Raw genomic sequence first — 72,089 nt, 5'->3', positions numbered from 1 at the left:
ATTAGCACAGTCCAAGTTTGCTTTTGTGGGTGAAGGCTATATGAAGAGGGTCTGAGGCACTGCAAAATCTTGGAAGGAAGTTCATCTGATGGAGTTGGCCCTGTATGCTGATACTCTCACTCAAGATTACGATGTATGGAGAATGCAACGGGTGAATAGCCAGCGAGTTTCGTTAATGAGTTACGCCATTCAGAATCCCTTCTTGAAGGAAATGCCGTCCGAGTTAGAAGTGGCAAGACAAGAGTTTGAACGCGAAAAGACCAAGATGTCAAGGGACCTCAGTGCTCTTCAAGAAGAATATTACCAGTTGAAGATCGACGTTCAGATTGAAAGGTCCAAAACCGAGAAAGTGCAAAAAGAGGCTGAAGTCGTAAGAAATGACTTAAGAGATCTTCATCTGGAAAAAAAGAAATTAAGAGGCACAATAAAGAATAGTGGGTTGGGCAAGTCGTCAATAGAATGGAAAGTAGAAATAAGCAACATCAAAGGCGAGATGGAATTTTGGAAAGGAAAAGCGAAGAAAGAGGAGGAAAAGGCTACGCGGGCCATGATAAAACTAAGGAGGAAGAACACCGAATATGAAACTGTGTCTGCCGAACTTACGATTAGTCAGTCAGAACGCCGAGAGTTAAAAGAGAGAATTTGGGAATTAGAGGTTATGCTGCAAAATTATCAACAACAGTTAGATACTCTCTTGGAGGCTTTGGAAGAAAAGAATAGTCAATATGATAGAGACATTCGTGCTTACGAAGAGGGCCTCCAAGAAAAGGAAATGCAACTTAGCTATTTGATCAATGAAATTCGTGAGGTAGCCATGCATGTGGTACAATTATCGGAAGAAGCTGAAATTCTCATTTGCCAATTCCCTCCAAGTCAAAGATCTAACATATCAGAATTCTTAGCACGAGTAAAGAAATATGGCAATATAGCTAGGAAGTTTGTGTAATGACTGAATCGAAAATGTGAAAATATTTTGTAATGGACTCTTTTGATAAATGAAATGCCAAAATAGGGGCTATCTTGAAATCAACACCAAATTCTTGCATATGCATTCATGACTAACATTCATTTGACATTTATGCATTCATTCATTCATTCATTCATTGCATATCCCATAATCGTTCGTTGAGGTTAAAACATACAATTCGCAGTTTTAAAACTACAAGACTGGAACCACGTCATTTGTATAGGACACGTCGACAAGTTAGAGTAATGGAGGCTAAATTCAATGAAAGGATTGAAAGGATGGAAAGGATTTAAAATGAATTACAACAGTAGTTGGCCAAGTCGCAGCAAGAGACAAGGGACTTAATGGTGAGATCTCGGGAAGAATCGCTTGAACAAAGGGACCAAATGGCCAAGATGATGGAAATGATGTCAACTCTGGTAAAAGGAAAGTGACCTATGAACCCTAACGTTGTGGAACCACAGTCAAGGGATAACCTCAATCAGGATCCGCCCCATCAGCCAGGATTTACTCCACCGCACGCCCACGCAACACAAAGAGGGTACGCTCAATGGGAACCTACAGGCCTGGAGCAACGACCTGCGCCACCTGCTAATCTAGGGCAAGGAATGTTCGTATCAAACCCGGGGGCTAGTCCTGCTGATCCACTCGTTCCAGATTTAGACGATCCAACAGAGATAGCCAGGTTGAAATTGGATAATCACGATGAAAATGAGAAATATAGGAGCCTAGAGGAAAGACTCAAAGCAATAGAAGGCACTGAACTCTTCTCCGTACTAGGTGCTAAAGAACTCAGTTTGGTGCCCGATCTAATTTTGCCTCCGAAGTTCAAAGTGCCTGATTTTGAAAACTACGATGGGACAAGATGCCCAAAAGTGCATCTTATCATGTTCTGCCAGAAGATGACCGGCTATGTGAATGAAGATAAGCTACTCATACATTATTTTCAAGATAGTCTAGTAGGATTGGCTCTTCAGTGGTACAACCAGCTTAGTAGGGAAAAGATCCGATCCTGGAAGGACTTGGCATCAGCATTCTGTGAGCAATACAAGCATGTATTGGATATGGTGCCAGACCGGATGACTTTGCAAATGATGGAGAAAAAGCCATCGGAAACTTTTAGACAGTATGCGCAGAGATGGAGGGACGTCTCGGCCCAAGTGGAACCCCCACTAACAAAAACAGAGATAACCGTTCTCTTTATCAACACTTTAAAGGCGTTGTTTTATGACGAACTAGTGGAAAGTGCTATAAAGGACTTTACGGATATTGTGACATCCGGGGAACTTATTGAAAATGCCATAAAAAGTGGAAGGATGGAAGGTTCTGACAGTTTAAGAAGGGCAGCACCCATGAAGAAAAGAGAGCCAGAAACCCATATGGTGGGAGCTGGAAGCCATTACACTCTAAACTCATATCCAAACCAACCCCGACCTCAAAATTATCCACCTCCGAATTTCTATTATCCTCCTCAGACCCCTTACTACCAAGCACCACCTCCTTCCTACCCCGTATATGCCACGAACAACCAAAGGCCCGTCACCACATTCTCACAAAATATTGTACTCGCTCAAAGCCAGCCCAAAAACGAACCAAGGCCAACAAGGCCCAATCTCGAGAGACCACAATTTACTGCTATCCCTGTGTCATATGGGGAATTGTACCCAAAACTTTTGGAGAAGCAATTGATATCCCTGCATTACATGGCACCCCTTAAGCCTCCATACCCAAAGTGGTACGATCCAAATGCTAGTTGTGCATACCATGCTTTGAACCAGGGGCATTCCACAGTGAATTGCCTAGCTTTTAAGAGGAGTGTTCAAGGACTCATTGATGCGGGCATCCTACGATTCGATAGTGCCAGTAATGCAACTGGAAACCCGTTCCCTAACCATACCGAAGGGAATGTGAGCGTAGTGGGGAAAGAGGACTAATGGCAAGACAGAAGATATGTTTCAGAAATAAGGACGCCTCTGCAGAAAATCTGGGAGGTACTGATTAAGAAAGGATTGCTCTATCACCCAGATAGAATTTTCGGAGAAGAAGGTCAAAGTTTTTGCGATTTCCATGGAATTGTAGGACACGACATTCAATCGTGTGAGGAATTTAAAAGGTTACTTCAAGACCGGATGGATAATAAGGAGATTAAGGTTCTTAACAAAAGGGAAAGGGCCAACGAAAGAGAAGTATGCGCCTCTGACAGCCAATTATCAGGTCTCCCTTATAACGCTGATCGACCGTTAGTAATTTATTACGACGCGAAGAAGGAGCCGGTGAAACAGAAAGTGATAATTGAAGTATCATCTCCTTTCCCTTACAAGCATGACAAGGCGGTACCGTGGAAATATGACGTCAATATCGTCACACTTGAAGGTGAAAAGTCCGAAGCCACAACTGGAGATGTTGGGGAGGTAGGCCATTTTACCCGCAATGGGCGGTGCTATTCTAAAGAAGTCGAGCCGGCAAAGAAGAATAGTGACTTGAAACAAAAAGGAAAAGCACCAATGCACGTGACCGAAGATGAGCATGAAACTGTGCCTGAACAAGAAGCTAAAAAGCCTGTGGACGAGGAGGAAGCACAGGAATTCTTAAAATTTATTAAGCATAGTGAGTATAATGTGGTGAAACAATTGAGTAAGCAGCCAGCATGAATCTGAGTATTATCTCTACTGTTGAACTCAGAGCCACATCGGAATGCTTTGCTGAAGGTGTTAAATCAAGCTTACGTAGCGAACAACATATCTGTTGAGAAGCTTGATAGGTGGATGAATAATCTGAACGTTGACAATTTCATCTCTTTTAGTGATGATGAGATACCGCCAAACGGTAGAGGCTCAGTGAAAGCACTGCATATTACGACTTGTTGCAAAGGCTACATAATACCGAACGTGCTCATCGATAATGGGTCGGCACTCAATGTCATGCCTTTTGCCACACTTTTCAGAATCCCGATGGATCTGTCCTATTTAAGGCCCTGTCATTCCACAGTAAGGGCATTCGATGGGACAAGACGAGAAGTCTTGGGAAAGATTGAGATCCCTCTAGAAGTGGGCCCTTATATATATGATGTTGAATTTCAAGTCATGGACATTACACCATCATACAATTGCCTCTTGGGAAGACCTTGGATCCATTCTGCTGGAGCAGTCCCATCATCCCTCCATCAAAAGGTGAAATTTATCATGGATGGCTGTTTGGTCATCGTCGAAGGAGAAGAAGACATTGTCGCATCTATCTCTGCTGATGCGCCATACCTTGAAGTAAGCAAAGATGCAGTGGAATGTTCCTTCCGATCCCTTGAATTTGTCAATGCCACATTCGTCGCTGAGGGAAACAGAATTCCCGTGCCAAAACTGTCAAGAAATACCAGGATGGGTATCAAGCTGACTATAGGGAGAGGAGCCCGAGCGAGGAAAGGTTTGGGAAAATTTCAGCAAGGAATAATCAGGACTCTAAAGCCAGTGCACCACAAGGCCCGATACGGCCTGGGGTTTCAGCCGGACATGTGTCAAAGAAGAAAACAATGGAAGAAGGATCAAGAAAGAAGGATCGCAAGAACCTTAAGCCGAGAATTAGAATGGGAGCCCATAACGTACCCTCATTTGTCAAAAACATTTACATCTGCAGGAATGATATACCCCGGACAAGATAATCCATGAAGCACGATGTTATTAATTGAAAGGGGTCTTTAGAATGTCAGTATAAATGTCATTAACAAAGGAAGTGATGCAATTAAAGATGTTTCAACGATACGCCCTTGTCTTCCTGGATTTGTTTTGAACAATTGGACTGTTGTGGAGCTCCTTGTAGTTTCTAAATCTTCTCCAGAGTAATGCTCAATATTAACACTATTCTTTTTGTGTGTCCCTAAATAAATAGAGGGATTCTTTTCTAAGAGCTTATGATTCGCTCTTTATCATTAAAATGAACATTAATGAAGATGCATTTTGTCATAGCCTTTACATTCTCATTAACTTCATAATTTTTCCCTCTTTTCATAGCCTGTCATTGCATATATCCCACATCATGCCATTATGCTTGTTGGTCCTAATACTTTGATACTCCTCTATGGTTTTCTTTTCCATTCAACTTTCAGGTGCTCAGATGTCAACGATATGAACAAACCCGTTACAAATCTTGAAATCAATTTTAAGAAGGCTGTTTGTTTAGGAGAATTCGAAGCCGAAGAAAATGCTAAAGACTATGCCTCATCTCCGACTTGCTAAGAATGGTGGAACAAGAGGATAAACATATTTTGCCTCATCAAGAATCTGTTGAAACAATAAATTTGGGAACTGAAGAAAGGAAGCAAGAAGTGAAGATTGGCACCTCTATTTCAGGGGGACCAGGCATAAGTTGATTACTTTGCCCCGCAAGTACAAAGATGTATTTGCATGGTCATATCAGGACATGCCAGGATTGGATGAAGATGTAGTAGTCCATAAGCTCCCATTGAAGCCAGAATGCAAACCCATTCAACAAAGCTAAGATGGATGAGACCTGAGATGTTGTTGAAAATAATAGAGGAAGTCAAGAAGCAATTTAATGTTGGCTTTCTACAAGCCTCCAAATATCCAGAGTGGGTGGCTAACATAGTCCTGGTACCAAAGAAAGACAGCAAAGTACGAATGTACGTGGATTATCGTGACCTGAATCGAGCAAGTCCTAAAGATAATTTTCCTTTGCCACACATCGATACATTGGTGGATAATACAGCCAAGCATTCATTGTTTTCGTTCATGGATGGATTCTCGGGGTATAATCAGATCAAGATGGCCCCTGAGGATATGGAGAAAACTACTTTCATAACAATGTGGGAACATTCTGCTACAAGGTGATGCCGTTCGGATTAAAAAATGCTGGGACAACATATCAGAGGGCTATGGTAACGTTATTCCATGACATGATGCATAAGAAAATAGAGGTCTATGTCGACGATATAATTGCTAAATCCCGAGGGGAAGAAGAGCATGTAGTGAACCTGAAGAAGTTGTTCGATAGACTGAGAAAGTTCCAGCTAAAGCTCAATCCGGCCAAATGTACGTTTGGGGCTACCTCAGGAAAATTGCTAGGCTTCATTGTCAGCGAGAGAGGCATTAAAGTTGATCCAGATAAGATAAAATCCATACAAGAACTACCACCTCCGCGCACGTAAAAGGAAGTTAGAGGATTTTTAGGGAGGTTAAACTACATCGCCCGATTCATCGCTCAACTTACCAACCAATGCGACCCAATCTTTCGGCTTCTTCGAAAGCATAACCCGGGAGAATGGAATGAGGAATGTCAGGTGGCCTTTGATAAAATAAAACAATATTTTTCTAGTCCTCCAGTGCTAGTATCGCCAACTCCGGGAAGACTATTGATTTTGTATTTGACTGTGTTTGAAAAGTCAATGGGTTGTGTATTGGGGCAACATGACGAGTCAGGGAAAAGAGAAAAGGCGATTTACTACCTCAGCAAAAAGTTCACTGAATATGAGGCAAGGTATTCGTCTATTGGAAAATACTGTTGCGCTTTGGTTTGGGTAGCTTGGAGACTCAGGCAATATACGTTGTATCATACGACATGGCTAATTTCAAAGCTGGACCCAATAAAATACATGATGGAATCACCGACACTCTCAAGAAGAATAGCACGATGGCAGATCCTTTTATCGGAATACGACATTGCCTATGTAAGTCAAAAGTCGATAAAAGAGAGCGCAATAGCTGATTTCTTAGCGACTCAAACAACAGATGAATATGAGTCGTTGAGATTTGATTTTCCAGCTAAAGACTTGATGTGCATTACAGAAAAAGAGGGTGAGTCATAAGAAGAGAAGTCATGGAAGATGAGTTTTGATGGTGCATCGAACGCATTAGGGCATGGGATTGGAGCAGTCTTAGTATCTCCAGAGGGGAACCATTATCCATTCACTGCCAGATTAAACTTCTTCTGTACTAATAACATAGCAGAATATGAGGCCTGTATCATGGGACTTTGTGCAGCTATTGAAAGAAACATCGAAATCTTAGAAGTGTATGGGGACTCAGCGTTGGTGATATACCAAATCCGTAGAGATTGGGAAGTGAGAGATTCAAAATTAGTCAAATACAGCGATCTAGTGGCAGGACTGATCAAATAATTCAAAGAAATAACTTTTAATTACTTCCTACGAGAAGAAAACCAACTGGCTGATGCCCTAGCCACTTTGGCTTCAATGTTCAAGGCAAACAGAGAAACAGAAATAATGCCTCTCCAAATGAGCATATATGAAGTCCCTGCACATTGTTTCAGCATTGAGAAAGAGCCAGATGGGCAGCCATGGTTCCATGATATCTTAGAATACATCAAGAATCAAAGGTATCCCGAGCAAGCAAATAAGAACGATAAAAGAACAATCAGAAGAATGGCAACGGGATTTGTTCTTGATGGGGACATCCTATATAAAAGAGGAAAAGATCAAGTGCTCTTGAGATGTGTGGATGCTGTTGAAGCTAGGAAAATACTTGAAGATGTCCATGAAGGAATTTGTGGGACACATACCAATGGTTTCACTATGTCCAGGAAGATTATGAGACTCGGTTATTACTGGCTGACAATGGAAAGTGACTGCATTAGTTTTGCACGAAAGTGCCACAAATGTCAAATTTATGGTGATAAAATTCACGTAGTCCCTTCGCCCCTTCATGTCATGACTTCTCCGTGGCCTTTTTCTATGTGGAGCATGGATGTTATAGGGCTAATCTCCCTAAAAGCTTCTAATGGACACCGGTTCATTTTTGTGGTTATTGATTATTTTAAAAAATGGATAGAAGCTGCTTCGTTTGCCAATGTGACAAAAACTGTAGTTTACAAGTTTTTGAAAAAAGGAAATCATTTGTCGATATGGTTTGCCTGAGAGGATCATTTTAGATAATGCCTTGAATTTGAGCAACAAGATGATGAAGGAAGTGTGCGAGCAATTTCGAATAAAGCATCATAACTCATCGCCTTATCGCCCAAAAATGAACGGAGCTGTTGAAGCGGCCAACAAGAATATTAAGAAGATTATTAGGAAAATGACCGAGACATATAAAGACTGGCACTAGAAGCTACCATTTTCTTTGTATGCATATCGCACATCTGTGCGGACATCTACGGGAGCAACTCCTTTCTCTCTGGTCTATGGAATGGAAGCTGTGCTACCTATCGAAGTTGAGATTCCCTCTCTACGAGTCTTAATGGAATCGAAACTAGAAGAAGCAGAATGGGTTCGAGCTCGATATGACCAGTTAAATCTTATCGAAGAAAAACGCTTAAAGGCAATCTGTCATGGACAGATGTACCAGAAGAGAATGATCGCGGCCCATGACAAGAAGATACGACCAAGAGAATTCCATGAAGGAGAACTCGTACTGAGAAAGATTCTCCTAATACAAAAGGACCTGCGAGGAAAATGGGCACCAAATTGGGAAGGACCATACGTCGTAAAGAAGGCATTCTCGGGTGGAGCTTTAATTCTCACCGAGATGGATGGGAAGGAGTTACCAAATCCAGTGAACTCAGATATTGTGAAGAAATATTATGCTTGAAGGAAAGAAAATCAAGATGAAATCCCGAAAAAGGGCATCTTAAAAAAAAGGGGGATGATCAAGGTGAAAACCCGAAAAGGGTGTCTTGATTAATGCAAAAGATTAGGATGAAAACCCGAAAGGGCATCCTAATGAAGTAAACCTGGGCTTAAAGAGCAAGGAGATTTGAACGGTGGGTCAAACAGCGAGACTACAGTATTTGAAGCATTTCTAAAAGCTCGAGATCTTTTACGCAAGAAGCCATGCTTGAAAAGATTCTTGATTAAGAAACGTGGAAAAGTTCATGCGTTGAATATCTAGAGCATTTGTATCCGTTGAATGCGATCCCCTTCCTCTTTATGATACCTTTTACTATTCTGGGTTAACTTTCTTTGTTTGTTACCTTTTAAATAAATGAATGTGAGGTACCCTTTTTGTCCCTACTTGACCATTTTCATGCATATCATTATGTGGTTCATTTACATGATAAATAGTGAAATGACATACTCTAAACAAAAGAAATGTTAAGCATTACCTGGATAAGAATTTGATAAGTACAAGAGCCTCAAAGAAAGAACAAAGTTCAACCAGGGGCAAAAGAGCGATATCTGAAAAACACAGATTACTCGTGAAATTTGGAGACGGGTACAAAGCCTGAAGAGAAAGTCAAGAGCTGAAGTAATGAACGCAGATCATCAGAAATCGTGACGAAAAAGGACATACGACTAACACGCTTAAGGCGTGTTGCATAATCATGTAGGCATAAAGACATTTAAGACAAACATGTGCATATCATGATAACATCATACATGACATATACAGGTACTCCAGTAGAGAAAGAGGATGTGATGATAGCTGTATTGGATCAAGGAAAAGACATCTGAGTTCCACCAGATGACCTCTTTTGGTATTTTGATGTTTTTATTTCGGTTTTCAAACAAAAATCAATTCATATTGCTAGAGGTGAATTGAGCCTCGGGTCACATGCCGAGGTATTTTCAATTTATTTTTCAAAAAAATCAATTTACGAGGGGTGAGTTGAGCCTCGGGTCACATGCCGAGGTATTTTCAAATTCTATTTTAATTTCTCTTTTCAAAAATCAACTCATATTGCGAGAGGTGGGTTGAGCCTCAGGACATGCTGAGGTATTTGCAAATTATGCTTTTCAATTTATGTGTTTCAAAAAAAATCAACTCATATTGCGAGAGGTGAGTTGAGCCTCAAGACACGTTGAGGTATTTTCAATTTATGTTTCAAAAATCAACTCATATTGCGAGAAGTGAGTTAAGCCTCGAACCACATGTCGAGGTATTTTCAAAATCTGTTATTTTCAATTTATGTTTCAAAAATCAACTCATATTGCGAGAAGTGAGTTGAGCCTCGAACCACATGTCGAGGTATTTTCAAAATTTTTTTTTCAAATTTCTGTTTGTCAAAAATCAACTCATATTGCGAGAAGTGAGTTGAGCCTCGGCTCACATGCTGAGGAGTTTTCAATTCCTGTTTTTTTTTTCAATTTGTATTTTTCAAAAAATCAACTCATATTGCGAGAGGTGATTTGGGCCTCGGGTCACATGACAGGGTATTTTCAAAATCTACTTTTCAAATTAAGTTTCAAAAAGACCAACTCATATGGCGAGAGGTGAGTTGAGCTTTGGCTCACGTGCTGAGCTATTTCCAATTTCTGTTTTAATGTCCATTTTTTAGAGTCAATTCATATTGCGAGAAATGAATTGAGCTCAAGATCACATGCCGAGTAAAGAATAAAGATTGAGGTTGATTAAAGACACTAGATTTGGCCTCCCTGAAGTTGCAGTGGAGCTGATCGAGGATATCAGATCTTGCCTTTCTAAAGTTACAGAAGAAAAGACCACAAACCCTATCTCACTGAAGCGATAGAAGAGCAGATTGAAGATGTATATCTTATCTTTCTAAAGTTACAAGTGGAGCAGATCAAAGCCACAAATCTCATATCCTTGAAGTTACATTAGAGAAGATTGAAGCAACAAGGCATATGTCAGAAGATACAGTGGATTGAACCAAAGCTACAAGATGCGATGGACTGGAACGAAACTACTTGGAAAAAAAGAGCTCCAAAGCAAGTCAAAATCCAGCAAGACCGGGCAATTTTGGTCTTCCTTGAAAGTCTTTGCTCTATTCCCGTTGTACGATAATGAACAAAGAGGGGCAGCTGTATAAGCCCAAATTGCCCGGGCTCGGTGTTAAACCTTTACAAATTAAACCCAATACCCCTGACCCATTTACTTTATAAATAACCCGGGCCCAAATACATTACATCAAACCCCAAGACCCAAACATCTAACCTAAACCCGGTTGGCCCACTAAAACCTAAACCAACCACTACCCAAACCTTAACCCATCAGACCCACAACAACCCAATGACTAAACCTAACCCACTTACAACCAATTACCCAAACCCGAATGGCCCACTAAACCTAGCCCAACAGCCATTACAAACCCTAGATCCCACTTGCCTCTAACCTCTGTCCCAAGCCTTATACCGTCTGCCTCCACCGACTCCTCTGTCACCTCCACCGTTCAACCACCCTGCAAGGACAAAACAGAAGACATGACAGCAAAAAAAGAATAAAGCATGTAAAATAGGCTATAAAAAGGGGAATGAAAAAGCAGACTAAGGGGTCGGCTCCTTTTCTTTTTTCTTTTTATTTTTGGTGTTTATTCGAATGTTCAAGGAAAGTCAATACCTAAGTTAGAGTACAATACATATATAAGCAGTGATTCGAACACTCAAAATCAGAGAATCAAAGATATCAAAAATCAAAAACTAGAAACCTAAGGTAATATTTTTTTTTCTGTTTTAGTTTCGTTTTCTAGGCCTATTTTCCATATATATATACTAAAACATATAAAAAATATAAAACAAATATTTTAAAAAAAAAGGAAGAAAAATCATACCTTTTCTCTCCCCCCTCTCTTTTTTTTTTTCCTTTCCCCGGTCCCAAATGAAATTTTTGAATTTTTTTTATCTTTTATAGGGGACCAAAACGGTGCGTTTTGGTCCCCCCGGTTTAAACAATAAAACGACGTCGTTTTGGCCGCGGGTTGGATCGACCCGACCGGCTCTGAGCAGGATCCGCGTATTTTTTAAGGGAGGGGTTATTTGCGCGTTTAACCCCTTCGCTTTTTAAACGTTTTGCAATTAAGTCTTTTGTCATTTTTTTATTCGGCCCCATAATTTTCCATGGTTTTCAATTTAGTCTCCATAATACTGTGCGTTTTGATCGAAGGGGTTTATTTCGTTTTTAATCCCCCCACTATTTGCACGCGTTGAAATAGGTTGTTCTCTTTTCTTTTTTTACTCCAGATTTTCGCTAAACTTTGTTTTTAATTCGAATTTAGTCCTTTTTGTCATTTTTACTCTCAAATTAAATTTGTAATATTAATTTTATTTAATATTAATATTATATTTACTATTATTATTTTTAAATATTAGTGTACTTTGTATGTATATATTATTATTACGTATATTTTTAGTATGTATATATATTTATGAAGTATTATTACTAGTTGTTTATAACATTATTATTCTTTAATATATTATGCATATATTTTAATATTATATTATATATATACATTCTTTATACTACGTATACATACTTTTAATATCATATTTCATATGTATACTCTTAACATCATATTATATATATCATGTAAAAATTTTTAATACTTTATTACATACATATATTCTTACATATTATATGTATATTTTAGTACTATGTTTTATATATCTATGTTTTTTAATACCATACTATGTATATATTATTTATATTTATTATTAATATTAGTACATATATTTTATTACACGTATATATATACGTTTTATTATTTTCGTATATCATATTATTCATTATTATACATGTATATATATAAATATTTTTTAGTACTTATTATAATATTTTCTTATTATATTATTGTGCATATTATTTTTATTCATTTCTGCATTATTTTATTTATATTTTTAATACTCCTATATTCTTATATTATGTATATTATTATTTTTATTATACGTATTACATATATATTTTCTTTTAAAATATCATAGTATTCATGTATTTTATTATATATGTATATTGTATATGTTCATTTTAAATATATTATATATATGTGTGTATATATATATATATATCAGTACCTATATTTAGTATTATTATGTAAACATCTTTCATCGCTATGTACATACATTTTTCATATGTATATACTTTAACATTAATAGTTATGTATATTTTTTATCACTTCATGTATATTTCAAATATTATATGTAGTATATTTCCAACATTATTACTAATTATACATATATATATGTATAAGTATATATTATGTACGTACTCTTAATGTCATTTTTTTTACATATGTATATTCATTGTGTTCTCATCGTGTTCTCATATTTGATACTATTGTTACATTTAATATCGCGTACATTGTCATTGTCTTTAATATTATTGTCGTATGTATTATGTGCCTTGATGCATTTCCAACTATTATCTTTCGTTTCCCGCCCATTTTTATATATTATCTCGTTGTTCATTATTTTAAAATGTTGATTCGTGTCTTTATTTATTTCAATAAGCAAGGCAACGTACCGATTTAAACACTATGTCATCGATTTCATCGCTATGTTGGGTGAATATCAAGTGACTCGTGTTAAAACGGTATGTCCTTCTCAAAAACATAAAAATTAAAATTTCTCGTCTTTTCAATTGGATCACGGTTAAATATTACATTGAACTCGTATTTTTGAAAATCAAGAGAACACGTGTTTATAAGATACCAATTTTGGGCGTCGCGAGGGTGCTAATACCTTCCTCGCTCGTAACCGACTCCCTAACCCTAATTTTTATCTGGCTTTTGACGTAGACCTAAACCCGGCCTTCTTTTTTTGTTTTAAAAAGAAATCTAATAGGTGTCCGATCACACCTAGAAAAAGATAGGTGGCGACTCCCTTTTTATTTCAAAATCAAACCTCGGTCTTTAAATTTTCAATCAAACACCCTAATTAGCGACCAAGCTAAAGATTTTACGTCGCTACAAGAGTGTCATCTTCCTTATAAAGGATCAAATGTTTCATGAGAGAATAAAGCACACTGATGTTTGATATCATTTTTTGCATGATATTTTTACTTGTGGAGATATTATTGTGAGCAAAGCTAGTACTCATGAAAATCCTGCAGATATGATGACTAAGTCACTTCTTATAACCAAGTTTGAGCATTGCTTAGACTTGGTTGGTATTCATTGTTGAAGAACACCCCTTAAGGGTTTTCATGGAAGAGATTGAGAACTTGTTCGTTGAGAATTCATGTTGAGGTGGAAATTGTTAGAGTTGAGTGACTTGAATCCTTGTTAAACTAAAATATATATAGTGGTAAAATAAAATAAAAGTAAAATCCATATAGAACTATACTTCTCTTATTTTACATTGATTAGAGTAAGGTTTTTCAACCTATAAATAGATGTAGTCTAAACTCCTTTTGTATCATTCGAATTTGATATTAGTGAATTTTCTTCTCTTTTGCCCGTGATTTTTCTCAAGGATTTTCCACGTAAAATCTGTTAGGGGTGAGCAAAATCCGATTCGATTCGAAAAACTCGATAAAAAATTCAAAATTTGAATTAAATAGTTTGAGTTATTTGAGTTAATCAAGTTATTAGGATTAACTCGAATAAAAAATTAAGTTTTTCGGTTTAACTCAAACATGAATTACACAATTCGAGTTATCCAAAAATCTGAATAAGAAAAGACAAAACTACGTCGTTTTGATAAATGTTTACTTTTTTAAAAGTTAAAATTCAAAATAATTAAGTTAAAAGGTAAAACTACGTCGTTTTGATAAATGTTTACCCATTAAGTTAAAAGGCAAAATCATTATATTGTTTATGCAGTTAAATAATCTTATACTTCGTCTACTAGTTAAATAATCGATCCATCTAAACGCAACATTAAGTATAAATAATAGTATTCGTTAACTCAACTCGATTTGACTCTAAACTTTTTGACTCGATTGATTCGATTTGAAAAAAATTCAAATTGAATTCAGTTGCTAAAATAGGATTTGTTAACTCGACTAGCTCAAAAATTTTTGACTCGATTCAACTCGACTCGATCGAATACTCACCCCTAAAATCTGTGTGCTTTGTTTTTCTTTTTCTTATTACTTTGTGATCGTTCTATATTGCCATTATTGACATTAATTTTACAGAACTGATATTATTAGCTTGTTACATCCAATTTTAATCACATTGATCGATACATTACATACCGACTAGTGCATGAATAATGCTAAATTTTTAAATTTATTATTTTTTATTGTTTATAGTAATAAATAATAAAAACTTTAACTTTTAAGATTCACCAACTATAAACTTCAAAATTTAAAGTAAAAATTTTAATAAATAAATAAAATTATATAATAAACAAGAGAAAGGTAAAAAAATAAAATAAAATAAAATCCCTAAAAGTTTCATCAACGGAGCTTCTTATGTATGTTTTCATCAAACTTTCATATTATATGTTTAAGATAGGATGATTTTATTGCGGATAATTGTGTTGTTTAATGTATGAGATAATTTTTTTCTTTATTTATTTTATTAGTGAAGTTTATTGATAATTTTTTATATAATTAATATTTTAATAAATTTATTTAATCTCATTCATTTGATATTCATAAATATTATATATATATATATTAAATATATAAATATCGATAAATTTAAAATGATATATCAAAATAAATCGATACAATTACATATTAGTTCCAATAGAAAAACGATACGCACACCGATACTAATTATCTTTTTTAGGATTGTGTTCTTTAACATGTTATGTCTTTTGAAAGGTAGTTGATGTTAAAGTTTGTTGGACATTAATGTACATCTCCAAGTAAACCTTGTGCAGGTCTAATTGTTTTTGATGTCGAGCCAATTTGGATAGGATTAATGGAGGCTTTAAAATTTAGAGTCGTTTCGAGTTTAGATTAATTTCAAGTTGAGACTATTCTGATTTTAAGTTATTTAAGTTTGAGGCACGATTTTCAAATTAGGTTATTATACGTTCGAATTATTTTGAGTTTTGATCACTTTAAGTTCAGATTATTTTGAGTTACTTATTTAGATCATTTCAGATTCATATCATTTTAAGTTTAAATTATTTTAGAATTGAGTCATTCTGAATTTGAATTATTTTGGCTTTGAATTAATTTAGATTTGGGTTGAATATGTTCCAATTGTTGAAAAAATCAAATTTGATAACCATCCTTGTAAGAAGAGGTGAACTGAAATTTTTTTAATATAAATTTTTTAAACATAGTAGTTTACGTGACAATTTACATATATTTTATGTAAATATTTTTAAATTTTATAAACTTTTAACAATTCTTTTTTAAGTTTGATTAATTTTTTATTTCTGTATTTTTAAATTATTTGTTGATATGGTATATATATCAAACAGTGTTATGTTAGTAAAAAGTGCACATAGACTATCAAAGAATTATTGCACCAGCTTCATTAAAAAAATTAATGTTTAATAGGTATTTCTATTAAAGAAAAAGTGGCTAAATTTAACTAGAAAAAAAATGATCAACTTGACAAAAAAATATAAATGTGGATGCTAAATTTGTCATTATATTTTTAATTTTTTTAAAGAATACCTTTAATTTTTATATATAACTAAACCTGAGTTTAATTGACATTTAAACTAAAAACATGTTGACATTTAAACATGGTATCATAATTAATTTATACAAAAAAATAAATGTGGTGGAAGAAGGAAAAAAGCAATCCTCAAAATCAAATAGACTAGGACGACTAAAAACATATTAAACCAAATCCAGTATGCAGCAAATAAAAAAAAAGGCATTTGAAGGAGTAGAAGGAAAAGGGGAAAGTGGATAGAGGAAAAGAATAGAGGGAATAGCAGTTGGGATTGAAGGCTTGTTGGCAGAGGTGGCAGTGTGGCCCTTGGTGCACTTGGAAATAAGGGCAAACCAGGCATGGTAGGAAGTGGTGGAAGCGCCCCAAGCCTTGGCATTGTTGGTATGGTTGGCTGTTGGAGATTAGGGATAGATGGCAATGGTGGGAGTGTTGCTGTAGGAAAAGTTGGCATCGGAGTAAGATGTTGAAGGTGACGAGCAGCATGGCCAACGTTAATGCTTGAAAACAACAAAGCCAACAAGAATGCTAAAGCAATGCAATTGAAATAATCAATTTTTGTTGAGAGGTTTTAAAACTAATTTTGTTGAGAACGGTCTCAAGACACGATTTCCTATTTCAGACCTTTAGCTTCGATGTTTGGATGTCTCGAAACAATAGAATTCTTGCCTTGAGACCTAAATTAGGGCAAAATCTAATTTAGGTTTGAAGTTCAATAATATCGATTGTCTCGAGATCTAGCTATGTCTTGAGACATGATCAACTTGTCTCGAAACCAATGATAAAAAATACTAAAAATGAATAATTTATTCTAGGTGTCTCAAGACAATAATGGTAAAATGTCAAAATGTGCACCGAGTTATGTATGGAAATGATACTTGTTAAACATCTAATTCGTACCAATGTGATATACACCAAATGCAGACCAAATGGATCTATGAAAACACAATCATATATCTAAAATTCATAGCATTCGGTGCATCATATTTTGTCATAAACAATAGTTAAATTAAATAAGCTATACACATAAATTTATCTACTTTAACCAAACATCAAAATCAACAACTATTCAGACATAATCTTTTATAACATATACCAATTCACTTATCATTAAGGTTTCATCCACTTATCATTAAGGTTTCATCAAACCAAATTTCACTAAATCAAAACGCACCTTTTAAACTTATAAAAATTGTGTCCAAACACCTAATGATTATGTCATTCATTTCATTATAATTAGCCTAAAGAACCAACCATCAATTTGTACCAAACTAATCATTCAACCAAAATATCTTAATATGCATACTATAGAATGCATGATACCAAAATTAATCCAACCATTCACAAGGCATGCGTTGCTATTATATTTACAAATCAAAATAACATAAAAATTTCAAAACGCATCCTAATAACTTACATGCCACGGATAACTAAACTAGGAAAACATTACAACTGATGGCTGAGTTGAGTATCGATTGCTTGGATGCTAACAGGATCACGAACATGCCAAGAATGTAAGTCAAGCTTGCGCATTGAAGTAAACAAAATTGTACGTTGAGTATTGAATACTCAGTGATACTAACATAATTAATTTGAATTCAAATGTAAAATTATTAAGCAAGTAACATATAACAAATATATTAAATCAAAGTGTTAATAATCTCAAGATACACATATCAAACTCAACATGACCTTTCATAAACAAAATTAGCTCAATATTCGACTATCAAGATCATAATGACATTTTTATCAACAAGTCATGATATCATATCACTTTCAGAATCAAAATGACAAATTAAACATTTTCTTTTAGCCCCAATTAACTGGATGCAGACACAAGTACCGGCATGTAGATTAATCCCTTAGCACTCCACATAATGTAATGCACTGAAGTGCTAGACTGAATAACACCATAGTGCCAAAATGCTCCCACCAATACATATACAAATCCTATGGTATGTCAACGATACCCTGACTATGTCTAGAATCGTTTAATAGGGAAATTTCATACTTTTCAATATATATATTACCATGTACTCCTCAATATAGTAACCAAGTAGTTAATCATTTTAATACCATAATGAATTCCATATATATAAACATACCTGTCAACTTACCTATAACACCCCTAACTCATATCCATCGCTGGAATAGGGTTACGAGGCATTACTAATCAAAGCACAACATATAATATACATTTCTCATACATGATTCAATTTCACAAAAATGTCAATCTAACATAATCATATCGTAACAACCCACTTTTAGCTAAATTGGAATAGTAGTTTCGGAGCCAAAAATCTGAGCTCTTAAAATTATTTTAATATTATTTTCAGTGTTTATAGTATGTGATTATATATGTGTGAAAATTTTGTGAGCTAATTTTATCATTTAATAGCTCAATTTGATGAAAGGACTAAATCGCTTAAAATACAAAAGTTGCATTGTAATTGTTTAAGTGCTTATTTGCTATGAATTATTAAATTTGAAGTCCTTATGTTGATATTAGACCATTTATAGTGGGAATGGACATAAATGAACATTTATTAAGGTGTTTTAATAGTTATTAAACAAGGTTACTTATGGTATTTTGTAAATAATGTTAAAATAAGTAATACTAAAACACAAATTCCATTCATTATCATCTTAGTGCACCGAAATTAGTAGAACAAGAAGAGAAGTTAGGGTTCTTGATTCGACACTTCTATTTTCAAGCAATTAGGTATATCATTTGCTCGGTTTTTGATGATTTCTACGTTTTTGTGATCGTTGCTTTGAGTACTAGCTAGCCCATGTCTTAATTTTTGAATTTGTTGATGATTTTTTGAAATTCCATTGATGAATGCTTGATATTTTTAATGTTTGATGATGAATTATGAAAGTTTAGTGATGGATATCTATGTTTTTTAAAGTGATTTTGAGTAAAAATGCATATTAGGGATTAAATTGTGAAAAGATAAAAATATGGGGTTAAAAGTGTGAATAAATGAAAGTTTTAGGCTGCTAGAGGTCCCTATGAAATTCGATCAAGCATGGGTTAAATTGAATTTCATGAATTTTGTGTTTTTATGAAATAGGGACTAAATTGAGAAAATATGAAATTATAAGGGTTAATGTGTAAAATGCCCCAAATTGTGTGTTTTGGATGAAATTGATTGATTTTGTGATTAAATGGATTAATTTTGAATATATATAGATTAAGAACGAAAAAAATAAGACTTAGATCGAGGCAAGAACAATGTACTCGATTAATCAGCTAGTTTCATTGTTTCTACGACCGAGTTAAGTTCATATGCAAATCAGTGTTTTTAAATTGAATTATACATATTTAATTGTCATTCAATTGCTATGAATGTTGAACAGGTAAATACAAGCAAGAATCGACAGAGTTACTACATCCAAAAGTCTCGTACAAACCTTAGGAATAGTATAGGATACGAATGTCATGACATTAGGATATCGAAATGTGATTACATGAAAGACCATGTCTGGGACATTGGCATTGTATTGTGATTACGTGTAAGACCATATCTGGGATATTGGCATTGTATTGTGATTACGTGTAAGACCATGTCTGGGACATTGGTATTGTTATATGATTTTGTGTAAAATCTTGTCTGGGACAGTGGCATCGATATATGATAACATGTAAGACCATATATGGTATATGGCATTGTACGAGCTTTATGTAATTTTCGAGTATCCCTAACAAGTTCGAATGGTTCAGCGGACAAAGTCAAGTCGAGAAAGGATAGTGAATGAGTTAAATGGCTCAGGTACGTACGAGATTCATACGAGTAATGAAAGGGAAGTGTTTGATGAATTCAATTATGATATTGAATATGTGTACTATGAGAAAGGTTTGTGATCTTATAAATGTTTACTCATAGTTGCTTATTGATAGAAATGATATTGATTCACGTGATAATTTATTTGTATATGGCTTACTAAGCATTTAAAGCTTACTTTGTGTGTTCTTCCCCTATTTTATAGATGATCAAAGCTAGCTCGGACTCAGGGATAATCGGGAAACATCATCACACTATCGATCATATTGCTGGTACTTTTGAAGCTTTGTATATATGGTATATAGCATGCATAGGCTAGTGTCATTTCGGTATGCTTTGAACTTTGAATTTGGCTAGTGAGTTGGCTTGTAAATGGTGTTGTTGATGAAGTTGAATTTGAGTTATGTTATGAGTTAATATGTGATATGGGATGAAATTGTGATGCCTTATGTTTTGGTAGACATGATATGGTTAATTTAATGGGTTGATGAATAAGTATTTAGTAAATTGTTAATGATGTGTTATGGTTTGAGAAATGGTAAGCTTTGATATAATTTAAGATGATGTTTGGATGCCATTTTGGTTTTGTAAATGTTTGATGATTTGGGTTATGTCTAAATGTGAATATTAGTTTAAGTATCAATTTGATTTGGCATATTTTTTATTGTGGAATTGAGTAGTGAAAAGGATGATGTATAAATGGCATGAAATGTGTATGAATTGACATCTTTTGGCTACCTATAAATGTATTGATATGGTACCATATTGATTGCTAGGTGTGCTTGAAAAAAAAGTGGCAAATTGACTTTGCAAATAGCCTATTTTTGTCCACACGGGCAGAGACACAGGCGTGTGTCTCAACCGTGTGCGACACATGGTCACGCTACACGGCCGTGTGTCCCCTGGGGTACCCTTTCGAATTAAGTCAGTATACCTTACAAGTTTGACATGGTCTAGACACACGGACATGTCTACTGGCTGTGTGTGGCACATGGGCTAGCACATGGACGTGTGATTGGCCGTGTGACCCAAGTCAGTAACCTCTGCAGTTTTCCCATAGTCATGGCACATGGGCGTTTCCTCGACTGTGTGGTGAAAGTTATTATGTATGCCCTGTTTTCACACGGCTTATGACACGGGCGTGTCTGGTGGTCATGTGAGGCACATGGCCTGTCCACACTGGCATATGGACCCTGTATGCATGAAAATTTTCTAAGTTTCCCAAAGTTTTTAAATATTATCGGTTTAGTCCCAAATCTCTTCTAAGCATGTTTTAAGGCATCGTAGAGCCTTATAAGGGACAATGTGGATGAGCTGATTGGATATTGATTATGAATGCATAAATGTATGTGAATGATATGTATTATCCAGCAATGACTCGTAACCCTATTCCGGTGACGGATACGGGTTAGGGGTGTTAACATTTTATTGGTATCAGAGGTACGATTTAGTCGATTCTAGGACTAACGTAGCTTGTGAGAGTCTAGCTATATATGCCATATATATAAACTGCGATAGTGTGATGATTCCTGATAGTTAAAATGTGTTTTTCGTATAGTAATGGATCCCGATCGAGTTTTAGCTGACAATGTGGAAAGTAATGCTCCCGCTCCCGCTCAAGGGGCAGTGCCGATTAATTCTAGGTTGATTTCAAGTAGTCAGGGAGGAGAGGCTAAGCAAATCTTTTTCTAGATGATGGGTGAGTGGTTTACAGAGTTCGTTCGAATGAATTCGACTGCTCAACAACCTCTACCCCCACCCATTCCTCAACAAATCCCAACTGTGCCACAAGTGATAGATCCGATTCGATTGAGTAAGCCGCCAATAGATAAGATACATAAAGATGGGGTTGAAGAGTTCAGGTCTACCGTCGATGATGATGCTAAGAAAGCTAAGTTTTGGCTCGAGAATACTATTCGAGTATTGAATAAATTGTCTTGTACTCCTGAAGAATGTATCAAATGTGTGGTATCTTTACTTAGAGATAATGTGTACCATTGGTATTAAACGTTGACATCTGTGGTTCCTAAAGAACGGGTTACCTGGGACATCAATGTTTTCCAAAAATGATATGCATTATCTCTAAGTAAATATACCACACATTTGATACACTCATCAGGAGTACAAGACAATTCATCGAATACTCGAATCGTGTTTTTGAGCTAGAACTCAGCCCTCTCAGCATCATCTTCAATGGTATCCCGGAACTCTTCAGCCCTATGTTTAGGAATTTTATCAACAGGTGGTTTATTTAATCACAGAAGATCAATACTTTGAGGAACTATAGGGGTTTGTTGAGGAACAACTAGGGGTGGGGGTTGTTAAGCAGCCGGATTTGTTTGAACGAACTCTGTGAACCACTCACTCATCATCTGGAAGAAGGCTTGCTTAGCCTCTCCCCCTTGACAACTTGAAATCGGCCTAGAATCAGCCGGCGCTACCCCTTGAGCAGGAGCAAGTACATTACTTTCCACATTATCTGCTATTGTTCGATCGAGATCCATTTACTATATAAAAGCACACTTTAAGCTGCCAGAAATCATCATAATATCACAATTTATATATATGGCATATATAGCTAGACTCTCACATGCTACGTTAGTCATAGAATCAACTAAATTGTAGCTTTAATTGTAGCACCCCAAACCTGGCCTAGACATTATGGTCAAATCTGCGATGTCACATTGGAGTGTTGTTCAAAACATGATTTCCGTAATAATTCGAACTCATAAAACTTCATTGGGTTCTTACTAAAATTTTAGGATTATTTGTTGACTGTGAAAACTCAAGTTGTTTTAGCAAAATATTGATTATATTAGATTATTATTAACTTTAAAATAGTGTTTGTTGCGGAAACTCTTAACTTGTGTTGTGTAAACGTGGTGTTTTCAGAAAAAGCATTTGTTTATAATTTCTTGAAAACCCAAATCCTACTACTAACAGATAAAAATCAATTAAATAAATTCCAAAATTAAAAGCAAACTTAAAGAGGCCTTATTACATAAAGAAAACCCAGAATGAAATCTTAATTATAATGTTAAAAGAAACTACGTCGAGTGGCCACCACTGAGTCCTCCGTTGCATCGATCTGTCTAAGCCTGGGGATTACCTACACAGTTAACAGATGGGTGAGTTTACGAAAAGTCAATGTGTGAAATCCCATAAAAGCATACAGCCGGAGTAAACACAGTTTGGGCCTAATCCCTTTCAGTATCAGTTAGGCCTTACCCTATTTCAGTAACCGTAGTGGTCTGGGCCTGAGCCTGTTTCAGTAACAATAACAGTCTGGGCCTAATCCCGTTAACATATCAATACAATATACAAACAAGAGTCTTACCTAATCCATCCTCTATACACCATCTCCATACCAAGCCTACACACCATGTGGGGATAAAATCGACCCACCCAACCCTACACACCAAGTAGTACCGGTAGCGGCACTAAAACGGTATTTGCAACAGCGCTGCCAATAATAGGCTTATAGCCTTTTAGTACACTTCCTCCAAAATCATATATCCCACCCCATGCAATGCAACATAATATAAATGTATATACAGTAAGAATGACATGCTCAAACAGTCACACATCACATAGGGGTATTTTAGTCATTTACCTATTAGGGGTATAATGGTCATTTCATCAATATAAGGTCTGAGTGTACTTACTGACCCAACAGTAGGTCCACAGTCGTCCTAGGCGACCCGTGGGACCTTAACAATAAAACGGTAAAAATGGCCCAAGGCCCACAACCCGACCCATGTGGGCCCACACACCCATGTGGCCCGTGAAGCCTAAAATGACCTTGGCCATGTGAACTACACTGCCTGGCCCAACAATCTCCACACGTCTGTATGGTTTACTCATGTGGGGCCCACGAGCCTGTGGGGCCCACACGGCCCATTTCGGCCTAACGTGGCCTAAAGTAACCTAAGCCCACAAATCGCTCGTGGTGGTCTCTACAATTAAATTCATGTGCTTATGCATTCAGATAACCATATGAGAGAACGTACGCCCGTACAGCATCAATAGTAATGGTTTCCAGCTTTTGCCGATTTACGAGTGAAGTAGTATGATTACATACACCTGTTTTGATGTTGTAGTCGAACCACGTTCGAGATAAAATCACCTATAAATAACCATAACCCCATCATCAGTCAATATTAGTAGTTAATCCAAACCCACAGTATTAAGAATACTTTAACTAAAACATCGCTACTTACCAATCAAACAATCATAGCCCCTCTCTTGATCCAAAACCACGTATACTCTCTAATGCTTTAACCTTTACAAGGAACAATAACCGATTCATAAGAACCTACAATCCCACATAAAAACGTCTAGAACTTAAACACTTACCAATAAAAGGAATTATCACTTGTAGGGGAAAAGCAATCGGCCTCACACCTTGTTATGAAATTGAGCCTCTAGCATCATTCGTACAAAAAGAAGTGTTAGATGGATATTTCCCTATGGTAGAAAGAGAGAAAAACCTCCGTTCAGCCCAAGAGATACCAAAAGCCGAACCTTTGAGAAGAAAACCAAATGAGATTTGGATAAGGGGAAACAAACCGTAGAACACTTACCAAGAAATCAAAAGGATTTCGGCAGCACTTCAGCTAAAATCGGCCAAGGAAAAGAAAAGAAGAGAAGGAAGAAAAATAATTAGGCCTTGACAATTTCGGCTACACTGTCAGAAAGTATTCGGTTCAGAGAAAAGAGGAGAAGAAGAGAAATAACCAATCAAGAGGGATATCGCTTAGAGAATAATTTTCCTTATTATCACAATATAACTTTATCAAAAGTACTGTTACCTCTTTTGTTGCACGAAATCCCTCCAACTTATCACTAGCAGTCACCTCAGTCAGTTTCATAGTCTCTCTGCTTGGTTCATTCAATAGCATGAAAAAACACCAAGAGTCAGTGCACCTATAGCTCAGAAATTTTTGTCAGATGGGGACAGCCTGTTTGGTTTCAGGCTCAAAAAACAGCCAAGTGCAGGGGTGAAAGAGAGGAAATATATCAACTAGCAATTTGATAGCTTACGATCTTTTTTTGCTTCGTCCCTTCCCCTCCAAGAAGTAGCCAGAAGCCCCATAAATCTCTTGCATCTGAGCATTTGAAAGAGAAATAGCATCATTACAAGCCTAACAACAGCCTAAAATCTTGTTGCATATGTTGAGAAATATTGTACTTTGAAAACATATCCAATCTAAACCAGATGAGGGTAGAATCTTAAACAATCAAATAGAAGTTTTATGAATTTGCAAGAGATATAATATATAAAGATCAAAGTCCTATACCTGTTTATCCAACCAGACAAGATACTGCACAACAGCTGCACCATCCCGGATATGTGCATTCCTTAATCCATCCAACTCAACTGGATTCTAGAATACAGCTTTGAACAATAAATTAATTTAAATGGAATACGATCATACTCAGTTTCTCTATAGATATTAAAGATTATTTCAAATAAGTAACGGCTTCTTCACTACTGTAAGTTTACAAGTAAATATCCAAAATCTAAGTTGTTCCAACTCCTAAATAAATTATTTCCAGAATATCAAAAGAGACACCAAATAAGGATATTTTATACACTTCTATAGTAAGATACAACTAGATAGGAAGTGCATCGACAACCTTTGACTGAATTGGTACCAAGGAGTTCTCACATTCAGCACACTGCTCACACACCCCTCAACTTCCCTTAATTTTCTCCCAAAATCTCTCCACAATTCTCTCACCTGATCACTCCTCTATCCACATCCGGTTTTTCCTCCTCAAATCACTACCCCATTATCTCCTTAACTAACAAGTTCAAACTTTACTCAACCAAGCAAAGTTTCGATCAAACATAACCTTCTCCAATGGCCATCAGTAAAAATAATCTCCATATGTACAAGCAGTGATTTGAACTTTAGACCCCTTGCACACTCCACACGCCACTTACCACTTAGCTAGTAGGCTTTTTATGTCATGCTTTACTCATATTAATTTAAGGGTCTACTAGCTGGAGATAAGGTTTTAATCAAGAAGAAGCAAATTTTTTTTTGCTCAAGCCAAGGCTTGAACCCATAACTTCCCAAACACTCCCAGAACACTAAACCACTAAGACAGACATACATCCACATCACAAACTCACAAAATAATTTAATAGGGGTTTTCAGGATTTTGGGCGTTACACTGATACCAATTAAATGTAACACCCCTAACCCGTATTTGTTGTCGAAATAGGGTTACGAGGCATTACTGATCAAAGCACAACATATAATATACATTTCTTATACATGATTCAATTTCACAAAAATATCAATCTAACATAATCATATTGTCCCTTATAAAGTTCTACGAGACCTTAAAACATGCTTAAACGAGGTTCGGGACTAAACAGATAAAATTTGCAAACTTTGGGAAACTTATAAAATTTTCATGCATATAGGGTTCGCACGCCCGTGTGAACAGGCTGTGTACCTCACACGACCAACAGACACATTCGTGTCATAGGCCGTGTGAAAATAGGGCATACAGACTGACTTGCACCACACGGCTGAGGACATGCCCGTGTCTCATAACCGTGGAAAAATTGAGGGGGTTACTGGCTTGGGTCACACGCCCATGTGCCAGCCCGTGTCTCACACACGGCCAATAGACACGCCCGTGTGTCTAGACCGTGTCAAACCTATAAGGTATACTGACTTAATATCGAAGGGCTACTCCATAGGACACATGGCCGTGTAACATGACCGTGTATCGCACACGGCTGAGACACACGTCCGTGTCTCTACTCGTGTGGACAAAAATAGGCTATTTGCAAAGCCAATTTGCCACCATTTTCTCATGTACACCTAGCAATCAAAATGGTACCATTTCAATACATTTATAAGCAGCCAAAACATGCCAATTCATATACAATTCATGCCATTTATAAACCATCCTCTTAACTACTCAAATTCATAGCCAAAACATACCAAATCAATATGCCAAAATCATCAAACTTACATAACTTATAAATGCATTTCCTCATCAACTTATCATCCATTTCATCATCTCAAAATCAAGCCAATTCACAACATGCCATTTTCGAAACAATAATACACTAATTGACAATTTGCTAATTGAGCAACCATATAACCATCACAACAACCACACCAAATATGCCAAAACATAAGGCAAAATATACATCGCATATCACTTACCAAATTCATATATCTAGCCAACTCAAATGGAAAAAATACACACCAACATTTACATAAAAAACAAGTCAAATCTCATGGCTATATCATATCTCAAAACATATCATCAAATCACTAGCCTATACATGCCATATACCATATATACAAAGCTTCAAAAGTACCAACAAGATGATCGATAGTGTGATGATATTCCTAATGATCTCCGAGTCTGAGCTAGCTTCAATTTACCTATTAAACAAGGAAATAATACAAAAAGTATGCTTTAAAAGCTTAGTAAGCCATATACAAATAAATTATCACATGAATCAATATCATTTTCATCAGTAGGCAACTATGAGTAAACATTTATAAGATCAAAAACCTTTCTCATAATACACATATTCAATATCATAATTGAATTCATCAAATACTTTCCTTTCATTACTCGTATGAATCTCATACGTACCTAAGTCATTTAACTTGAAGAAGCTTAGAAAATTGTTCTACATTCTGCTAATTAGTTTACACCTATAAAGAGAGGAATTAACACAAACAAGGAAAACAATCCCTAAAAAATAGTAACTTCCTAAGAATCAGTGACTAAGATTAGGTTCTATTTACAAGGGAACTCCTAGTAATAAGGTAAGTTTTCTGTCCTTAATCTTAAGAATTCCAACACTCCCCCTCAAGCTGGAGTGTAGATGTTTATCAAACCCAGCTTGCCAATAAGTTCTTCAAACATGTTTCTGTTCAAACTTTTAGTTAATACGTCTGCAACTTGTTGTCTAGTAGGTAGGTAGGTGATGCACACTTCTCCTGAGTGTATATTTTCTTTTATAAAGTGGAGATCTATTTCCACATGTTTGGTGCAATCGTGATGCATAGGATTATGTGCTATGCTGACAGCAGCCTGGTTGTCACAGTACATCTTCATAGGCCTGGTGTAAGGCACTTTTAGTTCCCCCATAAGTCTTTGTATCCAAGCTCCTTCGCATATACCATGAGATAGTGCTCGATACTCTGCCTCTGCACTGTTGCGTGCAACAACAGACTACTTTTTGCTTCTCCATGTCACAAGGTTACCCTAAACATAACTTCAATAGCCACTTGTAGAGCGTCTATCGTTAACAGAACCTGCCCAGTCTGCATCAGTGTAGACTTTCACATTCTGGTTGGCAATTTTCTTGAAATGCAGGCCTTTACCAGGAGTCCCTTTCAGATACCTTAATATTCTATATGCAGCTTCCAGGTGCTTCTCCCTCGGGGCATGCATGTATTGACTGATAACACTTACTCTGAAGGCTATGTCTGAACGGGTGTGAGATAGATAGATGAGTCTTCCTACTAGTCGTTGATATCTCCCCTTGTCGATTTCTTCTCCATCCTTATCAGTTCCCAATTTAAGGTTAAATTCTATAGGAGTTGGGGCTGGTTTGCAGCCCATCAAACCAACTTCTGACAGTAGATCAAGAACATATTTCCTTTGGGAGATGGAAATACCTGTTTGGGACCTTGCTACCTCCACACCAAGAAAGTATTTAAGATTCCCCAAGTCTTTAAGCTCGAAATCTGTACCAAGGAATTCTTTCAACCTCACAATTTCGCTTGAGTCATCTCCTGTTAATATTATATCGTCCACATAAACGATGAGGATGCAGCATTTCCCTTTTTCGAGTGGTTGTAGAACATGATGTGGTCTGCCTGCCCTTGAATGTAATTTCTACTAGTCATAGCTTTTGCAAATCAGCTAAACCACGCCTGTGGAGATTGTTTCAGCCCATACAAGGACTTCTTCAACTTACACACTTGGCCCTTGCTTTTTTCAAACCCGGGTGGGAAATCCATGTACACTTCCTCACTTAATTCTTCATTAAGGAAAGCATTTTTTACATCCAATTGAGTCAAGTGCCAATCAAGGTTGGTAGCAAGAGATAAGAGGACTCGAATGGTGTTTAGCTTGGCAACCGGTACAAACGTCTCGTCGTAGTCAAGACCATAAGTTTGAGTGAAGCCCTTAGCCATAAGTCGAGCCTTGTATCAGTCAATACGACCATCGGGTTTAAATTTCGTAGTGAAGATCCATTTACATCCTACTATTTTTTTCCCTTAGGTAGATTTGAAACTTCCCATGTTTCATTGTTTTTGAGGGCCTTCATTTCTTCCATCGTAGCTTGTCTCTACTCAGCTGATTCAAGAGCATCTCCTATATTTTTTAGAGTTTTTGCAGAATCAATATTAGTCACAAAAGATTTGTAAGACTTAGATAAATTTCCATAGGATACAAACCGAGAAATAGGGTGTTGAGTGCAGCTCCTTGTGCCCGTTCGAACTGCAATTGGAAGATAGATGGATGGTGACGGAGGTGAGACTTCTGTTTCAGAACAGTCCTCAGTTGGGGATGCAATTGGCATTGCTGTATCAGTTTTAGGAGAACGATTCCGTCGAGAGTAAACCTGTATTTCGGGAACCTGTTTTTGTTGTTTTTCTTGATCAGGGGGCTATTGTACTTCGGTGTGGTATTATTATTGGGAAGGATTGGGCTAATTTCTTGCTGCAGAGGGAAAACAGTCTCTAAATTTGGGATTACCATAGCACCTTGGTTGTTAGGCTTGTTTGTGATAGTAGTTGTAGGATCATAAGGTATAATGAGGAGAGTATTAAGGGTCTCATCTTCATTGAAAGTCTTCCCCTGAAGATGAGATGCTGCAAAGTATGGTTCATTTTCAAAGAAGGTAACATCTCGAGAGACAAACATTCGGCGCAAGGTTGGTGAGTAACACTTATAGCCTTTTTGTGTGGGTGAATATCCAATGAAGATGCAGGTGTGGGCTCGAGGATCAAGTTTGGATTGATTTGGTTGATGGTTATGGACAAAAATTTTGCAACCGAATATTTTGGCTGGAAGATTAGGAACACGAAATAGAGGAAAGGACTTTAGAAGGGTATTTAGAGGTGTTTGGAAATTGAGGACCTTTTAATGGCATTCGGTTTATGAGATAGCAGGCAGTGAGGATAGCCTCTCCCCACAAGTATTTTGGAACATTCATGGTGAACATTATGGCTCGAGCCACAGCAAGGAGATGTCGATTTTTTCTCTCAGAGATCCCGTTTTATTGAGGAGTGTCAGGAAAAGAGCTTTGGTTATGATGCCTTGGTCAAAAAGGTATGGGCTTAGGACAGAGTTAAAGTATTCTCTCCCATTGTCAGTGTGGAGCGTATGTATGGTAGAGTTGAACTGGGTTCGAACATTGCATGAAAATTTTGGAATACTTTGGGTGTTTCAGATTTTTTTTGGGGAGATAGACCCAACATACCCTAGTGTGATCATCAATGGATGTTGTTATAAACCACCTAGCCCCTATAATATTTTTCACTTGGCTGGCTCCCCATAGGTCACTGTGGATTAATGAAAATAGTTGGGACTGGATATATGGTTTTAATGGGTATGGCACACGGGTATGTTTGGATAATTGGAAAATTTCACACTTCAAGGAATTCATATTTTTATTTCGAAATAACAGTGGAAGATGTTTCTTCAAATACAAAAAGTTTGGATGCCCTAACCTACGGTGCCGTAATATAATCGTGTCCTCTTTTGAAGTGGATAGAGCCAATCCTCCTTGTGTGTTGTCTTTATTCCAAACATATAGTCCATCATCAACTTTAGCAGTGCCAACCATCCTCCACGATTTCTGTTCCTGTATCACACAACCAATTGCAGAAAATTCAACAATAAGTTTTTCATCCTTAGTAAGTTTACTGATTGAAAGTAAATTGTAGGACAAGTTTGGGACATGCAGGACTTTATCGAGAGAAAAATTCTCATTTATTTGTACTTCTCCTACTCCAGCCATAAGTGAGTAAGAACCATCAGCTATGCGGATTCGGGACTTGTCATGGCAAGGGGTGTAGGTGTGAAACAAAGCGGAGTTACCTGTCATGTGATCAGAGGCACCCGAATCGAGTATCCAAGAGGATTGATTATTAGATTCAAAGGCAATATTGAAGGCAGTACCTTGGGTGGCTAGAGATCCATGAGTAGTGGAAGTACCAAGTATCTTATGGAGAGTCTCAAGTTGGGTTTTGGTTAGGCGAACATCAAGAACATCATCTGTAGCAGTGGAGGATAATAGGGCACTCTTATTATCCTTCTGTTTTTTTTTCAGGATAGCCATGGAGTTTGAAGCACTTTTCCTTTGTATGACCAACACGGTTGCAGTGGTTACACCATGGCTTGGTTAATCCAGAATCATTTCTAGCACGTGGTTTTTGTGGCTGTGGACCTCTGGAGATGAGGGCAGAGGTCTCAGTAGACCGGTTGCCAAGAGTTGTCACAGGTTTAGGTTCCTTTGAGTCTCCCATCATGACAAGACGGTGCTTTTCTTCTCTTCTAACTTCTGCAAATGCTTCACCGATGGTTGGGAGAGGTGATCTACCTAGAATTCGGCCACGGAGCTCATCTAACTCACGGTTTAGTCCTGCTAGAAACTCATAAAGACGTTCATTGTTGAGGTGAGTCATAAACTTGGTGTGTTCCAAGCCTTTACCCCAATCTGCCTCATAGTACATACCCAGTTCCTGCCACAAAATTTTCAGATTGTTGTAGTAGTGAGTTACTTCGAATGTCCCTTGTCGGATATCCTTTAACTTAAGCTTGATCTCAAATACTTGGGAGGCGTTTCCAAGATCTGAGTAGTTTTCATTGACTGCATCCCACATGTCTTTTAAAGTTTTGAAAAAGAGATAGGTGCGGCTTATATGGCCTTCCATTGAATTAATTAGCCAAGCCATTACAATCGAGTTGTTGAGTTCCCAAGTGGCATAAATCGGGTCAGCTGTGGTTGGTCGTGGAATTTCTCCATTGATGTATCCTAATTTGCCACAACCATGAATCACCATAAGGACCGATTGAGACCATTGCAAGAAGTTCTTCCCATTTAGCCGATTATTGGTGATTATAAGGGAGGAATTAACTTCACCTTGAGTGATTCCCTGATTGACATTTTGAGTTATTTGTGAAGTCTCAGTTTCAGACAGAGTTTCATTGACATCACCCATGGGAGGAGGACTAAACCGTAGTGATTTTTAGGAAGGGAGATTAGAGACAAATGAGCAGGATCGAATGAATCCTAAAGCTCTTGATACCATGAAGAAACTTAGAAAAAAGATTGTTCTACATTCTGCTAATTAGTTTACACCTATAAAGAGAGGAATTAACACAAACAAGGAAAAAAATCCCTAAAAAACAGTAACTTCCTAAGAATCAGTGACTGAGATTAGTTTCTATTTACAAGGGAACTCCTAGTAATAAGGTAAGTTTTCTGTCCTTAATCTTAGGAATTCCAACATAACTCATTCACACATTCTTTCTCGCCTTGACTTTGCCCGTTGAACCATTCAGAATCATTAAGGATACTTGGAAATCACATAAAACTCGTACAATGCCATATCCCAGATATGGTCTTACATGTTATCACATATCGATGCCACTGTCCCAGATAGGGTCTTACACGAAATCGAATAACAATGCCAATGTCCCAGACATGGTCTTACACGTAATCACAATACAATGCCAATGTCCCAGACATGGTCTTACATGTAATCATATCTCGGTAACCTAATGTCATGAAATTTGTATCCTATACTATTTCTAAAGTTCATACGAGACTTTCAAATGTTGTAACTCTATCTATTCTTACTCGTTTTTGCTCGTTCAACATTCATAGCAATTCAGTAACAATTAAACATGTATAATTCAATTTAAAAACATTTATTTGCATATGAACTTACCTCGTATTAGGGATAAACGGACTGGATCGACTATTCAACAACTTTCGATTCCCCCAATCTAAATCTGATTTCTTTCTTTCAGGATCTATATGAATTCAAAATTAACTTATTTATTCATTGATTCAATCAATTCAGTCCAAAAACAAGTATTTAAGCCAATTTGCACTTTGGCCCTAAACTTTCACATTTCTTACAATTTAGTCCTTATTTCAATAAACACAAAATTATACCAATTCAATTCAAACCCATGTGTACTGAATTACTATAGTACCCCTAGTAGCCCATATTTCACATTTATTCACACTTTTAACCCCACATTTTTTTATCTTTTCACAATTTAATCCCTAATATGCATTTTTATTCAAAATCAATTTACAAAATATAGATATCCATCACTAAACTTTCATAATTCATCATAAAACATTCAAAACACATGAATTCATCAATGGCAACTTTGAAAACATTAATCAATTTTACAAATTAGTCCTTGGGCTAGCTAGTACTCGATACAACGATCACAAAAACATAAAAATAATCAAAAATCGAGCTCAAAACATACCTTAATTGCTTGAATTAGTCTAACCGAATGAAAAGCCCTAGCTTCTCTAGTTTCGGTTCAAAAAGAAAGAAAGATGGACAAAATTTATGTTTTGGTGTATTTTAATTAACTTATTTGACAATTACGAAATTAACCTTAACACTAAACCATTATTAACATTCATTTAATGATCATTTATGTCAAATTCCACTATCAATGGTCTAATAACATCATAAGGACCTTTGGTTTAATAAACCATAGCAAATAGACACTCTTAACTTATAGCATGCTACTCTTACGTTTTACGTGATTTAGTCATTTTCTCAAATTAAGTATCCAAACGAAAAAATTATTTCACGAAACTTTCATACATACATATTCACATGCTATAAAAACCAAAAATAATATTAAAAAAATTTACAACCTCAGATTTGTGGTTCCGAAACTACTATTTTGATTTAGCTAAAACTGGGTTGTTACATTACCAATTAAGCCAACATTTAACCCAATACATCCTATCACAACTTGTAATAATGTCTCACTAGAAATTCAATAAGATTAGTTACTTAATTGAGTTCAAGAAAGAAAAGAAAATCATAATAGTACAAACCGATATCACTAATCCTCGATGATTTTCGCCTTCCTTTATTTTTCGATGCACTGACTTCATCTTTAACTACATTTGATAAATACGATGGTATAAATGATATTAGTTTCACTCAAAACTCAAAGAACATGTTAATTAAATCTCAATTACATTTTATTCATTTTAGTCCCTAGAAGCCCTAATATCTGAAGCGCTCATATCTTTCAGTATCTAGTATCGAATCAAAATCTAATTTATATTCATTTATTAGGGGCCTCATACTTTTAATCTATAACAATATTTTCTAACAGTTTTCACTTTATTCAATTTAGTCCCTAATGACATAAATTTAAATAATAAGCTTAACTTAAATTTTAACTCAATCCAACCCTTTTCACATTTTTTAACTTAATCCTAACATAACCTAAGCTTATACTAAACAATTCTCAACATCTAAACTTAGATGTATCAAGAATTCATTAATGGCAACTTCGCATATACTAAACACTTAAAGAATTAAATACATGAATTAGCTTAAGCAAAGTTTCTACATGAGAAATCCATAAAAATATTAAAGAAATAAACTTATTTACTTTGTTAATTGCAATTTGCAATGGCCAGAGAAAATTCCTTAAATTTCTTTTCTTTCCTAACTTGGACGGTAACAACTAAGGGAAGAAGACAAATTTTTGTTTCCTCTCTCCCATTCACATGTTTATATACATGTGATTAATGATTAATTAAACTTAATTAATCCAACAATAAATAGCTTAAGATTTTCTATTAAGCTAGTTAGTGGGATTGGGTGGATGCCCACTAACTATGGCATGATAGGGTAATATAAGACTTTCGTTTATTTATATTTAATTTATGTTTTGAATTAATTATATATTAGTATTGTTAATTCGAACTCATTTTTCAAGTTCGTTTTTTATTTGTTGTAGGTCTAACGAAGCACAGAGAAATGTAGCCTTATGCTTAAGTGAAAGAATCATCCGTTAGAATGTGCGAATCAAATGAATAGTGCCAGATGACTTTCTGCTCCAGAGAAAAATTTTTCAATTGTAATATAATGAATAGCTTTCTCAATTTAGTTACTCGACCATCCAATAATAAAATCTTATATTAATAAAGCCAATTCTTTGATTAAAATTTTCACTAACTCAATTAATGAAATTCGACTTCGAAACCATATTTTTTCTAATAATCGATTGAAATCAAGTCATTGCATGTTTTGAGACATGACTTTCAATGTCTCGAGGCACACCACTAAATTTTATTAAATTGAGTTGGATTCAAAACCTGACTTCATTTTTGGTCCCTGTATAAACCCAAAATAGTTAAATGAGACCAATTGGCATTTATTAAACATGTTTTTGTATAAAATCAAGAATGTGTGAGATTTATTATATCTAAATGCTAAGTCACTATTTGAAATGTTTTGAGATAGTTTTATATGCTTCAGCAACATAATGTGATATCACGCATTTGGATTTGACGATTGGGTCGTTTGGGGTGGTACATTTAGTATTGTTAATATGATGTATTTATGTGTGTAAATTTCATTTTACTCACAATTCAATCTAATTTTTTATTTTAATATCATACATTTCATGTGTTATTATGATTAATTAGTTTCAAATAATATATTTCATTATTTATTGGATGTTATTGTTAAACACACGTCTGGGTTCTAAATATGTGGTTTCCACATGTATACACATGTGATAGAGTTTCTAGTGTTAACAATGTTGTTAATGGAGTTTGTATCACAAAGTAACTTGACACCAACTTAGGATTGATGAGAACACCATAATAAGCAATTGTATTCAGTTAATATTCTTAATATGATAAATTTTTATGTTTAAATTTTAGTTTATTCACAATTCAATCTAATATTTGTTATTTTAATATCGTATATATTTCATATATTATTATTAATTCCATACATTTCATTGTTTATTGAATCTTACTTTTAATCACGCATCTGTGTTCTAAATACGTAGTTTCAACATGCAAATGTGTGTAATAAAATATACATACGCGTGTAATAAGATTTCTAATATAAAATTTGTAAAAAATCAAATTGAAGTTAAAAGGGAGTAAAAATGAATTATTATTGTAACAATTTAGTGTTTCATAGTTGAAGAGTACTTTAAGATAAAAGCTCTCCCAACAAGCAAGCTTTTTGTGTAACACCCTGAATAATTTATTTCTGTTTCTGTAAATATCTGACAAAATTGTGTATCTACTTCAGTGGTTAAGTATTCTAAGTGTGTCTAAAAGTTCTTAGGTTCAAGTCCCACCTTTAGTAACTTTGGTTATTTTTTAATCCAAGCCTTACCCTTGTTGAGTGGGCTTATATAAAATTGTCTGTTAATTTATATCAGAATGAGCTTGTTGGTTTGAGTGGTAAAGGAGTTAATGTGTTGAAGGTCCTGTGTTTGAATCCCTGAGTGGGTGTGGGTATTGTTTTTCCTCGGTTTTGTGATAGAGTTTCGGTGGAATTAAAATTCTGAAGTGGTTGAGATTGAGGTGTTAGTGGGAAGTTGGGAATATCAAGTTGGTTATTAATTTATTTTTCTTTTCCCAAAATGTAACACCCCCTAATCCCGTCGCCGGAATAGGGGTATGAGACATTACCGAACATATTGGTTAATTTACAAACAATTCATGAATAAACAACAAACATATTAAAATTAAATCATTAAATCTTTTTTATGAACCCTCGAGGCCTAAATCATGTATTATAAATGAATAGGGACTTATTCAAGTACTCTAGAAATTTTTCGTAATATAATTACTTTATTATTTTTATTATTATTATTTTTAAAAAAAAACTCAATATAACCCCTTTAGAAACATCTAACCTTCCTTGCAAATTTCAAATTTGCAACCAATTCAACACAAACAAGAACTCAATAAATACAATCTTCATCCAAATCACATTCGTTTCATAACAATATCACTAGTCCTTATTTTATCTAACATTATATACATTCATACTTTCAAGTAGTATTTAAACATCTTAGTTAATTTCCATTCATATCATATATCAACTTATATTAACTTAACTAATATATTCATGAGTTAATACAAAACATAGTCATATAAGCTCCTATACATTCCATATAGACCATTTAAAGTATTTATAACAAAATCTACCGGAAAATTGAGATAGTGTGACTTGAGCTTGATGGTACGATCCTCTGGCCCTCCCGTTAATCTACAAAGAGCAATAAACATTACAAGTAAGCTGACTATAGCTTAGTAAGTTCGTCGGCTTTAACTATAAATCTTATCAAATATTAGTTTTCTAAAATCCAAATCATATGGACATTTCAAGTAAGTTAATTTCATCCTGTAAGTCATAATCTCATTTAAAAAAATTTACTTAATTGAGCTCAATAATAATAATGATAACATTACTTGCATTTCTTTTTCCACACGTTACATTTACGACTTACCAACTTGTCCATTCAAGGAATGACTTACGGATTTGAGTACATCGTAATCTGAAGCCCAAAGTCTAGCTGAAGCACATAAGTGCTAAACGGAAGCCCGAAGGCTAACTGAGGCACACAAGTGTTAAACGGAAGCCCGAAGGCTTACTGAAGCACACAAGTGCTAAACGGAAGCCCAAAGGCTAACTGAAGCTCATCAGAGCTGAACTAAAACCCCAAAGGGGTTAACTGAAACTCATATGAGTTAACGGAAGCTCATAAGAGCTAAACGGAAAGCAAACACGAGAATTCGCAAAAAATGCCTAATCTCGGTTTACTTGGGTAATTTACCGTCAATTCATCTTTTTCACTGAACGATCATGCTCATTTCCTGCATTCCGTTCCTCCGAAATACTCAGTTCAATTTTGTAACTTTTGTACATAATTTACTTATTTTCAAAAATTAACATACATAAATATTAATCACCATTCATAAAATAATATTGAAATTTAATAATTTAACCATACGAACTTACCCGGAACAATTTGCAGTAGTTGTAGAGATTTTTGGAACTATTTCGAAATTTTCTCTTTTCCTCGTTTATCCTCAATTCCTTGGTCTATAATACAAATTTTTTCCATTTATTCATTATCACTTATTCAAATTCTACTCTAATTTACAGCTTATGCACTTTAATTTTCAAAATTACACTTTTACCCTAAATTTTACAATTTTTACAATTTAGTCCCTACTCAATTAACCCTCCAATTGAATTAATTTTTCTCAATTAACACTTTATTCTATTACTTTAAACTACTTCATAACCTTGGTAAATCATAATTTCAGTATTAGACCTTAATTCCAAACTTTTTCACAATTAGATCCTAAAAATCAATTTCCACTAAAATTGCTTAATAAAATCATCATATAATAAGATTAAAACTTCAAATCCATGCTAAATATCATAAAATTACAGAACTTATTCATGGAAACTTTCAATTTCACTCATAATAAAAAACAAATGAATTTAATAGTAGGACCTAGTTGTAAAAGTCTTAAAAACACAAAAATTATAAAGAAAAAGCAAGAACTAAACTCACATAATGCAAAAATATGAAAATCCATCTTGTTCCATGCCTCCTATGGTGTTTTTAGCTAATGAGAAAGAAGAAAAATGAAGAAAAACCTAGATAATTCCAATTTAGTCCTAACTTTATTTAGTTAATCTTGGCAATATTCCAATTTTGCCCTTATTTCACTAATTTCTTGACTTTTTCTCAGTTATTGCCGTCCAAAATATCTCCCTTGGGAAAATTTTCTCTTTAGGTCCTTCCTCATTAGACACTTAAGCTATTTAATCACTTTCACAAGTTTTACACATTTACAATTTAATTCTTTTTATTTAATTAACCACCCAAACGATAAAATTTTCTAACAAAATTTTAACATCATATTACTAACACTCCATAAATATTTATAAAAATATTTTCGGCTCGATTTTATGAGATCAAGGTCTCGGTATCTCGTTTTCAACTTAATTTATTTAATAATTTCTCTTTAAATTTTAATTTCACCTATTTAAAATATTTCTAACATCTCTCTCACTTCTAAATATTATTTTATTTTAATTTCCTAATCTCATTCGTTGGATTTAGTGATCTCGAATCACTGTTTTGACGCCACTGAAATTTTAGGCTGTTACACAAAATTTCCTGAGTTGACCTTTTTCCTCTACTTCTCCCTCTCTGCGTTTTTTCTTTCTTTCATCTTCTGCTCCATTATTCAAATTCTTGTTTCCAATTAAACTGTGGGATTTTTTGACTGATTGACGTGGTGGTGTTATTGTGGCTTCTTTTTGTAACACCCCAAACCCGGCCCAAACGTTATGACCGAATTCGGTGTGTCACATTGATGCGTTACTAGAAAAGTCATTTTTTATTAAAGTCTTTCTTAGTGTTTAAAGAATATCTTCGTTATAGATTAAAGTGAATAGAAGCTGTGCACCAGGTAGGATGCCAGAAAAGAGGAGGTGAGTCAATTAGACTACTTAAGTACCCAGCTCTCCACGGATCCAATCCTAGACAAGCACACAACCATTGCCACACTTTAACTGAGTATTTGTTCATGGAAAGCCAATTCGTTTAAAACCATTTGGAAAGGTTATTAATTTTGAAAACGTTTTCGTTTCGGAAGCTTTTCTTTGTTATCACGATATTTTGAAATTAAGTAACCCTTTTAAAATGCACCAAGAGCTATTCAATTTCAAACAATTAAAGCAATATCATATCTAAGCTAACAAAACATACTAAAAATAATTAAAGTGGCCTTGTTACAACCCGAAATATAACTGAAAAATAACTTAAAGAACTACTAATTTAATTAAAAACCATCTGCGCTGTCCACGTGGCCACCCTGAATCCTACCAGCTCCAAGTCCCCAGTTTAAGGCTCACCTGAAAGGTTAAAAAGGAAGGGGTGAGTTTGGAAAACTCAGTGTGTAAAGTATCCCAACCAGAGCCCAAATCAGTTTAAGCTTTACTGGGCCTAAGCCCTATTCAGAAATCAGAGTTAACTGGGCCTTAGCCCATATTAATATTAATCTAAGTCGTAGCCCTATTACAAGTCGAGATATATTGGGCCTTGCCCATATTAACATAGTTGGGCCCATTTCAATACAGTTGGCCCATAACAAAATAGTCTCATATGATTAATACATGATAACCCCATCCAAACCTGCACTTGCCTCCGTCTATCCCTACACTTCCTGTGGGAAATAAATCACCCACGCCATCCCTACATTTATAGTGTTAGCACAAGTTACGGCACTAACTATAATCCGCAGCAAAGTTGCTTATATCAGAATATGTGGCACAGCCACCTGAATGGGTTCTTCCTCCATAACAAAACCCAACCCCATGCAGTATGACATGTATGCAGAATATATATATAATTAACAAGGCATACTTCAGAAAGACAGTCAGATTATAGCGTAAGAACAGTTATTTACCCTCGAGGGGCGTAATAGTAAACTTACCCCTTTAAGGGTATTACGGTAATTCTACCTTATAGAGGTATTTCAATAATTTTATTAGTCTTTTTAGGGTTTCATGCTCATTACAGTTATTAACGTGTCTTTAGAATACTTACCGGATGTTTTTACTGAAATGGGCCCGTTGCCTATTACCCAATTTCGACCCATCGAAGCCCAAATTCTCCGAGGTGCACGAAATTGCGCACTTTGCAATCTTACCGTTGAAGTTACCAAAATTTTCAATATAAACAATCCCACGAGCGCTCGCTCACTCGTAAGTTCTCGAAATGTCGACTTTTCAGCATTTTGGCTTTTCGGCTTTGCCGATCTAGTCTACAAGTGGGTGTCGTTTACACATATATTTTTTGACGAAACGTTGACGAGTTCCACACATGAGTTGCCTTTGCCGGAATATGGATTAGATCTAAATCTAGTCGTTCCAATTATCCAAGCCCTCAATCAGTAGCCTTTAATCCACACTAGAGCAAAACAAATCAAATAACACCACTAAACCCTTTTAGTTTAGTCAACCGGCACCCTTTGTATATGGGGGTTTTCGAATTTTCTTTAAATCCCGAAATAAAGAATGGAAATAAGATTCTGAGTACTTACCACCAACGATGTACTTGTCAAGAGCATTTCCAACACTTCTCTAATCTCAGATCCACAGTGAATCCAATCTTAAAATGTGAGTAGAGAATAGAACTAGATATTAATTCTCGAATCACTATGACTTATGAAGGTTTCGGCTTTTAAGGGTAATAGGCTATCTTTAATCGAGAGAAAAGATGAGTAAAAAGAGAAGAGAAGAGTAGAAGAAGATAGGTTAGGTTCTTGATGAAGAAGAGATGACCAAGAAGGAAACAACTCATAAAAGCCCAAAATTACAAGAACAGTTTCGGCACAATTCCTTCCTGACTTAAATTCCATGTTTTGCTCCTTAATTCTTGGCCAAATTCAATGTTTGAATTTCATTCAAACTCCTAACCGATCAGTAGCCTTATCTACCGCTTCATTATGCTGCTAAGAAGAGTTTCGGTCCAACTCTACTATTCTCCCTCACGCATGCAGCAAAAAGAGAGTCCTTCGCGCGCACAGCAGCTCGAACCTGGGTCCTCCAAGCACACCCCTACGCTGCTGGCCAGTGGGACGCATCCTTGTTTTCGTTATAATACTGCCACAATAATTTATAACCCTTACCTACTTCAGTTCTTGCCCGCTTTAAAAAAAATAAAACAGAATTAGCCCGCGCAAGGACTCGAACCTGTGCCCTCTCCGCGTGCCCAGCACGCTGCTGCCACTGTGCCACGGGCAATCCTTGTGCTGGATTATGCTCGCAACTCCTCTTAACCCCTATTTTAACCGCAACTTGAATCCTCGGCAAATTCTGGGTAAAACTGTCCCTTCAACTCGCATTGGAACTCTTGCCACGTCCCAATCTCACCTTGCCTTTTATCTGTGGTCCTACCTTGCCACCATAAAAGCGCAATGTCAGTAAGAAACATTGAAGCAGTGTTTACCTTAACCGCATCCTCCATGATGCCTTTGGCACGGAAGTAGTTTTCCATCCTCCACAAGAAATTGTCCACATCACATGCAGACCTTGTCCCCACAAACTCTTTCGGCTTTGGGACATCCTCATTACTGAGTGCTGCATTTGCCACTCCTTTCCCCACGACTGCTTGACACTAAAAAAAAACAACTATTTGCACGTGCCATGCCTTGAACCCAGGCACCTCCCACGCCCTCCTAGCATGCTTAGCCACTGGGCCAGGTGCTTGTCTATGCTAAAACTCAGCCCAAATTATTAATAAAGCCTACTTCCCAGATTCCCTAAGGTAGCATAAATTATTATTTTTGCTAGAGTCTTGAATCGAACCCAAGCCTTTTCCCACACTATAAATCCATCGTAATTCACTTAGATCTTACACTAAATAATTAATAACAATATTGATAATAATTTCCCGTAAAAAGTTAAAACATCAATAATTCTATCTCGAGCCATCTTCTACCCAAACTTGGACTCCAAACCCAATATTTCTAGGCCCAATTTTTGGGGCGTTACAACTCTACCCCCTTAAAAAAAATTTCGTCCTCGAAATTTTCCATCCAGCTATCAGTTGTCTAATACCGACTATTGCACTATGCTACTATTGCACACTCTAATTAAAAATAATTCTTAGTACGACCCAGAACATCTAATTACCAAGGTAAAGAAACATTTATCAAGCACGCATACAACTCGTAACACACACTTAAATAGAATAAGCTTGGCAATCCTGAGCTCGATGCTCCTTGGACCCACATCTAAAGCATGTTCCTCTCTTCCTATGGCATTCACCTGGATGACGCCTGTTGCAGTTCTTGCAGGTTGGAAAGTTTGGTCGTGTCTTAACATGTTTCACAGAACGAGGATCGATCTTCTAAGAACTAGAATCTTTTCTCTTCTTACACTCCAAGCACCCTGCTTGAAGCGTTTCCCTAATTTCCTTAACCTTGGTCTCCAATACTTCTTCTACCACTTTTTTTACTAACTCGGCCAGTGCCTTAGTCCCAAGCTCCGAGTTACCGCTATCCGAAGTTGGCAAACTTCGCTTACCTTCAGAATCCATATTAACACTCTACATTATTAGCATGCATAACAATAACTACCAAGACCTCGATTCAAAAATTTCAGTATTTATACAGATGTCCTATGCATAAAGAGTATTTCAAAGTTCTTGTTTTCGTAGTATCGTATCCTAGCTATAGACTCAGTCTTCTAAAGTTTTCAGTTTTCCCTACAGTCTCAGTTTCTACAGTTTTAGTATTACCCTGACTACAAAATCATAGTAGGGTCTCAGTACAGTAGTATAACAGTATTTTAGTACAGTATAGTATAAAAATACTTACAGGCTTGGTACCGAGGATTCAGTGTGCCACTTCTTCGGTTATCAAATTTTAGAAACCCAGAAAAACTTAAACAATTTTAAGATTGAACCTTAAAACATGCATACCTTGTAAAATATCTTTGAAAAGAACTTTCCAAAACCGTTTCCAAAATACCCTTCTTGGGCCTAAGTTTAGCAAAATTTTTCGAAAAGCTTTTCAGACCCGATCCACAGCCGAGTTGTTGCAACTTGACTCTGATACCACTGGATGTAGCACCCCAAACCCGGCCTAGACGTTATGACCGAATCCGGCGTGTCACATTGATGCGTTACTAGAAAAGTCATATTTTATCTAAAGTCTTTCTTAGTGTTTAAATAATATCTTCGTTATAGATTAAAGTGAATAGAAGCTGTGCACCAGCTAGGATGCTAGAAAAGAGGAGGTGAGTCAATTAGATTGCTTAAATACCTAGCTCTCCACGGATCCAATCCTAGACATGCACACAACCATTGCCACCCTTTAACTGAGTGTTTGTTCATGGAAAACCAATTCGTTTAAAACCATTTGGAAAGGTTATTAATTTTGAAAATGTTTTCGTTGCGAAAACTTTGCTTTATTATCGCGATATTTTGAAATCAAGTAACCCTTTTAAAACGAGCCCTGGAGCTATTCAATTTCAAAAAATTAAAACAATATCATATCTAAGCTAACAAAACATACTAAAAACAGTTAAAAATAATTAAAGTGGCCTTGTTACAACCCAAAATATAGCTGAAAAATAACTTAAAGAACTACTAATTTAATTAAAAACCATCTGCGCTGTCCACGTGGCCACCCTGAATCCTACTAGCTCCAAGTCCCCAGTTTAAGGCTCACCTGCAAGGGTAAAAAGGAAGGGGTGAGTTTGGAAAACTCAGTGTGTAAAGTATCCCAACCAGAGCCCAAATCAGTTCAAGCTTTACTGGGCCTAAGCCCTATTCAGAAATTAGAGTTAACTGGGCCTTAGCCCATATCAATATTAATCTGGGCCGTAGCCCTATTACAAGTCGATATATATTGGGCCTTGCCCATATTAACATAGTTGGGCCCATTTCAATACAGTTGGCCCATAACAAAACAGTCACATATTATTAATGCATGATAACCCCATCCAACCCTACACTTGCCTCCTGTCCATCCCTACATTTCCTGTGGGGAATAAATCACCCACGCCATCCCTACACTTACAGTGTTAGCACCAGTTACGGCACTAACTATAATCCACATCAAAGCTACTTATATCAGAATATGTGGCACAGCCACCAAAATGGGTTCTTCCTCCATAACAAAACCCAACCCCATACAGTATGACATGTATGCAGAATATATATATAATTAACAAGGTATGCTTCAGAAAGACAGTCAGATTATAGCGTAAAACAGTTATTTACGGTTACCCCTTTAAGGGTATTACGGTAATTCTACCTTACAGAGGTATTTCAGTAATTTTATCAGTCTTTTAAGGGTTTCATGCTCATTTCAGTAATTCTACCTTACAGAGGTATTACAGTAATTTTATCTAGTCGTTCCAATTATCCAAGCCCTCGATCAGTAGCCTTTAATCCACACTAGAGCAAAACAAATCAAATAACACCACTAAACCCTGTTTAGTCAACCGGCACCCTTTGTATATGGGGGTTTTCAAATTTTCTTTAAATCCCGAAATAAAGAATGGAAATAAGATTCTGAGTACTTACCACCAACGATGTACTTGTCAAGAGCATTTCCAACACTTCTCTAATCTTAGATCCACAGTGAATCCAATCTTAAAATGTGAGTAGAGAATAGAACTAGATATTAATTCTCGAATCACTATGGCTTATGAAGGTTTCGGCTTTTAAGGGTAATAGGCTATCTTTAATCGAGAGAAAAGATGAGTAAAAAGAGAAGAGAAGAGTAGAAGAAGATAGGTTCGGTTCTTGATGAAGAAGAGATGACCAAGAAGGAAACAACTCATAAAAGCCCAAAATTACAAGAACAGTTTCGGCACAATTCCTTCCTGACTTAAATTCCATGTTTTGCTCCTTAATTCTTGGCCAAATTCAATGTTTGAATTTCATTCAAACTCCTAACCGATCAGCAGCCTTATCCACCGCTTCATCATGCTGCTAAGAAGAGTTTCGGTCTAACTCTACTATTCTCCCTCACGCATGCAGCAAAAAGAGAGTTATTCGCGCACACAGTAGCTCGAACCTGGGTCCTCCACGCAAAACCTACGCTGCTGGCCAGTGGGACACATCCTTGTTTTCATTATAATAATGCCACAATAATTTATAACCCTTACCTACTTCAGTTCTGGCCCGCTTTAAAAAAAAATAAAACAGAATTCGTCCGCACAAGGACTTGAACCTGTGCTCTCTCCGCGTGCCTAACATGCTACTGCCACTGTACCACGGGCACTACTTGTGCTGGATTATGCTCGCAACTCCTCTTAACCGCTATTTTAACTGCAACCTGAATACTAAAAAAAAAAACCCATTTGCGCGTGTCGTGCCTTGAACCCAGGCACCTCCCACGCCCTCCTAGCGTGCTTAGCCACTGGTCCAGGTGCTTGTCTGTGCTAAAGCTCAGCCCAAATTATTAATAAGGCCTACTGCCCAGATTCCCTAAGGTAGCATAAATTATTTTTTTTTGCTAGAGTCTTGAATCGAACCCAAGCCTTTTCCCACACTATAAATCCATCGTAATTCACTTAGATCCTACACTAAGTAATTAATAACAATATTAATAATAATTTCCCATAAAAAGTTAAAACATCAATAATTCTATCTCAGGCCATCTTCTACTCGAACTCGGACTCCAAACCCAATATTTCTAGACCCAATTTTTGGGGCGTTACACTTTCTATCAAATTTTGATTGCATTTTTATTTGGTAAGTTTGGGTACGGTAGTTTTGTTTTCACTTGGTAATTATTTTTATGATGGGTGTCATTAATGACGTTTAGGGGAAGGTCAAGGGGTTCGAAATCGTCCATCAGTAGCTTAGTTGCGAGGGAATTACTGTTGTTCGATCGAATGTAAGGGTTGGTTGTTTAATGGATGAACGAACCGACTTAGGTTTGGTTTTAGTTTGGTTTTAAACATCTAATTCAGTGTTTTTTTTTGTCAATCTTAGGTGTTGTGTGGTTCGGGAGTATTTTCACATTAAAATCGCATCAGCTGTGTACCCGAAACGCGAAAAAATGAAATTCGGCAAAAGCTGAAAAACTGTTCTGTCGAAGCCAACTGGAGTATGGTCGCCCATGTGGTTGGCTGTGAGCGAGACACGACCGTGTGATCGATGAAGGCATGGTCGTGTGTAACACCTGACCGTGTAGTGGTGTGAGTGTGGTGGTATGGGCCACACGGGCTGGACCAAGTTGAGCGTATGGGCCACACGAGTGTGTGGGCCTACATAGGCGTGTAAATTTTGGGCCAGGCCATGTTCGCCATATGAGCAAGGCTAATCTGTGTGTGTAGGCCACATGGGTATGTGGGCCCATAATTTTTGAAATTTTTTCTAGGGTCGCACAGGTCATTTCGATCGATTGTAGGCTTACCGTAGGGTCGATAAGGGTTAACCAAACCTTAGATTATATGATTGTATATTCTGATAGACTGATTTGAGTAGGAAACTAAATGTATTTCTGATTGTACTATTTAAGCAAGCATGTTAAATCTGTTATTCTATTTCTGTATACTGCATATGTATTTTTGTATCTGTATTTGGGGTGAGATTTGTATATGTGGAGGAAGTGGTCTATATGGAAACTTTTCGCCTATATTCTGGCAGCTTGACTGAATATTATCTATGATGTGTCACATCGACACTATATGGTGTGTATGGATGGGTGGGTGTTTTTAACCCTAAATGGTGTGATGGGATGGTCGGAGATGGTGTGTAGAGGATGGGGATAAGACTCACTGTTTCTGTTCTGTTTATCCATTATTTTTATCTATATCTGTAACTGTATATGACTATTGTCCGGTTCTAAAATTGAATCCGACCATGTATATGATATCTGTTTGTAATGCATGTCTAATTCTGCTGGTTTACACACTGAGTTTACGAAAACTCACATCTGTTTGACTGTTATGTTTAGGTAATCAGCAAACTTAGGTGGATCAGTGCAACGGGGACTCAACGGTGACCACTCGATCGTAAATTGTTTAAATTTAGTAATTTTTAAGACTCTCTGGATATTTGATAACTGTTGATTTTTGGTTTGTTTGTTTGATGATTTCCATGCTTCGACAAAACGTTTTATAAAAACGACAGTTTTTACACAAATAAAGGTTTTTCTAAAAATAAAAATGGGGTTCCCAAAATGTATCGGTTTTATTAAAACTTCCACTATAACTTATGTTTTAACAAATACATTAATTAAACAAATATTTTCCAAAATGAATATAATCGAACATGAGCTTGAAACTTGAATAATTTGACGAAACAATTCCTTTTTCAAAATTGTCCTTTGTGACATTTCCAGATTCGTCCATAATGTTTAGGCTAGATTTGGGGTGTTACATTTAATAGTATCAGAGCTAGGTTGAAAAACTCAGGCTGTGATTTTGGGTTCCAAAATTTTATTTTAGAAAGGATTGGTTTTCAAATAATTTGGATAACTTGAGGAGGTATGTGGTACACCGAGTCTTTGACATCGATCTTGTAAGCATTTCTAAAACTTAGATAGTATATTCTGAAAACATTGTAGATAGTACTTTTTGAAACTGTACTGAAATAGTTAGAGACTGAAACTTCTAAAAACATATCTGAACTTCTGATAATCTTTGCATAAAATATTTGCTAATAAATATTGAAATTGATAAATAAAACTTTGTAATGTAGATAAAATTTCTAATACACAATGAGTGCTCATGGAATTCACGGACGTGGTATTTGTGGCCATGGTAGAGGTCGTAGGGGGCTCGAGCTGAGTCTTCCTCTCTGGGCAGTATGCCAAACTTAGATACAAGTGAGACACCGATTTCGCCTACTATTGAGACTGGGTCTCAAAGCCATTTGGCTGGGGATGACGCACTATCCCAAGCCATGTTAAGGATATTGGAGAGGGTCGCTGGACCCCATTCTAGATCTGGAAGCCTTGGGTCGGTAATTGAACAGCTCTAGTCCAATGGTGCTGAGCTGTTTAGGGGTGTCATTGGAGTCGCCCCTACTGTGGCTGTAATGACCCAAAATTTACGGGGTACCGAAAAAGTGCATTTTGGAGTTACTGTTTTCGTAAAACAGATTCGTAAATATTTTTAAAAAATATTTACGAAATTAGTTGTGTGGTTAATTAGGTTTTGGTTCAGTGAATTAGTTTAAATTATGGCTAATTAGGTACAAGGATTAAATTGAATAAAGTGTAAAAGCTTAATCATAGAATAGAAAAAAGTCAAGGGACTAAATTAACAATTAAGCCATAAGTGCCAAATGAGTGGTAATAGTGAAATACATGTAGTGAAATAAAATACATAAGTTAGTAATAATTACTTATTTACTTATTATATAAGTAAATATCATATTATTATATTATTATATTATATTAAAAATTATATTATATTAATATAATGACATAAAATAAAAGAAATAAAACAAATGTATGGAAAATATAATTCCATGTGTATGTATAATATACATATATTTATTTATATTAAATACATACTTAATATTTAAGTATATGAATAAAATATTATTATATTATAATTAAACAAATAAATAAAGGAAACAAAAAGAAAGAACAAACAGAATTGAAACGAAAACAGGAGAGAAAAGAGAGAAAGAAAAAGAAAAGGGAAATTAGGGTTCTAAGGATTCAAAGTTAATTTGGTAAGTTAATTTAGCCATTTTTCTTGTAATTTTAATTTTTTGGAGTCCTAAAACAAAATACTACTTGATTTATGTTAAAATTTTGAAAGTTAGTGAATTTTTAGATATTGTTCATGTTGAATAAATTGATAAATTAGGGGTTAAATTGATAGAATTTCAAGTTAGAATTAGTTAAAGGATTAAATTATAAAATAAGTTACAAGTTTTGTGTAATAGGGACTAGATTGAGAGAATTTCGAAATTAGGATTTTATGGAGAAAATTAGAGAGTTAAGTTTAGTTATAAGTAGAAATTGAGTGAAAATAAAGAGTGAATGGAGATGAAAATGGAGACAATTTTAGTTAGAGATTAAATTGGAATTTAGGCAAAAGTTAAATAGAAAATTAAAGTATTTGATGTGAATTGGTGTTGTTTTAATAATTTTAAATTGTTTTAATTTTCGTAGCTAACATCGTGCCGGAAACATCGGCTAAGAAGGAGAAAGAGAAAGTTGACGAGGAATAACACGAGGATATACGGTTTGTATTAATAGAATACAAATCTATTTATTATTAATTGTTATATTTTAATTAACATGCATGGTAAGTAAAATGAGGTGAGTATTGATATTGAATTGAATAAAATTGAATTGAATTATGAATATATGTGAGTATTTGAAATGTATATTGATTGGAAAATGGGAAGTGATTTGAATTGAAAGTATGAGAAATTGGGATTGAAGTGAAATTGATATAAATATTGAGTGAAATTGAAATGTGTTTTGAATTCCCTATTAAATAATCGGGCTGAGTCGAATATAGTTAGCATGTCATAGGATTGGAAGTGTTCAAGGATACTTCGACCTCGAGTCGATGAGACACTGGGTGTCATACTGTTACTTCGGATAGATTCGATGAGGTAGTGGGTACCAACTTCAGCTTGGCCGATGAGACACTCGGTGTCAACTATTGCTTCGAATTATCCGATGGGGAACTGGGTGCCATATTGGTGTGTTTTGGGTAAATCCGTGTATCTGCTAAAGTCCAAGTCATGTTAATAGGGGTAAATAAATGAATTGGTAATAGAAAAGATATTGACTGATTTTGAATAAGAATTGAAATAAGATATTAAAATGAAATATAAAAAAAAATACATAATTTTTGATATAGTGAGATGATGTTTAAATCTAAGTAAAGAAGTGTTTTTTGGAAATAGCTATTAATAAGAAATGATAGAAAAACGTATGAACTGATTATTGAAAGACTAATGTTGTAAGATTTTAGATATGAAATGGAATAAGATATCGAATTGAGATATGGAAATGAAATGTATGAAATAATGGTTTATGAAATGGTTATTGATGAAATGCATGAAATGGATATTGATATAGTAAAGAGATACGTAAATCAAAATGAAGAAAAACTATTTAAGATAGATATTATTATTAAGAAAATTTAAAGTTTAAATGCATGAATGACTCATTGAAAGTAAATGGTGGTAAGATTAAATGTGCATATTTATTGTTTTTACCTTAAGTATTTGAATTATAGTAATACCACTGAGTGTATACTCAACGTACGATTTGTTTTCGTGCGCAGATTAGGTACAGTAATTTTGAAGAGCTGTATTTGAGATTGCGAGCATTCATCTCATCACATCTCCAAGTATCAAAAGGGTATGTTTTAAAATTTTTAATAGCATGGCATGTACTTAGGAAGATCAAGTATGTTCCAAGTAGTAGTAGGGACTAAAATATAAATTATTTAAATTTATTATTTGTTTTTTTATGTTCAAATATATTTAGTGATTAGCCAAAATCACTTTAACACCAAATGTAATATTCCTATATCAGGTTCCTTGGGTCGAACATGGTACAGTGGTGTTACAGTGGCTGAGTATTGGTTGGAGGCCACTGAGAGGATAATGAATGATATAGACTATACTCCCGAGCAGAAATTTAAGGGTGTGGTATCTTTGCTTTGCAACAAGGCATATCAGTGGTTGTTATCAGCTGACGAAGGTACTCAGCTTAATCGACTGAATTGGGACTTCTTTTAGACTACTTTCTAAGAGAAGTATGTGGGGGCGAGCTATGTGAATGCTCGTAGGCGTGAGTTCATGAATCTCATGCAAGGAGATAGATTGGTGATCGAGTATGAGGTCAAGTTTCTAAGGTTGAGCTGCTATGCTCGAGGCATGCTAGCGGCCGAATATGAGAAATGTGTCCGCTTTGAGGATGGTTTGAGGGATAAATTGAAGATATTGATTGCTCCATAGAGGGAGTGAGAGTTCGTAGTTCTAGTTGAGAATGCGAAGATCGCCAACAAGGTTAAACGCGCAGAGCGCCAGAATAGGGACCATGAGAGAGGCAAGAATAAGAGGGAGTTGAAGCCCTCTAGTTCTGTTCAGAGGCTTAAGAAAAAGGCCAGACCTAATGGGCCAGTTAGAGTGGGAGTCCCTGTTACTCCTATTAGGATTCAGCCTTGTAGAGATTGTGGTAGGTGCTACCCATGCGAGTGTTGGAGGAGGATAGAGGCTTGCTTGAGATATGGACATTTGGAGCACCATATTAGAGAGTGTCCACAGCGGGTGGATCAGATGCAAGCTTCAGAACCGGGTTCTATGCAACCTTAAAGGGCAGTTCAACAGCCACCTAGGGGTTGTGGACCGGCTGGAGTGGTAATGGTATGGGCCAAGGGCAGAGAGCTCCGAGCAGATGTGCTAATCAGACAGAGGCGAGGCAATCTGCACTAGTTTATGTTGTTCGATACCTAGAGGATAGAGATACTCTTAATGTTATCACTAGTACGTTCTTTATTTTTGATCTACCTTATACTGCTCTGATAGGCGTAGGTTCTACACACTCCTATGTAGCTAGTACTGTTTCTGAAAACCTAGGGATTTTAGTTGAGAGTAGGTCTAATAAGGTTATTGTACTGAGTCCGTTGGGGCTGTCTGTTCAGGTTAGTAAACTTTACAGAGATGTTTCGTTAGAGGTACAAGAGGTCGTATTCCAACCAAATCTGATGGAGCTTCCATTCGGGGAGTTCAACTTAATTCTGGGTATGGATTGGTTGGTTGCACAATGAGTTAGTTTGGATTGTGCGTCTAAGAGGGTCATTCTAAGGATTGAGAATGATAAGGAGGTAGTTATGACCGGTGAGCATCGAAATTATCTGTCCAATGTGATCTCTGCTCTTGTGGCTTAAAAACTGGTTTAGAAAGGTTACAATGCGTATATGGCCTTTGTTAGTGTTTTTGGTTCTAGAGACTCTTCTATCAGGGATATCAGAACAGTAAGGGATTTTCTGGATGTCTTTCCTAAGGATTTACCGAGTTTACCTCCAAATCAAGAAGTTGAGTTTGAGATTGAGCTTCTACCGGGTACAGCTCCAGTGTCCACCGCTCCTTACCGAATGGCACTAAAGGAGCTTACAGAGCTTAAGGCTCAACTTCAAGAGCTTCTAAATTTTGGTTTCATCCGTCCTAGTGTGTCCTTGTGGGGGGGCACCGGTTCTATTTGTTAAAAAAAGGATGGGACCATGAGGATGTGCATCGATTATCGGTAGTTAAATAAGCTGACTGTGAAAAATAAGTATCCTATTTGATCAATTTCAAGGGGCTTTTTTGTTTTCGAAGATTGATCTTAGTTCTGGGTATCATCAGTTGAGGTTAAAAGAAACTGATGTTCATAAAACTGCATTTAGGACTCGTTATGGACACTATGAGTTCCTAGTTATACCTTTTGGTCTGACGAATGCTCAGGCTACATTCATGGATCTGATGAATCGAGTTTTTCAGCCATATCTAGATCAATTCATCATGACCTTTATTGACGATATTCTGGTTTACTCTAAGATCGAGGATGAGCATGATGAACATCTTAGAGTAGTGCTTCAAATACGTCGAGAAAAATAACTCTATGTTAAGTTGAGTAAGTGTGAGTTCTGGTTGCGAGAGATAACTTTTTTAGGGCACGTGGTTTCTGCTGAAAGGATCCATGTGGACCCGAAGAAGATTGAGGCTGTGCTTGAGTGGAAATAGCTTAAGAATGTATCTGAGATTTGCAGTTTCTGGATTTGGTGGGATATTATTAGCGGTTTGTTGAGGAATTCTCTCTGATTGATGCTCCTTTAACTAAGCTTCTGCGCAAGGATGGTCCTTTTGTCTAGACTGATGTACAACAATCGAGTTTCGAGAAGCTCAAGTCTTTCTAACTCAGGCCCCTGTTCTGATACAGCCTGAATCTGGAAAAGAATTTGTGGTGTACAGTGATGCGTCCCATGTTGATTTGAGTTGTATTCTGGTGCAAGATGGTAAGGTTGTGGCTTATGCGTCCCGTCAGCTTAAGACACATGGAGGAATTATCTGACGCATGATCTCGAGTTGCTTGCGGTGGCTTTTGCGTTTAAAATCTGAAGGCATTATCTGTATTGTAAGAGGTGTATTATCTAACTGATTAAAAGAGCCTCAAGTATCTCCTTACCCAGAAGGAGTTGAATCTTAGGCATTGTCGATGGATTGAGTTGCTCAAAAATTATGACTGCATGACCAAGTACCATCTTGATAAGGCTAATATGGTGGCCAACGCTCTTAGTCGTAGAGCGATGTTCTTAGTCTATTTGACGATAAGAGTCTGTTAGTCGAGTTGCAAGTTAAGCCGACTTGGATTAATTAGATTCGAGATAAGCAATTAAGAGATGAGTCTCTGGGTTTGCGGTTTCATCAGATTGAGAGTGGTTATACTTCAGATTTTGGGCTAAATAATGATGGTGTTCTGTGTTTTTGAAGTCGGATATGTGTACCAAATGGTGCTGATTTGAAGTAGTTGATTCTGAGGGAGGCGTATAATAGCCCTTACACTATGCATCCCTGTGGTAATAAGATGTATTGCTGGGTTTAAAATATGAGATTATGGATTTCTGATGTGCCAGCAAGTTAAGACTAAACACCAGTTTCCTTCGGGTTTGCTACAACCCGTTAAGATTCCCTTATGGAAATGAGAACGAGTAACGATGGACTTCGTTAGGGGGTTGCCCTTGACACCCATTAAGAAGGATTCTGTTTGGGTCATCATGCATCAATTGACCAAGTCTGCTTATTTTATTCCAGTTTGGATGGACTACTCTCTGTAGAAGTTAGCGAAGCTTTATATCTCTAAGATTGTAAAACTGCATGGGGTTTCTGTTTCGATAACTTCTGATAGGGGTCCTCGCTTTACTTCTCGATTCTAGAAGAAATTACACGAGGCTCTGGGTTCAAGATTGGACTTCAGTACTGTGTTCCATCCTTAGATCGATGGTCAATCTGAGAGGGCGATTCAGATACTAGAGGATATGCTTCAGAGTTGTGTAATAGATTTTCGAGATAGTTGGGAGGTTTATCTGTCGCTAGCTAAATTCACCTACAATAACAAATTCTAGTCTAGCATCCAGATGGCACCTTATGAGGCTTTATATGGTTGTAAGTGTTGCGTTCCGTTATGTTAGACTGAGTTGGGCGAGCGTCAAGTTTTGGGCTCTGAGTTGGTTTCTGAGACCAAGGATAAGGTTAGACTAATTCGGGATCATCTGAAGGCGGCTTCTGATAGACAGAAGTCCTATGCAAATCTAAAGAAGGGAGATATTGAGTACTCTGTGAGGGATTTCGTCTTTCTTAAGGTCTCTCCGTGGAAGAAAGCTTTGAGATTCGGTCGTAAGGGCAAGTTGAGCCCTAGGTTTATTGAGCCGTATCGGATTCTAAAGCTTGTAGGACCGGTCACTTATCAGCTAGAGCTACCTTCAGAGTTAGACCGTATCCATGATGTGTTTTCCGTTTCGATGTTGAGACATTACCGGTCTGACCCGTCTCACGTTGTCTCTGTTAAGGAGATCGAGGTTAGATCGGGAGGAGCCAGTTCAGATTTTGGATCGAGATGTTAAGATTCTGAGGAGGAAGTCCATTCCGTTAGTAAAGGTTCTGTAGTGGATTCATGGCACTGAAGAAGCCACGTGGGAACCTGCAGACTTGATGCGTCAGCAGTATCCTCATCTGTTTTGATCAGGTAAATTTTGAGGTCAAAATTTCTTTTAGGGGGTAGAGTTGTAACGCCTTGAATAATTTATTTCTATTTTTGTAAATATCAAACAAAAATGTGTATTTGCTTCAAAGGTCTTAGGTTCAAGTCCCACCTTTAGTAACTTTGGTTATTTTTGGATCCAAGACTTACCCTTGTTGAGTGGGCTTATATAAAATTGTTTGTTAATTCATATTAGTATGAGCCTACTGGTTTGGGTGGTAAGGGAGTTACTGTGTTGGAGGTCCTGTGTTTGAATCCTTACGTGAGCGTGATTATTGTTTTTGCTCGATTTTGTGATAGGGTTTCGGTGGAATTAAAATTCTGAAGTGGTTGTGTGACATCCCTAATTTGACCCTAGTCGAGATGTGGTTTCGGGACCACAAAATCGAGTTATAAAATTTATTAAATATTAAAATTCATATCTACTATGTGTGATAGTGCATGTGTGAAATTTTGATGCTTAAATTCTGTTAGTTGAATGTGAATTTTAGTCAAAGGGCTTATGTGAGACATTTGTGAAGTAGGTTAGGTAAATATAAAGTGATCTATTAATGCATGTATTCAAAAATGTGGACTTGCATGTCAAAATACCCATTTTTGGGATAGTGGCCGGTCATGATATTGTTTTATATATAATATGTAACATTTTATATTACAAATGAATTAATAAATAAAAAGGAGATATTAGATAATAGTTAGTGGGAGGAGAAACCAAAGTTGGTTCATCCTTGTCCTCCATTGTCGTAGCTTAAAGTGAGGGAGAAGAAAGTTTTGTTGTTTGATTTTTGGCTTAGATGATGGCTAGAATGAGGTATGTATTGAATAATTCTTGAAAATTTATGCATAATTGAGATGATTAGTTCAAATTTTACTTATCCCATAGATTAAACTTAGGTTTTTGAGGTTGGAAATTCGGTCAATAAGCTTGAAACTCATAGTAGATATTTTTTTTTTGTGACATTAAGATGGTTGGTTATATATTGACTTATTAACTTTGAAAGTTGAATGACATTGGTTAATTTGTTCATGTGGGTATTCGGCCTTGTAAATGTTATGGAATAAGTTTCAATTATGTACATATGTGATTTTTGAATAATCGGTCATTTATCTAGTATATGTATAAATGGTAAATTGTTTTTAACTTGAAAGTTGAGATTAGTGTATTTAAAGAGAGTTGCCGAATGTGGTCCTTGAAGATGTTTTAATGAATAAAATGTGTAGTTGAGTTATAACATTCGGTTAAGGATTAAGGGTTCTAGCAAGTTTGGTATAATGTATAGTTGTAAATCGCCTTGTATTTGACGTTTTTTTTAAGGATAGGAAACGGCTAATTAAGATGTTGTTGGATAAAATTCTAGTTAGGTTATGTTAAAGCATTCGGCATTTCTTATAGTATTGTATACGAGAGTGGGAAAAGATTAGTAATTATTCTAAGTGAGTTATGATCTTAATAGGAGAAAAATAGAATCGGCTATAATTATGATGGAGTGATTCGGTCATTGTTTGGCATAGGTGAAACCATTATGAAATTGCTACTTTGATCTTGGAATGAAAATTTTAAATGGAGGTTAAATTTGTTTGGTTAGGGCCGAATAGGGTTTATAAGTTAATGGTATGCTATATATATATTAAATTTGTGTATATGAAAGCGTGGTAAGTAATGTGAATTTTTGTTTGTGCATGCGAATTAGGTATTGGTATAATAAGCATAAAAGTTAGTCATGGCATATTTTATAAACATATTATGCATTGAAGTTATATGATTGTCAAATGTGACTATTAAAGAAGTAATGTTGAATAAGTAATTAAACAAATTCATTTGTTTTAATTAAGCTCATGAGCAAAGAGGATCTAAATCAGATAAGGGAAAGGAGAAAGCAATCGAGTAGCCTATCCGCAGTTGTTCAAATAAATCCGAGGTAAGTCTTTGAGTAATGGAACTTAGCTTAAGATTTGATAAACGATGATATATATTTATATGAACATAATAAATAAAATGTGACCTAATGGTTCTACTTGAATTACATATTGAAATAAATAAGTTTCTAGCATATAAGTTTAGTTATAATGAAGAATGATATGGAATACGGGTAAAGATGGGACTATGAATTGGTGTAATTACCTATAGTAAAATGATAAGGAATAAGTTACTTCTATGAGCCTTAGCCGATTGGTTATTAGAAAAGTGATATTTAAATTATGATTTGTATGTGATAATAAGAAGTACTTATATATGATTATATGTTTTAAACTCAAATGGTAAGTTCTTAAGTGTTTGGACTTTGAAATTTAAGAGCAAATTGTAATAATCTGCTTAAGACAGCAGCAGTAGCGTGATTTTTGAAAATAACCATAAATTGTTGGAGTGGAATTAGAGACTGAATAAAATATGTAATCAAAGATCAATGAGTCTAGTTTCTTATAAAATAAACAGTTCAAGCAAAGGAATTTTCTATAGAGAGATATTTAAAGTTGTGTGTGACAGTGTCAGAATGAATATGAAATCCCCTATTCTGTTTTTAGAAAATCATTATAAATAGTACAAAAATTGTTATAAGATAAAATTTATATTCTTAGACTCCTTAATGAGTCTAGTTTCAAATGAGATAAACAAGAACATATTTTGAAATCTGTACAATGAGAAATTTGATTCGTAGTGAAGAGTGGTCAGTATAGTCAAACAGTGAAATAGGGGAAATTTTAAGAAAATTCTGGTTTTTATTGGCCAAACTAAAAGTCCTAAAAATTTTATGGATAGAAGATATATGAGTCTATTTTCGGGAAAAATTTACGGCACTTCATTTGGAGTTTCGTAGCTCCAGTTACAAATAATTTAATGATTGTTGCTCAAGAAAATAGCTTGTACTGAATCTGTGATTTTATTGTAAACATTGATGAAACTAATTGAGTTGCTTATAAGCTATTGCTGAATTGATGTACAAGATAAATATATAGGTGGTGAGGCCAAAATGGCTAAAATATAAATGTGTGCAAGTTATCCGAATGGCTATTTTATAAACGTAAGCAATGTATATGTAATATGTGTTGATAGTTTTATAAATTGAAGGTGTGGTGACTTATATGTTGTTTAGCCGAATGGTTGTCATGAGAAGAATGTAAGTCATGTGTGTATTTTCTTATTTAGTTGGAAGTTTATTGAAAGGGATATATAAATATATATATGTATATATAAATATGTGTTAAAGTCGAATGCTATTATGACATGAAGTTAAGGTACATGCTATACGCTTATATTCGAATGAGGTTAATGAATTACAATGGTGATAGTTTGTGTGAAATGTGGTAACATGTGATTAAATATACATGGAATTTGGAAAGTATCCCGGTTAAGACTTGCTGACTGCGTGATGTGGCCTAATGGCTCTTGTGAAATGAGACTAGCTATATTGAGATACGAATAAGTTCGAATGAAGTGATACCTTATTAATATGTTTCCGTGTTGGAAAAATCGAAGGTATGTGAATTGATGTGTATACAACTTTGTGAATTAACTATGATGATATATCCGGGCTTAAAGTCCCGCAGGCTTGGTACTGGTAACTGGATCCGGATTTTTTTTAAAACCTAGCAAGCTATGGCTAAGTGCCTTGAATTATTTCAAACCGAAGACCATTTGTATATCTTTAAGATAAGGATTTAATTAGTTTCATAAAAATTTACTAATTTGAGTTGTATTCGGCAGGATGTGCAAATACAAGGTATGGATTGTGTTTGGTCATTTATTTATATCTGATAAGGAATATGTTTGGTCCTTTATATACGTATACGAAACTTTAATACTTGTCATGATTTGATTATTTGAAATATTAATGTGAATATGAACTAAAGAACTAAGCTCCTAAATACATATATACAATTATGTATGTGCACGAAATGAGTGCATATGATTAAGTGGTTAGAGGTATTGAAAGATTGAATTGGTAATTGGTAACTATGGAAACGGTAAGTGTACAAAGGTTAAGTATATGGTAAGTGATACTTACTTGCTATGTGAACTCGATTTCGTTTGTATTACAAATGTACTTGGGGAATCACTTATGAGATGGTTATAAGTTATATTCAACGAGTATTGACTCTATCAAATTGTTTATGTAAGATGAAAACATGAATATGTGCTTCCAAATATGGAAACCGAATGTGATTATAGTGTTATGTTTTAGTTCGACTGATTAAACTAAAAGTAGCATTGATGTTTTTAAATGCGAAGGGGTATATACTCTTAAATTTGGATGAAATAGATGAATTACATGTGCATACGTAGGGTTTAATCTATTTGACCGAATGGTGATATATCTTGACATTTCAAAACGTGATTTGTGTAAGGCCTAATCTTAAGCGACTTAGTAATAAATAAACAAGTACGGATGATTAGCACATTAAGTTGGCCAGGTATGTATTATGTACTTGTGTAGGCTTATTAAGCCCATCGAGACATCACTTGGATTTTGTGTAAGTTATAAATGTATTTAATCCAGCAAAGTTAATTGTTTTACTTAAGACTTACTAAGCCTTGAAAGCTTACTCTGTTGTTACGTTTCTCTGTTTTGTAGATTATCAAATTTGGCCTTTTCTCGGGGATCGTCAACATCTCGTCACACTATCACTATCCACTATTTGGTACTGCTATGTTTTGGATTATTTTATGGCATGTATAGAATAAACTAGTAGCGGAATAATATTCTGGTTAATGTATATAAGCCATGCGAAAATGGCATCTTTTGAATGTGTACTTATAGAAGTTTAATTTTATCCCTAGCTGTATTTAGCATTTATCTAAATGAATGATCTTTATTTCAAGAAAAAAGTAAAAAAAAAATTTACTGTTCTGACATGAGTTACAAGTCTGGTAATACCCCTTTCTTATTCCGACAACGGTTACGGGATAGGGGTGTTACATTTTTTTGGTATCAGAGCTACGGTTTAGTCGATTCTAGGACTAACATAGCACGTGCGAGTCTAGTTATACATGTCATATAATGATAAAATGATAGTGTGATGATTTCTGACAGAAAAAAATGTATTTTTCGTACTGTAATGAATCTCTATCCCTATCGAGCTGTAACAAGCATGATGGCTGGTAATGTGTTTCAGACTCAAAGTTCAACAGGCTTGTGCTAGTGACAAGTTCAGGTTATACCTAGTGGGCTGAATGTTGGAAAACTATTAAAGATACTAGAACTATGAAGCTTATGCTATACGGTATCCGAATTCGTTCACTAAATTAAGTTTGTTCAGGTATGTGAATGTTATTTACGAAATGCGTATGGGAAATGATGATATATCTATGTGTTCAGTTTCCATTGAAATTTATATTCATAGAAGTGTATGTGGCACCCATGTGATTCGATCATTGAAATTATAGAAATTAAGTTGGATAGTGAAACGAAAATGTGATCTTTGTATGTGGCTATTGAACCGAAATTTGAATGGTTGATAAGCATGTAGTGCTTGTATTCGAGTAATGTAAATGATATACTAATGTGTTATGTTATATATATATGTGTGTGCATTAGAATTGAGAGTTATATCCGGACTAAGTCCTGAAGAGCATTCGTGCTGGTGTTATATCTGGGCTAAGTCCCGAAGAGCATTCGTGCTGGTGTTATATCCGGGCTAAGTCCCGAAGAGCATTCGTGCTGGTGTTACATCCGGGCTAAGTCCTGAAGTGCATTCGTGCCGGTGATGTGTAATCAGGCCTTCATGCCTAGCAGGCTTTGTGCTGGTGATGTGTATTCGGGCCTTCGTTCCTAGCAGGCTTCGTACCGGTGATGTGTATTTAGGTCTTCGTGCCTAGCAGGCTTAATGCCGGTGATTCGAGCAAAGTTTAAGTGTTCATTACTATATGAATTCAAAGTTAAATGAAAGGACACGTTTAAAGTGTACTTATATAATGTTTTATAGACTTGGTTAAGTTATTTCAATGTGTAATAACGAATGAATATAGGCACTATGAGTGAGAATGAATTAAGGCACTGTGTGTGCGAATTCTTTAACCGAGCACTATGTGTGCGAGATCGGTCAGTGGGCACTGTGTATGCGAATTCTTTAACCGAGCAATATGTGTGCGAGATCGGTCAGTGGGCACTGTGTGGGCGGATTTCGTTTCATGTAAGATCTCGTCTAGGACGACGGCATTGAATTGTGATAGTGTGTAAGACCGTGTTTAGTACACTGGCATCACTTGTGTTAAGCTTTATGCCTATTCGACTGTATACGGGTAACTTTAAATATGATTGGATGTATTGAATGAACTAAATGTTTAGGTACGTGGAAGTTGATCTTCTTTTGGAAATAAGTTAAGTTGAATATTTAGATATGATAATGTTATAAAGGATATTCATTAGGATGTTTAAGAACATGTATACTTCCGGCCATGTTACGGCTTATATATATATATGAATGAAAATGTGGGTTATGAATATCTGAGTTGATGTTATGTATTTGTTTTAAAACAAGAGGACGTTATCCTAACGTAGTCGCTAGTAAGATTTTCAGGGACGAAAATCCCTAAAGAGGGGGAGAGTTGTGACATCCCTAATTTGACCCTAGTCGAGATGTGGTTTCGGGACCACAAAATCGAGTTATAAAATTTATTAAATATTAAAATTCATATCTACTATGTGTGATAGTGCATGTGTGAAATTTTGATGCTTAAATTCTGTTAGTTGAATGTGAATTTTAGTCAAAGGGCTTATGTGAGACATTTGTGAAATAGGTTAGGTAAATATAAAGTGATCTATTAATGCATGTATTCAAAAATGTGGACTTGCATGTCAAAATACCCATTTTTGGGATAGTGGCCGGTCATGATATTGTTTTATATATAATATGTAACATTTTATATTACAAATGAATTAATAAATAAAAAGGAGATATTAGATAATAGTTAGTGGGAGGAGAAACCAAAGTTGGTTCATCCTTGTCCTCCATTGCCGTAGCTTAAAGTGAGGGAGAAGAAAGTTTTGTTGTTTGATTTTTGGCTTAGATGATGGCTAGAATGAGGTATGTATTGAATAATTCTTGAAAATTTATGCATAATTGAGATGATTAGTTCAAATTTTACTTATCCCATAGATTAAACTTAGGTTTTTGAGGTTGGAAATTCGGTCAATAAGCTTGAAACTCATAGTAGATATTTTTTTTTGTGACATTAAGATGGTTGGTTATATATTGACTTATTAGCTTTGAAAGTTGAATGACATTGGTTAATTTGTTCATGTGGGTATTCGGCCTTGTGAATGTTATGGAATAAGTTTCAATTATGTACATATGTGATTTTTGAATAATCGGTCATTTATCTAGTATATGTATAAATGGTAAATTGTTTTTAACTTGAAAGCTGAGATTAGTGTATTTAAAGAGAGTTGCCGAATGTGGTCCTTGAAGATGTTTTAATGAATAAAATGTGTAGTTGAGTTATAACATTCGGTTAAGGATTAAGGGTTCTAGCAAGTTTGGTATAATGTATAGTTGTAAATCGCCTTGTATTTGACGTTTTTTTAAGGATAGGAAACGGCTAATTAAGATGTTGTTGGATAAAATTCTAGTTAGGTTATGTTAAAGCATTCGGCATTTCTTATAGTATTGTATACGAGAGTGGGAAAAGATTAGTAATTATTCTAAGTGAGTTATGATCTTAATAGGAGCAAAATAGAATCGGCTATAATTATGATGGAGTGATTCGGTCATTGTTTGGCATAGGTGAAACCATTATGAAATTGCTACTTTGATCTTGGAATGAAAATTTTAAATGGAGGTTAAATTTGTTTGGTTAGGGCCGAATAGGGTTTATAAGTTAATGGTATGCTATATATATATTAAATTTGTGTATATGAAAGCGTGGTAAGTAATGTGAATTTTTGTTTGTGCATGCGAATTAGGTATTGGTATAATAAGCATAAAAGTTAGTCGTGGCATATTTTATAAACATATTATGCATTGAAGTTATATGATTGTCAAATGTGACTATTAAAGAAGTAATGTTGAACAAGTAATTAAACAAATTCATTTGTTTTAATTAAGCTCATGAGCAAAGAGGATCTAAATCAGATAAGGGAAAGGAGAAAGCAATCGAGTAGCCTATCCGCAGTTGTTCAAATAAATCCGAGGTAAGTCTTTGAGTAATGGAACTTAGCTTAAGATTTGATAAACGATGATATATATTTATATGAACATAATAAATAAAATGTGACCTAATGGTTCTACTTGAATTACATATTGAAATAAATAAGTTTCTAGCATATAAGTTTAGTTATAATGAAGAATGATATGGAATACGGGTAAAGATGGGACTATGAATTGGTGTAATTACCTATAGTAAAATGATAAGGAATAAGTTACTTCTATGAGCCTTAGCCGATTGATTATTAGAAAACTGATATTTAAATTATGATTTGTATGTGATAATAAGAAGTACTTATATATGATTATATGTTTTAAACTCAAATGGTAAGTTCTTAAGTGTTTGGACTTGGAAATTTAAGAGCAAATTGTAATAATCTGCTTAGGACAGCAGCAGTAGCGTGATTTTTGAAAATCACCATAAATTGTTGGAGTGGAATTAGAGACTGAATAAAATATGTAATCAAAGATCAATGAGTCTAGTTTCTTATAAAATAAACAGTTCAAGCAAAGGAATTTTCTATAGAGAGATATTTAAAGTTGTGTGTGACAGTGTCAGAATGAATATGAAATCCCCTGTTCTGTTTTTAGAAAATCATTATAAATAGTACAAAAATTTTTATAAGATAAAATTTATATTCTTAGACTCCTTAATGAGTCTAGTTTCAAATGAAATAAACAAGAACATATTTTGAAATCTGTACAATGAGAAATTTGATTCGTAGTGAAGAGTGGTCAGTATAGTCAAACAGTGAAATAGGGGAAATTTTAAGAAAATTCTGGTTTTGATTGGCCAAAACAAAAATCCTTAAAATTTTATGGATAGAAGATATATGAGTCTATTTTCGGGAAAAATTTACGGAACTTCATTTGGAGTTTCGTAGCTCCAGTTACAAATAATTTAATGATTGTTGCTCAAGAAAACAGCTTGTACTGAATCTGTGATTTTGTTGTAAACATTGATGAAACTAATTGAGTTGCTTATAAGCTATTGCTGAATTGATGTACAAGATAAATATATAGGTGGTGAGGCCAAAATGGCTAAAATATAAATGTGTGCAAGTTATCCGAATGGCTATTTTATAAACGTAAGCAATGTATATGTAATATGAGTTGATAGTTTTATAAATTGAAGGTGTGGTGACTTATATGTTGTTTAGCCGAATGGTTGTCATGAGAAGAATGTAAGTCATGTGTGTATTTTCTTATTTAGTTGGAAGTTTATTGAAAGGGATATATATATATGTATATATAAATATGTGTTAAAGTCGAATGCTATTATGACATGAAGTTAAGGTACATGCTATACGCTTATATTCGAATGAGGTTAATAAATTACAATGGTGATAGTTTGTGTGAAATGTGGTAACATGTGATTAAATATACATGGAATTTGGAAAGTATCCGGGTTAAGACTCGCTGACTGCGTGATGTGGCCTAATGGCTCTTGTGAAATGAGACTAGCTATATTGAGATACGAATAAGTTCGAATGAAGTGATACCTTATTAATGTGTTTCCGTGTTGGAAAAATTGAAGGTATGTGAATTGATGTGTATACAACTTTGTGAATTAACTATGATGATATATCCGGGCTTAAAGTCCCGCAGGCTTGGTACTGGTAACTGGATTCGGATTTTTTTTAAAACCTTGCAGGTTATGGCTAAGTGCCTTGAATTATTTCAAACCGAAGACCATTTGTATATCTTTAAGATAAGGATTTAATTAGTTTCATAAAAATTTACTAATTTGAGTTGTATTCGGCAGGATGTGCAAATACAAGGTATGGATTGCGTTTGGTCATTTATGTATATGTGATAAGGAATATGGTTGGTCCTTTATATACGTATACGAAACTTTAATACTTGTCATGATTTGATTATTTGAAATATTAATGTGAATATGAACTAAAGAACTAAGCTCCTAAATACATATATACAATTATGTATGTGCACAAAATGAGTGCATATGATTAAGTGGTTAGAGGTATTGAAAGATGGAATTGGTAATTGGTAACTATGGAAACGGTAAGTGTACAAAGGTTAAGTATATGGTAAGTGATACTTACTTGCTATGTGAACTCGATTTCGTTTGTATTACAAATGTATTTGGGGAATCACTTATGAGATGGTTATAAGTTATATTCAATGAGTATTGACTCTATCAAATTGTTTATGTAAGATGAAAACATGAATATGTGCTTCCAAATATGGAAACCGAATGTGATTATAGTGTTATGTTTTAGTTTGACTGATTAAACTAAAAGTAGAATTGATGTTTTTAAATGCGAAGGGGTATATACTCTTAAATTTGGATGAAATAGATGAATTACATGTGCATACATAGGGTTTAATCTATTTGACCGAATGGTGATATATCTTGACATTTCAAAACGTGATTTGTGTAAGGCCTAATCTTAAGCGACTTAGTAATAAATCAACAATTACGGATGATCAGCACATTAAGTTGGCCAGGTATGTATTATGTACTTGTGTAGGCTTATTAAGCCCATCGAGACATCACTTGGATTTTGTGTAAGTTATAAATGTATTTAATCCAGCAAAGTTAATTGTTTTACTTAAGACTTACTAAGCCTTGAAAGCTTACTCTGTTGTTACGTTTCTCTGTTTTGTAGATTATCAAATTTGGCCTTTTCTCGGGGATCGTCAACATCTCGTCACACTATCACTATCCACTGTTTGGTACTGCTATGTTTTGGATTATTTTATGGCATGTATAGAATAAACTAGTAGCGGAATAATATTCTGGTTAATGTATATAAGCCATGCGAAAATGGCATCTTTTGAATGTGTACTTATAGAAGTTTAATTTTATCCCTGGCTATATTTAGCATTTATCTAAATGAATGATCTTTATTTCAAGAAAAAAGTAAAAAAAAAATTTACTGTTCTGACATGAGTTACAAGTCTTGTAATACCCCTTTCCTATTCCGACAACGGTTACGGGATAGGGGTGTTACAGGTTGAGATTGAGGTGTTAGTGGGAAGTTGGGAATATCAAGTTGGTTTTAAATTTATTTTTATTTTGCCAAAATTTCCTGAGTTGACTTTTTTTTCTCTACTTCTCCCTCTTTATGTTTTTTCTTTCTTTCATCTTCTGTTCCATTCTTTGAATTCTTGTTTCCAATTAAACTGTGGGATTTGTTGACTGATCGACATGGTGGTGTTATTTTGGCTTCTTTTTGTCCAATTTCGATTGCGTTTTAATTCGGTACGGTAGTTTTGTTTTCGCTTGGTAATTCTTTTTTTGATGGGTGTCGTTAATGACTTAGTTGCGAGGAAATTACTATTGTTTGATTAAAGGTAAGGGTTGGTTGTTTAATGGATGAATGAACCGGCTTGGATTCAGTTTTAGCTTGGTTTTAAACGTCTAATTCAGTGTTTTTGTTTGTCAATTTTAGGTGCTTATGGTTTGGGAGTGTTTCCGCATCGAAATTGTATCATGTGTGTACCTAAAACGCGAAAAAACAAACTTCGAAAAAAGCCAAAAAACTGTTCTGTCGACTCCACACGGGTGTGTGGTCGCCTGTGTGGTTGGCGGTGTGCAAGACACGGCTGTGTGATCGACGAAGGCATGACCGTGTGCAAGACACGGCCGTATGGTGGTGTGAGTTTGGCCGTGTGGGCCACACGGACTAGGCTAAGTTGGTCATGTGGGCCACATGGGCATGTAGATTTTGGGCTAGGTCGTGTGCGCTACACGGGTAAGGCTAATCTAGTTGCGTGGACTACACAGACATGTGGGCCTATAATTTTGAAATTCTCCCTAGGGTTGCATAGGTCATTCTGATTGACTGTAGGCCTACCGTAGGGTCGGTAAGGGTTAACCAAACCCTAGATTATATAATTGTATATTCTGATAGACTGATTTGAGTAGGAAACTAAATGTATTTCTGACTATACTGTTTAAGCAAGCATGTTAAATATGTTATTCTGTATCTGTATACTGTATCTGTATTTTTATATCTGTATTTGGGGTGGGATTTGTATATGTGGAGGAAGTGATCTATATGGCGACTTTTCACCTATATTCTATTGACTGCATATTATCTGTGATGTGTCGCATTGACACTATATGGTGTGTATGGATGGGTGGGTGTTTTTAACCCCACATGGTGTGATGGGATGGTCAGAGATAGTGTGTAGAGGATGGGGGTAGGACTCACTGTTTCTGTTCTGTTTATCTGTATCTATATCTGTATCTGTAAAGGACTATTGTCTGATTCTGAAACTGAATCCAACCATGTATGTGATATTTGTTTGGAATGCATGTCTAGTTCTACTGGGTTACACATTGAGTTTACGAAAACTCATATCTATTTGACTGTTCTGTTTAGGTAATCAGCAGACTTAGGTGGACCAGTGTGACGGGGATTCAGCGGTGACCACTTGACCATAAACTGTTTAAATTTAGTAATTAATGGCTTATTTAAAATTCTAGATTCATTTTGAGAGTTTGTAATTTTTGGGACTCCCTGCACTGTTTGATAACTGTTGATTTTTTGGTTTGTTTATTTGATAATTAGCATGCTTCAACAAAACGTTTTATGAAAACGACAGTTTTCACACAAATAAATGTTTTTTTAAAAATACAAATGGGGTTTCCAAAATGTATTGGTTTTATTAAAACTTTCGTTGTAAATAATGTTTTAGCAAATAAATTAATTAAACAAACGTTTTTCAAAATGAATATAATCGAACATGAGCTTAAAACTTGAATAATTTGACGAAATGATTTCGTTTTTAAAACCATCCTTTGTGATATTTCTGAATTCGGTCATAACGTCTAGGCTGGATTTGGGGTGTTACATTTTGGTTGCTTGTAGGCAGCTTAATGCTAACAGTATGTTCAACTTGAGGCAAACTTGTTAATTCTAATCCGACATTTTTACTTAATGTAAAATTAGAAAAAATCGAGAATCCTGAAATGATTTAAATCTTAAACTATTCAAATAAATAATTTAAAATGATTTTACATGAAAATTTTGGTTACGAAATTCGAATTATCTAAAATCTAAAGGTTGAAATACAAAATTAATTCAAATTTGAAATGGTATGAAAATTCTTTGAATTGAAATGATCCAAACTATATCGATTGACAATATTTTAGTTAATTGCTCCTAATTTTTTCCAATTAAAGCTACATTGTGTCACGACCATGGTGTGACATATGACAAAAAAATTATAAAAATTATAAAATTATAAAATTATAAAATTTTAATAAAAATAAAAAATTATAAAAATTTTAATAAAAATATAAAATATTTAAAATTAGAAAAAATTATAAAAAAAATTTGTAACATTTTATAAAAATCATAAAAAATTATAAAATGCATCAAAAAGGTTCTTTAACTATTAATTTTAACCGTTGACCATTAAAGTTAACAACTCTTAATTTTTTTCCAGTTAAAGTCATCACCTGTTACAACGTAACGTGACATGTGACGAAAAATGAAAAAATGAAAATCGATAAAAATTATAGAAACAATATAAATGTTTCTTTTGGTACAATAATTTCTATATTTTTTTTACAAATTTGATATTTGTTTACATTTTTTATAATTTTCTTACGACTTTATAAAATTTTATAATTTTTTATATATTTCTATATATTTTATAATTTTTACACTTTTTATAAAATTTTATAGTTTTTTTATAAATTTTTATGATTTTTATATTTTTTCTAATTTTCAATAAATTTTAAATATTTTTATTAAAATTTAATAATTTTTATAACTTTTATTTATTTTTATTTTTTATAATTTTTTGTCATATGCCATGTCGTGGTTGTGACATATGATGGTTTTAATTGAAAAAAAATTAGAGGTAGTTAACTTTAACAATTAACTGTTAAAGTTAACAATCAAAAGACCTTTTTTATGCATTTTGGTTGTTCAAGTACTTAATTGAGTGCACAAAAAAAAATAGGGACTTAATTTTTTTTTTTTGAAAAAGTTTGAAGGCTTTGTTGGTACATTTTGAAAGTTCAAATACCCAATTGAGTGTAAAAAAATAAGGGTTAATTTTTTTAAAATTGAGACACTTTTAAACCAATAAAAAATAGTCAAATTGAAAAAAAATAGTTATTGACTCTTTTTTTTTATAAAATAAAAACGTTTTCTTTTGTTAAATTAAATTTGTAAACCATTTTTAATAAAAAAATCATAACTCAATTTTCAAATTATATATTAGTGGTAAAAGACATAAAACTAATAGAAAATAAAAATAATAAAAATAAATTAAAAACAAAAGAAAATAAATTTATTCATCACCAATTCAAAAATTATCTCATATTAGTTTAGGAGGTTGAGTTTGATAAATTAAATCTGAATTATTAAATCAATCAACTAATTTTTCATCGATTACATTTTATATTTATTTTTATATATAAATAAAATAATAAATATAAGTATTATATAATAAAAAAAGGGTTAGATTTAAAGCAAATCTAAACCAAGAAACTCAATTTTTTCCCTAAATCAGTTTTTCAATTTTATTATTATTTTTTGTTTAATAGAGAATTAAATAAAAATTAATAATCAACTTTTTTTCAAAACTCAACTTATTAAACTAGTCCGATCTATTATTTTTTGTTCTATGAATAAAAAATTTATGATGACTTAGGTCAATTTTTTATTTATTATAATTATAATTATAATTATAATTATAATTATAATTATAATTATATTATATTAAATTTCATATTTCTCCAATTAATAATATGGTTTGAAAAATTAGCTACAAATATACACAAATTAAAAAAAAAGCCACTTTTATTTTATAAAAAATGAGTTTCAACTAAAAATCTAGCTCCCTAATAAAGTTATGCCACATGTTTTTTTTTTCTTTTAGTTGTAACTCATTTTTTTTATATAAAATAAGTGTTCGACATATTGATAATTCACTAATAGCTTACTGTTGATTGCAGTGGTTGGTTGACAAATTGATTCTATTAACTTATTTAACTTCTATTAATTATTTATTTAAAAGTGTTTGGTAAAACTTAACTTATAGGTAAAAGCTTATATGTATAAAATGACAAATAAGGGCATGATATATTTTATTGTTAAGTATTTATTTGTTTATAATACTTTAGTCTTTATTGGGTGAAATTCTTGAAATAAAACACTATTGCCAAAGAATTAAAAAAATCTATTTATAGGAATTGATTAGTGAATATTTTTGAAATTTTAAATAAATAAATTTCTTAAGTTCCTTATTTGCAGATATTAACGTTGTGAAAATTGATAAATATTAATAACGTATCAATACTATTATAAACTATTTCTTAGTGATAATTATGTCATGTTCTTAGTATCTAAATTAGTGATAATTATGTCGCACACCGAATAAATTTGTCAACTACTATATTGTAATTAATATAAAGTTGCATAAGAAATTATTTCACACAAGTAAATTGAAAATAAATTAAGAGTACATAAATATTTAAGAAAGATATATATATCCAAACAAGTAAAAACAAATATTCAAGAAACACGACATTGTCATCTAGCTACCATCAAACTAGTAGTTATGTCATTACGAACTTTTGTCATTTTATTAGTACTCATGCGCTCAACTTCTTGAATGGAAATACATTCGGCATCTGAAAACATTTCGAGAGGAATAAAATTCAGATATGCATCTATGACCCTAAATGTTGGGTCAAGAACTTTACTTAATCTGATGTAGTTATGTAATGCAAATGCAGCACAAATTATTCTATTTTGATCTTGAGACGAATATATTGGCATTTTCGCTAAAATTTTCCACCGATATTTTAAAATGTCAAATGCCCTCTCAATACAACTTCTCAATGATGAATGGGCTCAATTAAAAAATTCTCGCGGAAATGTTGATTTTTTTTAATTCACAATGGAGTTCTTTTTTTAGATTCACGGTGGAGGTTTTTTTGTTTTTTATTTCAGATTTATTTTGGACTTAGAAGGTGAAAGTGAAAATGAGAGAATAAATGTTATGTAACACCTCGGATTTTTGGGGTTAACAGTTCTGATGTTAGTGGGTAGGGTCTGAGAGAAAGGTGTGCTTTGTGTTTAGTCTTGTGTGTAAGTGACAGAATGGGTCTGTTGGTTTGGTGGTTGTATGTGGGTTAGTTTGTCTCTGGATTCTGGGTTTGAGTCCCTGTGTTTGCGCTTGAAATAACTTTTTTTTGGTTTTTTTTAAGTTAAAAATTTTATTAGCTTTATTTTTATTCTTATTTTTATTTTTATAATTAATCTTCTTTTCTTTTTCACATTTTTATCTTTTCTCTCTTCTTTTGGCTTTTGGTTTTCTTTCCTTTTTGTTTCTTCCTTTTTGGAATCGGTGGTAGGGTGGTTTCGGTAGAGCTCTGTTCTTCTTTGTCGTCAAGTCGGCATAGGGACGTCTTCAATTACTAATCAGGTGTGGGTTCGAATCTTTGTTATTTTTAATTTGTGAAGTCTAATTCAACCTTGCGAAAAGTTGACTATGGATGGGATGACGTTATTTAATACATGGAATGTGCATGGTCTTGTATAATTTTTATCTAACGACAATTGGAAAGTGCTCTATGGCTAAAAGCACATTCTTCAGGGCTGTTTTAGAGTGGCTTTGTGGCCATGGGGTTTTCACACGGGTGTGTGTCAGTTCACAT

General features: G+C 34.8%; 1 long non-coding RNA gene across 1 annotated transcript; it reads right to left on the bottom strand.

The window, feature by feature from the left end:
• Positions 1 to 24,793: 24,793 nt before the first annotated feature.
• Positions 24,794 to 25,383, bottom strand: LOC107930767 (uncharacterized). The gene is made up of 3 exons (XR_001693060.2): positions 25,275 to 25,383; positions 25,018 to 25,082; positions 24,794 to 24,852 (listed from the first exon to the last, which is right to left on the bottom strand). It is a non-coding gene; the product is annotated as an uncharacterized lncRNA (long non-coding RNA).
• Between the last annotated feature and the right edge of the window lie 46,706 nt (positions 25,384 to 72,089).

Source organism: Gossypium hirsutum, chromosome A13 (assembly GCF_007990345.1).
Source record: "Gossypium hirsutum isolate 1008001.06 chromosome A13, Gossypium_hirsutum_v2.1, whole genome shotgun sequence".
NCBI classification, from domain to species: Eukaryota; Viridiplantae; Streptophyta; class Magnoliopsida; order Malvales; family Malvaceae; genus Gossypium; species Gossypium hirsutum.
This window is presented reverse-complemented; position numbering and strand designations above follow the sequence as displayed.